Below are 60,948 nucleotides of genomic sequence, written 5' to 3'. Positions count from 1 at the left end.
CAGAGATAGGAGCAGAATTAGGCCATTCAGCCCATCATCTGCTCTGCCATTCAGTCATGTCTGATTTACTTTTCCTTCTCAACTCCATTCTCCTGCCTTCTTCCCATGACCTTTGACAGCCTTACTGATCCAGAACCCATCACCCTCTGCTTTAAATGTTTGCAAAGACTTGGCCTCCAAAGCTGTTTGTGGCAATGAATTCCACAGATTCACCACACTCTGGCGAAAGAAATTCCTCCTCATCTCAGTTCGAAAAGGACGTCCTTCTGAGGCTGTGCCCACTGGTCCTAGACTGTCCCAATGCTGGACACATCCTCTTCACATCCACGCTATCCAGGCCATTCCATATTTGGCAGGATTCAAAGAGATCCCTGCTAATCCTTCTAAACTCCAGCGAGTACAGGCCCAGAGCCATCTAAAGCTACTCAAATGTTGACCCTTTCGTTCCAGGGATCATTCTTGTAAACCTTCTTTGGACCATCTCCAATGCCAGCGCATCCCTCCTTAGATATGGGGCACAAAACTGCTCACAATACTCCAAATGTCGTAAGACCAATGCCTAATAAAGCCTCAGCATTACATCCTTCTTTTTCATATTCCAGTATTCTCTCAATGAGTGCCAACATTGCATTTGCCTTCCTTACTACTGACTCAACCAGCAAGTTAAACTTTAGGGAAAGCTGCACTAGGACTCTAAGTCCCTTTGCAATTCCAGTTTCTGAATTCGTTCCCCTTTTGGAAAATAGTCTACGACTTCATTCCTTCTACCAAACTTCATGACCATACACTTCCTTGCACTGTATCCCATCTGCAACTTCTTTGCCCATTCTGCCAACCCGTCCAAGTTCTTCTGCATACTCTCTTCTTCCTGAACCTCACCTGCACCTCCACCTATCTTTGTATCGTCCACAAACTTGGCCACAAAGCCATCAATTCTGTTATCCACATCACTAACATCAACTTGAAAAGTAGCAGACCCAACAACGACCCCTGCAGAACACCACTAATCACCGGCACCCAACCAGAAAACACATGCCTTATTCCCTCTCTTTGCCTTCTGCCAGTCAGCCAACCTTCTATGCATGCTAGTACCTTTCCAATAATACCATGGGCTCCTATCTGGTTTAGCAGCCTCATATGCGGCACCTTGCCAAAGACCTACCTAAAATCCAAGTAAACAACATCCACTGACTCTCTTTTGTCCATCCTGCCTGTTACTTCCTCAAAGAATTCCAACAGATTTGTCAGGCAAGATCTCCCATTAAGGAAGCCATGCTGACTTTGGCCTATTTTATCATCTGCTTCCAAGTACCCTGAAAGTTCATCCTTAATAATGGACTCATCTTACCAACCACTGAAGAGAGGCTAACTGGCCCAGAACTTCTTTTGCCTCCCTTCCTTCTTAAAGAGTGGAGTGACATTTGTGACTTTCCTGTCCTCTGGAACCATTCCTGAAGCCAGAGACAGTGGGAGAGGAAAGGGAGAATTGCTGGAACTGGTGTGGAGGTGGGCTCTCTGTTGGACTGGGATTATTTTAACCCCTGCCCTCAGCGACACTACACCCTCGGATCTGCACGTCTCACCGTGACTTTCTCAGTTAAACAGCTTTCTTCATTTGAATAACAGGAATGGAAATAAGAAGTGAAAGAACAATAAAAGCTTTAACAATGTGAGGTCTGATATCTGATGGTTTTTTCAGTCATTACCTGGAACCCAATTACCAACCTGATGATCACCGTAGCGACAATGGACAAAGGAATTCCTGGAACTGAGGTGGGGGGGTGAGGGGCAGGTCTGAGATGTGATGATAAGAGGGGATTTAAAGGGCAGGAGGAACGGCAGATCACCACTCGGCATCTCAGCTTGCAAAAATGAAGGCATTCTCACTTCTCGGGCTGTTAGCCGTGTTGTCTATGATCGCCCTCCATTTTGCCGGGGCAGGTGAGTGAGTCCAACAGTACTTCTGTTCCTTTGCAGTCTGGTCTCAACCCAGCCCCAGAATTGTGCTACACTGAGAGGTCAGGATACATTACAGACTGTTGTATTTATTCCACCTAAAGAACCGATGGCGGAGGAATTTGCCGATGCCACCCTGACGGAGGCCGAGATGCGAGAGCTGGGTAAGTGTTCACACCTCACTCTGTACGTCCCTGTATTGACTGTTTTTGGGTGAGGATCCCCTCCCACCATTTCCCCGGCTCTGCTCTCACGCTGGGAACCACACTTGAGGGTAGAGCTCGATATGGAAAAGACAGGTTGAGCATATTTCTCCTCTCAGTCACTGACCTCTCCTACTGATGAACCTTTTCAGAGCCAGCACCCTGGGTGGGACCCTCTCCCCAGTGTCACAGCCTGACATCACTTTCTGCCCAGTCCCAGGCTGAGTTCTGGAGGTTGGGGTTCCAATGCCAGTGAATGCCCCCCAGTGTCTTCAGCACTGTGCTAGGAAGGAGAAACTCCTGAAATGCCGACAAGGCTTCATGTGTTGTCCTGGGATAACATTTGTTGAGAAGAGAAGGAATGGGATGGACTGAAGTTGAAGTGTGGGGCCACCTCTCTGTTCTCTCTGTTCAATGGGCTGAGAATTGAGGGTTCCTGGGGTTTCCAGTGGTGGGGAACCTGTCCTGACACACACAGCCTGGGGAAATCTGGAAGAACGTTTAAGGAGAAGTCAGCACCCATCTCTCCCAAGTCTTCATCCCAAATCGGTGACGGAGTGCAATTCCAGAAATGTAGGCTTGATGCAGGAATTGATCGTCCATTGTAGAGCATCTCTCATTAGCTTGGACTGGGCAGTGAATTAGGGTGGGAGTTGAGGCCAGGATCTTTAATATTCTCAGTGCTCCAGTGGTGTAGATATGAAGTAGATGCTTGTGTTTGTTGACGAGACAGGAACCAGGAACTGCCCTCACATGATGAGCACCAGTAAATCCAGCAACAAGTTCCAGGGAAACTGCTCAACCAGAGAGTAGCGAGTGTGTGAAACCTGCTTCAACATGAAACCAATTAACCTGTTCTGATTGAGGAGCAGAAGGAGCAAGCGGAAGGGTTTTCTGATGGGGTGAGGTGAAGCAGGGCTGCACAGGACGTATGTGGAGCATGAACCCATCTGGAGCAGGTGGGCTGAATGGCCTCCTAATGACGAAGCAACAAGGATGCCCATTCTGTTCTCTGAATCTTGGGGAATTGTGGGTATAATTGACAATGTGAGGAACTTATCTGCACTCATAACATCACGGACATACAACGCAGTCTCTCTGTTTCAGAAAAGAGGGGGGCTCGCTTGGATTCATTGAATCAAGATAAAGGTAAGTGTTTGGAACATCAGCCGGTCGTGGTGTCGCTCACTAATAAACAACTGCTGTTGCACAGACTGCTGTACAAGTGAGAGAAGTGGGAGCCCTTCCATTGTAAGCAACTGAAAAGAAGGAATCTTCAGGATTCTGATTTATTTTCCAGGACAAAGAAGCTTCCAATGGAATAAGAACCCAATGATGTGCCTGCCCCCTCTGCTGCACCCACTCATCCCCAGGGATGAGAGAGATTCTCAGCAGCAGGCCTGTTGTTTCCTTCAAGTCAGGCCTCACTGACCAATTTCTTCATCACTTGCTTCCCTCCGCGGTGAAAGATGCTGGAAACGGGCCCTTCGGCCCACCAAGCTGAGGAAAGCTCAGTGAGGAGATTGAAAGGGTCTCCATGACTTCATTAGCTGAAGGATTGTGGGTGTGGGCAGCAGGGGGATCTTGCACACTCTACGCTGCAGTTAATGGACACGTCATGGAGTCACAGAGAGATATTGCAGGGAAACAGGCCCTTTGACCACCAAGTCCACACCCATCATCAACCACCCATTCACACTCATCCTCCGTTAATCCCATTCTCCTTACATCATACCAACTCCCCACAGATCCCACAATTCACCTGCACACTCGGGATATTTGCAGTCGCCAATGAACCTACTGACCCGCACATCTTTGTGATGTGGCAGGAAACCGGAGCACCCGGAGAAAACCCACGCATTTACAGGCAGAAAGTACAAACTCCACACAGACAGCATTGTCTGGCTGACGGGCTGAGTGTTTCCAGCTTTTATTTAGACGCTGATAGTGTTTGGCGGAAAACATTGTTGTCGGAGGTGGGAAGTGTCTGGTGTGTAGAATGCTGTTGAGAGACCATGCCCAGAAACAGTGTCTCTCCCACCTCAGATGCTGCCTGACTGACTGAGTATTTCCACCATCAGCAGTTCTGATCACTGGAATTTGAAGGTTGGTCCAGGGTCTCACACGGTCCCGAGGTTCTGCGTGGCCTGGTGCAGTGTGAATGTGGGCAGACTGGGTATTTGGGGAGTGGGGAGGAAGTGAAGCTGGTGATGGTGGGTCTCATTGGATCAGGGTCTGGGGACAGGAAGGGATTCTGTAAAATGAGCACACACTTGGAAATATGTCCAGAGCTCTCTTTGTGCTGTGGGATGGGTTGAAATTATACTGGATGGTTAGATCTCACTGAGAGAGAGTGGGATGAGCTGGGGAGTGGGGGGAAGCTACGTTTGGGGATCTGTGTGAGGCGAGGGACGTGTGAAGAGACTTGTTGCACAGAACAAGTTTGGCCCATGGTGTTCTCAGCAGAGGGTAAGGATGTTGTTCCTCAACTGAGAAACCACATTCCTTCAGTACGACGAGATGTCAATGATTCAAGGAGCAGGGTCCAGGCAGCGAACACAGAATGGCCAAGAGTTAAGCAGGTTCCAAAGGTGGGCTCAGGGGTGGATGGTGAGAAGCTGTGGGGATGTGGGGACCTGAGAAGGGTTCTGGGGAAGACCGTAAAACATAGGAGCAGAATTAGGCCATTCGGCCCATCGTCTGCTCTGCCATTCAGTCATGTCTGATTTATTCTGCCACGTCAAGTGAGTGACTCCAACAGTACTTCTGTTCCTTTGCAGTCTGGTCTCAACACAGCCCCATAATACTGCTACACTGAGAGGTCAGGATACTTTACAGCCTGTTGTATTTATTCCAGGGGAAGCCCTGAAGGCGAAGGACTTGCACGATGCCACCCTGACGGAGGTCGAGATGCGAGAGCTGGGTAAGTGTTCACACCTCACTCTGTACCTCTCTGCACTGACTGTTTTTGGGTGAGGTTCCCCTCCCACCATTTCCCCGGCTCTGATCTCACTCTGGGAACCACACTTGAGGGCAGAGCTCGATATGGAAAAGACAGGTTGAGCATATTTCTCCTCTCATTCACTGAAGTCTCCTACTGATGAACCTTGTCAGAGCCAGCACCTTGGGTGGGACCCTCTCCACAGTGTCACAGCCTGACATCACTTTCTGCCCAGTAGCAGGCTGGGTTCTGGAGGTTGGGGTTCCAATGCCAGTGAATGCCCCCCAGTGTCTTCAGCACTGGGCTAGGATGGAGAAACTCCTCAAATGCCGACAAGGCTTCATGTGTTGTCCTGGGATAACATTTGTTGAGAAGAGAAGGAATGGGATGGACTGAAGTTGAAGTTGAAGCAAACACAGAATGGCCAAGAGTTAAGCAGGTTCCAAAGGTGGGCTCAGGGGTGAGGTGAAACAGGGTTGCACAGGACGTATCTGGAGCATGAGCCCATCTGGAGCAGGTGGGCTGAATGGCCTCCAATGACGAAGCAACAAAGATGCCCATTCTGTTCTCTAAATCTGGGGAAATTGTGTGTATAATTGCAACGTGAGGATCTCATCTGTACTGATAACACCACGGACATAGAACGCTGTCTCTCTGTTTCAGAAAAGAGGATTCCTCCCTTGGATTCATTGAATCAAGAAGCAGGTAATCGTTTATATTGGGACAAAGCTGCTTCCAATGGAATAATAACCCAATGATGTGCCTGCCCCCTCTGCTGCACCCACTCATCCCCAGGGATGAGAGGGATTCTCAGCAGCAGGCCTGTTGTTTCCTTCAGGTCAGGCGTCACTGACTAATTTCTACATCACTTGCTTCCATCCTCGGTGAAAGATGCTGGAAACGTGCCTTTCGGCCCTCCAAGCTGATGAAAGCCCGGTGAGGAGATTGAAAGGGTCTCCATGACTTCACTAGCTGAAGGATTGTGGGTGTTGGGGAGCAGGGAAATCTTCCACACTCTACGCTGCAGTTAATGGACACGTCATGGAGTCACAGAGAGATATTGCAGGGAAACAGGCCCTTTGGCCACCAAGTCCGCACCCATCATCAACCACCCATTCGAACTCATCCTCCGTTAATCCCATTCTCCTTACATCATACCAACTCCCCACAGATCCCACAATTCACCTGCACACTCAGGATATTTGCAGTCGCCAATGAACCTACTGACCCGCACACCTTTGTGATGTGGGAGGAAACCGGAGCACCCGGAGAAAACCCACACATTTACAGGCAGAAAGTACAAACTCCACACAGACAGGATTGTCTGGCTGACGGGCTGAGTGTTTCCAGCTTTTAATTAGACGCTGATTGTGTTTGGCGGAAAACATTGTTGTCGGAGGTGGAAAGTGTCTGTTGTGTAGAACGCTGTTGAGAGACCATGCCCAGAAACAGTGTCTCTCCCACCTCAGACGCTGCCTGACCAACTGAGTATTTCCAGCATCAGCAGTTCTGATCACTGGAATTTGAAGATTGGTCCAGGGTCACACACGGTCACGAGGTTCTGCGTGGCCTGGTGCAGTGTGAATGTGGGCAGACTGGGTATTTGGGGAGTGGGGAGGAAGTGAAGCTGGTGATGGTGGGTCTCATTGGATCAGGGCCTGGGGACAGGAAGGGATTCTGTAAAATGAGCACACACTTGGAAATATGTCCAGAGCTCTCTTAGTGCTGTGGGATGGGTTGAAAACATACTGGATGGCCAGATCTCACAGAGGGAGTGGGATGGGCTGGGGGGTGAGGGTGAGCTGCTGTTGAGGATCTGAGTTAGGACAGGGATGTGTGAGGATATGTTGTAGAGAACCAATTTGGCCGAGGGTGTTGTCAGTATGGGGTGAGGACGTTGCTATCGTAGATACAATGGACAAAGTTATTTCTGGAATCTGAGGTGGCGGGGTGGGGGGCAGCTCTGAGATGTGATGATAAGAGGGGATTTGAAGGCCAGTAGGAACGGCAGCTCAGCACTCGACATCTCAGCTTGCGAAAATGAAGGCATTCTCTCTTCTCGGGCTGTTGGCCGTGTTGTCTGGGGTCGCCCTCCATTCTGCCGCGGCAGGTGAGTGACTCCAACACTAATTCTGTTCCTTCGCAGTCTGGTCTCAACACAGCTCTATAATACTGCTACACTGAGAGATCAGGATATATTACAGCTTGTTGTATTTATTCCAGAGGAAGCCGTGAGGGCGGAGGACAATCCCGATGCCACCTTGACGGAGGTGGAGATGCGAGAGCTGGGTAAGTGTTCACACCTCACTCTGTACCTCTCGGTACTCACTATTTTTGGTTGATGTTCCCCTCCCACCATTTCCCCGGCTCCGCTCTCATTCTGGGAACCACACTTGAGGGTAGAGCTCGATATGGAAAAGACAGGTTGAGCATATTTCTCCTCTCAGTCACTGACCTCCCCTACTGACGGACCCTGTCAGAGCCAGCACCCTGGGTGGGACCCTCTCCCCATTGTCACAGCCTGACATCACTTTCTGCCCAGTCCCAGGCTGGGTTCTGGAGGTTGGGGTTCCAATGCCAGTGAATGCCCCCCAGTGTCTTCAGGACTGGGCTAGGATGGAGAAACTCCTGAAATATCAACAAGGCTTCTTGTGTTGTCCTGAACTAACTTTTGTGGAGAAGGGAAGAAATGGCATGGACTGAAGTTGAAGTGTGCGGCCACCTCTCTGTACACTGTGTTCAATGGGCTGAGAATTGAGGGTTCCTGGGGTTTGCATTGGTGGGGAACCTGTCCTGACACACGCAGCCTGGGGACATCTGGAAGAATAAGTAAGGAGAATTCAACACCCATCTCTCCCAAGTCTTCATCCCAAGTTGGTGACGTGGTGTAATTTCAGAAATGTACACTTGATGCATGAGTTGCTAGTCCATTGTAGAGCATCTCTCACCAGCTTGGATTGGGCAGTGAATTAGGGTGGGAGATGGGGCCAGGTTCATTAACATTATTCAGTGTTCCGCTGGCGTAGATATGAAGTGGATGCTTGTGTTTGTTGAGGAGACAGGAACCAGGAACTGCTCTCACATGATGAACACCAGTAAATCCAGCAGGAAATTCCAGGGAAACTGCTCAACCAGAGAGTAGAGAGTGTGTGAAACCTGCCTCCACATGAAACCAATTAACCTGTTCTGATTGAGGAGGTGAAGGAGCAAGCGGAAGGGTTTTCTGATGGGGTGAGGTGAAGCAGGGTTGCACAGGACGTATCTGGAGCATGAACCCATCTGGAGCAGTTGGGCTGAATGGCCTCCAATGACGAAGCAACAAAGATACCCATTCTGTTCTCTGAATCTTCGGGTTCTGGGCATAATTGACAATGTGAGGAACTCATCTGCACTGATAACATCACAGACATACAATGGTGTCTATCTGTTTCAGATAAGATGTTGCGTCAATTCTTACCAAAGAATCAGCTTGGAGGTAAGCATTTGGACCATCAGCTGGTCGAGGTGTCGCTCACTAATAAACAACTGCTGGTGCACAGACTGCTGTGCAAGTGAGAGAAGTGGGAGCCCTTCCATTGTAGCAACTGAAAAGAAGGAATCTTCAGGATTCTGATTTATTTCCCGGGACAGAGCTGCTTCCAATCGAATAATAACCCAATGATGTGCCTGCCCCCTCTGCTGCACCCACTCATCCCCAGGGATGAGAGGGATTCTCAGCAGCAGGCCTGTTGTTTCCTTCAGGTCAGGCCTCACTGACCAATTTCTTCATCACTTGCTTCCCTCCCCGGTGAAAGATGCTTGGAACGGTCCCTTCGGCCCACCAAGCTGAGGAAAGCCCAGTGAAGAGATTGAAAGGGTCTCCATGACTTCCTTAGCTGAAGGATTGTGGGTGTGGGGGAGCAGGGAAATCTTCCACACTCTACGCTGCAGTTAATGGACACGTCATGGAGGCACAGAGAGATATTGCAGGGAAACATGCCCTTTGGCCCACAAAGTCCGCACCAATCATCAACCACCCATTCACATTCATCCTCCGTTAATCCCATTCTCCTTACATTCTGTCAACTCCCCACAGATTCTACAATTCATCTGCACACTAGGGAAATTTGCAGCAGCCGATTAACCTGCTGACCCGCACATCTTTTTGATGGAGGAGGAAACCGGAACACCCGGAGAAAACCCAGGCAGTTACAGGCATAAAGTACAAACTCCACACAGACAGGATTGAACCTACATTTCTGGCACTGTGATACAGCTTCTGTTTATTTACTTATTCCAAGATCTTGGCTGAAAATCCAGTGCAGTCCCATAGGAACATTGCACCTTTGTCTTTTGCCAGAGAGACTAAACTGTGACCCATCAGCTCCCAGGGAAATTATCCTCAGTATCTGAGTCAATATTCATCCCTCAAACAACTTTCCTAAAATAAGTGCCCTGATGATGATCACACTTCTGTCAAACCTCGCTCAGGGCAACTTACTGCAGGTTTTCTGCATCCTAACTCTGTGTGCGCTTAAAAAGGTATTTACTGGAGGTGGAGCTGAGGTGCTATGGAACGATGTGTAAGGTTAGAAATGGAAATCATCTTTTACCAAACAGAGGGTCCCAAGTACTAACCAGAACCATTCTCATCCTGTTTACAGAGGACTTGAAGAAACGATTCTGGTTCCATTGTAAGTTTTCTTTTTAAATGAATAACACAAAATTTAAATGAAATGTCTGTCAGAAGGACAATACTGGAGTATTAACAGCATCACAACGGGATCAGTTATTTCTGCCACCCACGGAATGTGACTCAGTTTGACGGCTGGTGCCCCAAAAGGATGTTTGGAGAATGCCTCCTGATCTCAATATCTTCTCCATTATGTGTACAACATGTTTATAATAGTTTCATGCAACAAATAACCCAATTATTCTTACAATTCTCCTGCCAATAATCACTAACCTACCTTTCAACGTGCTAATGATGCTGTACCCAAACCTCTACACCTTTGAGGTAGAATGTTGATATCAGCTGTTTCTTCACGGGAGACCCTGGCTGATCCCACTTGCTCCCATAACCTTTGATAAATCAGGCAACTAAATTCCTTGGAAGAGAATTGATGTTCCTTTAAGATTGGCTTGTGGCAAAAAAAATGGTTTCAGACTCCCCACACCACACTTCCGTAATTAACCAATCATTGTTCCTCATTATCATGAAATGTTTACTGTTTCACTTGACCTGATGAATGGTTCCAGCATTTTCTGTTTTTATACTTTACATCTCAGCTGACAGAACAAGGGTCCCAGGTGCAAGTCATTGAAAGTGGGATAACATGTTGAGAGAGGAGTTAGTGAAGCACTGGAGATATTGGGATTCAACGACTGCAAAGCTTGGGAGGTTATTTTGAACTTTCACAAAATTTAGACAATTGTCAGAGTTTGTGTCTCATCCTGGTCACCAGAAAGCAAGTGCAGGAGAAAAGAACAAGGAGAGAGTTTCCGGGGATGAGATATTCCAGCTACAGGTTTAGTCTGGAACAGATCTGGTTTTTCCCCGTGGAAGACAGAAGGTTGAGAGGAGATTTGATAGAGCTGTACAAGCCGATGGTTTTCGATGCAATAAATAGAAGCTGCTCCCCTCAGTAGATGGCTGACGGATTAGGGGATAGAGATTTAAAGTAAGATGCAAAAGATACAGGGGAATGTGAGAAAAAGCTGTCTTACTCAGAGGTCAGTGATGATCTGTAACTCTCTGCCTAGAAGTGAGTGGAAACAGTCGACCAGAGCTTCCAAAAAAGGAACAGGTAGATCTTGGAAGAAAATAACTTTCAGGGCTATGAGGAAAGTGTGAGGGAATATGACAGACAAGATTTCTCTGCAAGGAGACTTTATGAATTCCAAAGATGGAATAATCTCCCTCTTGCCACAACAACTGACTCTTAGCGCCGGTAATAGAGCAGTGAAACGGACAGTGCCTTTTCCATTTTTATAAGGTTCCCACAGTGGAATGTCCAAGACTGAATTCTGCACAGAAATGTGAAGGCAGTGTTTGTAGTCGAGAGTAACAGAAGGTGTTTTCAGAAATGCAAGTGATGGATCATGAATTGATGAAACACAAGTTTGGAATAAAAATTCTAAAATACGAATGGCAGAAAGATGTAATTCTCTCTCCTTTCTTTTTAAATCAGGGCTCCACCACCACCACCACCACTATCACCACCATCACCACCACCACCACCACCACCACCATTACTACCACCACTACCACCACTGCTCCTATCGTCATCACCGGAAGATGAAGCCGTGAACCAGCACTGAGTGAGTACAAGTCGTTTTCTCTCTTCTCACAGAGCTTCAGCTCAGCTGCCCAATGATAGTCTTGTGGAAATTTCTTTTTGCTGGGAATTGGAACATATAGGCCTGTTAAAAAGATTACGGTTTACCATGCCCCTCCATATGCACTAATGGATCAGCGTAAACAGTGCATGGTGTTAGAACTCTTACCTGAGTCGGTAGGTCGTAGGTTGTTCCACACCAGAGGTTTAAACAGTTTCTCGGCTGAAACTCGCCTGTCGTACAGAAGAGAGCCACAATTTCAGAGGTGCCATCCTTCACATGTGGTGTTAAATCAAGGTTCTGTCGGCCATCTCAAGTGAATGTATAAGGTCCTGTATGATTTGACAAGGAGAGTTCCCCTTGGAGCTCTGGCCAACGTTGGGCAGCACAGTGGCACAGAGGTTGGTGCCACACCCTCATTGCTCCCGGAATCAATCCTGACCTTGGCTGCAGTGCTTTTGGAGTTTGCATGTTCACTCTGTCACTGTGTGGGGCTCCTCTGGGTGCTCTGGTTTCTCAACTCTGTCCTAAAAGGGTAATGACTCATGTTGGGACAACTTAGTTTTCCATTCCGGAGAAACAGCTTCCCATCATCTTTGCTGTCAATTCCTCTCTATACCTTGCTTGTCCCATTACCTGCAGCAAGTGTACCAAAGGACTAATATTTACCTTCTGTCTCACACAGTTTGATCGATCTGATTCACCTGGGAGAGAAGGACCGTTTAATGAATGCTGAAACTCTGAACTACAACGCCGGCTGTTCATCTGCATGTGCTGACATTGAGGAATCACCAATCGTGCTTTAACAAGTGAAATCTGTGCTGCTGAGTTAGAAATCTCTGCTGGGTCAGTGCGACTCTGAGACACTGAATGACATCAACCTCATCCAAGTGCAAGTGTGAAAATTAGACCAAACACAATGATTAAAATTTGATATTTTAAATTACAGTTCAGGAAGTCCAACAAACACCTGAAAACAACCAACATTTTAATGCCACGGGTCCGTTCTGGGCACAGGGCAGAACCCTGCAGAACACTGCTGGTTGGATCCAACACAATTGGCTCCACTCAGCCTTTCTTTGAAACAGGAAAACAGATTGAATTAGTGACGGATAAAATTCTGATTCTGAAACATTTCAAAATTATGCAAAGTTCAATCCATATCAGTGATGGAATCAGTGTCTCTGCTTCTTCCTTCCCTTGCTTGCCTGTATGCCCGATATAACCTAAGCAAAGCAATTTAAAAAAGAATAAAAATAAGTGCATCAAACAGTTGTTTCTCATTTTTTTCTGAGATTACTTGTTACTTTTGGCCCCCAGTAGTTCACATTGCTGCAGCACGGCCAGTCAGTATTTGGTGCTCTTTCCACAGCTGCACCATGGTAACTTGTATCAGGGCAGCATTCACGTTAATGAGCACACCTCCTGTTCCTCTAATGTTTGCAGTGAGTCCAGGACCAGGGTCATGTCTAAAGATATGGGGTGAATCATTTAAGCATGAAATGAGGAGGGATTTCTTCTCCCAGAGATTTGTGCCTCTGGATTTCCCTTTGGATAATCAGACATGATCATTTGACTAGCCTGCTCCTATTTTCTACCTTATGATATAAAACTACCTCAACAAGGAGCAGTAGGAAACAACACTGGGTAATGACTTGTTGTATTGATCACTCAAGGAAATGACTTATGACAGCAACTTCAATATAGTTCCTTTTCATGAAATATTTTATCTGCACATGCTCATTGAAAATGTGTACGGACGCTGAGGCAAAGACACAGGTGGTCAAATGTTTGTTTAAAGTTGCATTTCAGCAATAGAGGGAAACATCTGAGTTTGGGAGGGGTGCAGGGGGTGGGGGAAGTGATGGAAATCCAGAGACCTTCGGTCTCAGTGGAGTGAGCGATGAGCGCGTACTGTCCCCTCTGGCACTGAACCTTTATCGCCAGTTCTGCAGTGCTGGCAACTGGCAGGTGTTTGGTGATGTGAAGGACACCCTGAGTCACTGCAGGAAGACGGAATCAGCACGGCAGTGATTTCCAGCTTTCATCTCCACCTGGAGCAGACTTTAGCCAATTGTAACCTGCGGCAGTATTTCTCCGCCACTTCCGCCGTCTCCAACGGGACCCCACCAGCAAGCGTACCTTCCGCTCCCTACCCCTTTCTGCGTTACGCAGGAACCGCTTCCTCCCCCACTCCCTCCTTCACTCTTCCCCTCCACCCACCCATCCCGCTCCCACCCCGGGAACTTTCCACTGCCCCCGCCATCGGTGCAACGCCTGCCCCAACACCATCTCGATCTCCTCCATCCAAGGACCCAAACAGTCCTTTCAGGTGAGACAGAGAGTCACCTGCACCTCCCTTCACATCATCTACTGCATTTGCTGCTCCAAGTGTGTCCTCTTCTCCATTGCTATGATCAAAGGCGGACTCGGTGACCATTTTGCAGAACACCTGCGCTCTGTCCGTAACCACGACCTGCATCTTACTATTGCCAGTCACTTCAACTCCCCCTCCCACACTATCACTGATATGTCAGTCCTCGGCCTCCTCCACTGCCAGGAGAATTCCAAGCGCAAACTGGAGGAACAGCACCTCATTTTCCATCTCGACATATATAATCATAAAGAATAAAAAATATATTCTAGACCCCGCGGTCTCTTAGTAAGCGAATATAATACAAAAAAAAATTAAAAAGGGAACGAAAGGGATTTATTGTATAATGAATCAAAAGAACCCCCAAATCAAAAAAAATTATAAGTGATAAATCGAAACAAACTTGAAAAATTTCAAAACAAAAAAACTGGACTGATATTTCTCGATGAAAAAAAGAGCATTATGTCGTCAACTCCGCTCCTCTAAATTCAAAGGTTATTGGAAAGGGATCTCTATCATATGAAAATATGGAATTAATGGACTCCAAACTTCCTCCAATTTAAGCAAAGAATCAACAGTGCCACTCTTAATTTTTTCTAAGTTTTCACATGATATAGTTTGAGAAAACCATTGAAAAGTAGTAGGAGGTATTGGATCCTTCCGTTGAAACAAAATGGATCGCTTGGTCATTAATGTGACAAAGGCAATCGTACGGCAAGCAGAAGCAGAGAAGTGGCCAGATTGGTAGCCCAAAAATTGCAGTGATAGGATGAGGTTGTAAATCAATTTTCATTACAGTTGAAATAATGTTAAAAAATGTCTTTCCAATATTTTTCTAAGAGAGGGCAGGAGCAAAACATACGTGTCAGGGAAGCCATCTTCGACTTACATCTGTCACATATAGGATTTATATGGTGATAAAAATGGGCTAACTTATCCTTAGATATATGGGTCCTGTCAACCACCTTAAACTGTATCAAAGAGTGTCTAGCACACATTGAAGAAGTATTAACTAATTGAAGAATTTTCTTCCATGTCTCTGGAGGTAACAGTATCTGGAGTTCTCCTTCCCATTCATTCTTAATTTTATCAAGCGTCTCTGGATGTATTTTCATAATTAGATCATAAATTATTGCTTTCAAGCCCTTTTGATAGGGATTAAGACCTAAACTTTTTTCCATAATTTCAATTTGATATGGAGTTGGAAAAGAAGATGTCGTAACTTTTAAAAGATTTCTCATCTGTAAATATCGAAAAAAGTGTGATCTAGGCAGATTGTATTTATTCGACAACTGTTCGAAAGATAAAAAACAGTTATAAATGAATGAATCGCGGAAGCATGTTATTCTCTTCATTTTCCATAAGGAAAAAGCTAAGTCGATTCTAGATGGTTGAAAGAAAAAATTAGATTGAATGGGACTTGATAAGTTAAATTTGTTCAATCCAAAAACTTTACGAAACTGAAACCATATTCGTATTGTATGTTTAACTATTGGGTTAGTCATACGTTTACTCAATTTAGTAAGAGCAAAAGGGAGTGGGGATACTAAAATAGAAACTAGTGAAAATCCTTGCATTGATTCATACTCAAGGTATACCCATTTGGGACATTGAATTACATCTAAATCTTGTGCCCAAAAAATGAAATATCTGATATTAATTGCCCAGTAGTATAATCTAAATTTAGGCAGAGCCATGCCACCATCCTTTTTTAATTTTTGTAAATATTTCTTACTTAGCCTTGGGTTTTTATTCTGCCACATGTATGAAAGAATTTTCGAGTCAATAGTGTCAAAAAAAGATTTCGGGATGAAAGTTGGAATCGCCTGAAAGAGATATAAAAATTTTGGTGAAATATTCATCTTAACCGCATTAATTCGGCCTATCAGTGATGGAGATAATGGTTTAACGTGATCAATTAAAGGTAATAAGTTAACTTTAAACAAGTCTTTCTGCTTCTTGGTAATTTTAACACCCAAATTCATAAAGTAGTCAGTTCCTAATCTAAATGGTAATTGGCTATAAATTGGGGTATGCATATTTAATGGAAAGAGTTCACTCTTATTAAGATTTAATCTATAACCAGAAAAAACACTAAACTGAGCAAGCAGTGATAATACTGCGGGGATAGATTCCTCTGGGTTAGAAATATAAAGAAATATAAAGTGTGCATATAGAGATATCTGATGAATCCCCTGTCCATGAGTAATACCAAATATGTTAGAAGAATCCTAAAAGGCAATTGCCAAGGGTTCCAAAGCAATATCAAATAATAAGGGACTTAGGAGGCAACCCTATCTAGTAGATCGAAAAAGCCTGAACAAAGGGGATCTCTGATTATTAGTAAGTATTGAAGCCAAGGTGTCTGATAAATCTTTTGATCACAGATATAAAATTGGGGCGAAAATTAAGTTTCTCAAGTGTATTAAATAAATTCTCCCATTCGACTCTGTCAAACCCCTTTTCAGCATCTAATGAGAAAAAACATTCTGGAATTTTAGATGAGGGGGTATATGTAATATTCATTAACCTCCGAATATAAAAATGCAAATAACCATTCTGTATGAATCCTGTCTGGTCATCAGAGATAATTTGTGGAAGAACCTTTTCCAATCTAAAGGCCAATATTTTGGAAAATATTTTGGAATCCACATTTAATAAAGAAATGGGTCTATAAGATGCACATTCAGTGGGATCGTTATCCTTTTTAAGAATTAAAGAGATAGTTGCTTCATAAAAGGATTGTGGTAGTTTACCCACTGATAGGGCATCTTTAAAAATTTTTCCTAACCTGGGAGAAAGAAGATCTGAAAAGCATTTTAAAAATTCAACTGTATACACATCAGGACCGGGTGTTTTACCCAAATTCATTGAAAAATTGCTTTCTTTATTTCTTCCTCTGAAATGGATGCATCTAGCATTGAACCTTCATTTAATGATAATTTCAGAGTTTTCCAATCCCTTAAAAATTCATGCATTCATGTAGAATCCTCAGGGAATTCTGATTGGTATAAAGAAGTATAAAATTCTTGAAAAGATTTATTAATTTGTTCATGGTCCACTGTGTAGTTACCATCTCGTTTACGAATTTTAATAATCTGACTTTTAGTTGAAATAGCTTTCAGTTGATTGGCCAGCAATTTACCAGATTTGTCACCAGGTATGTAAAACTGACTTCTGGCTTTAAGTAATTGATTTTCAGTTGGAGATGTTAATAATAAACTGTGTTGTAATTGAAGTTCTGTTCTCTTTTTATAGAGCTCCAAATTAGGAGCGGCAGAGTATTTTTTATCGATTTCTTTAATCTTATCAGCCAATATACGTAATTCATCATCAGTTCGTTTTTTCAATCCAGCAGAATACGAAAGAATTTGACCACAGATACATGCTTTAAAAGTATCCTATATTATCCCACTGGAAGTTTCTTCAGTAAAATTAGTTCTTTCATAAAATGGACAAATTCTAAATCTTGCAATAGAGAAGGATTGAATCGCCATTGGGTGCATCTGCTAATTTCATTGGTAGTTTCAAGGGCGCATGATCAGAAATGGCAATTGCATCATATTTACAGTCAATAATAAATGGAGCTAATCTAGCATCGGTTAAAAAATAATCAATCCTCGAGTAATTATGATAAACATGAGAAAAAAATGAAAATTCTTTATCACTTGGGTGTCGAAATATCCAAACATCTAGAATTCCGGAATCAACTAAAAGGGAGTTAATAAAGACAGCGGATTTGTTTGGAAGTGCAGGATTCGACACAGATCTATCCATCGGAGGGTTTAAACAGCAATTGAAATCTCCACCCGTAATCAAAGTATATTCGTTTAAATTAGGAAAAGATGCAAATAAATGTTTAAAAAATTCAGGATGATCAACATTAGGTGCATAGACATTAACCATAACAACTTTTTTATTTTGAAGTAAGCCAGTAATTAAGAAAAATCTACCATTTGGGTCTGAAATTATCTCATGATGAACAAATGAAATTGAGGAGTCTATAAAAACAGAGACTCCTTTCACCTTTGTTTGTGAATTAGAATGCAACTGTTGACCCCTCCAAAATCTAACAAAGCGTTGATTATCCTCTCTCCTAATATGAGTCTCCTGCACAAAAATAGTCTGAGCATTCAGTCTATGAAAAACTTTAAAGATCTTCTTGCACTTAATTGGATTATTTAAACCGTTCGTATTCCAGGAGACAAAATTAATCATCTTATCCATTTTAATAGAACAAAAACATATGGTATATAAAGGTTAAACTTACTGTACAGGAGACTCATTAACAGGAAGAGGAAAAAGAGTTCAACGAGGAGCCGGATATGACGAGAATTCAGACATATTGGTAGTTCATCAGTCCAGAAAGAAAAACTAACCTGAAAACAGCCCCACCCCCCACCCACAAAAGCCCAAAAACTGGCCAATACACAGCCAGAAAGCTACTCACTAAGCTGAATAGCCCCAGATCTATTGGTGGCAGGTCTCCTTATTAAAAAGAATGTAAACCACCGTTTATAGCCTAAGCAAGCTATTGAAAACCCCAAAGCAAATTTACTGAACTACAAACAAACTTATTAAAAAATTTAAACAAAGCCAAAGGATATTAACAGTCAACATTTAAGAAATAGAGTTTTATAATTATTTCAAAAAGAAAAAAGCGATCAATCACTTTGTCAAGTTCTTAATTATTATTAAAACAGAGCTCTAAAAATATTAATATAAAAGAAATAATAGAAAAAGGAAAGAAAGGATCACTAAGTATGATAGGTGTCCATGTTCCAGAACCAAGCAAGAGAGCGTTAACAGAAGAAAAAGAAGTATCTCCAGAGTTAGGAAGGGTTCAGATCTGTAACTTAATTATTGCTTAATAAACCAAGTAAGTATTAAATCAAGGAAAAAACACATTTCAAGACTAGTCCATGAGAAAATCTTCAGCATCCTTGGCGGAGTTAAACCATTTGCGAGATTTATCGGGTACTGTAATTCTCAGCCGTGCTGGAAATAATAATGCAGGTTGGTAATTGCTTTGATAAAGATGCGACATAACTGGTTTGTAACTCAGTCTCTCTTTCATAACTTCTGGGGTATAATCTTCATCCAAACGAAACTTCCACTGTTTATATTGAATCATTCCACGACGATCAGCAATTTGAATCAATTGTTCTTTAATACTCACGTAATGAAATCTCAAAATTACCGGCCGTGGTTTTTGCTCTGGCGGAGGTTTTGGTCTTGTTGCTCGATGAGCACGATCAAGAATAGGTTGAGCAGAAAAAACTTCAGAGCCAAACACATCGATCAGAAGTTTAGAGAAGAATTCAATGGGGTTACCAGTTTCAGCATTTTCTGGCAAACCGATGATTCTTACATTACTTTTCCGACTGCGGCTCCCTAAGTCAATAATCCTCTGTTTTTGCTGTTCCAGCTTTTGTTTGGTCGTAATTAAATCTTTTTCAAGTGAGTTCAGTCTGGAATCTCTCTTTTACCAGCTTGATCCAGTTCAGCAATCAATTACTGTTGTTTAGCATTCTCCTGAATGAGTGTATTTTGTCTGCCTTCAATGTCCTTTAAAAGCGTTTCCGAATCGGCGAATCTTCGATCAAGCTTTTTATCGAGTTTTGAAACAGCTTCCAAAGTAGGTCGAGGGTCTCCATTATCCTTACCATGAGCTCCAGCTTTGGATCTGGTATTCATTTCGAGAGTTAAAAATCAAAATTAATCTTGTAACAGTATTATAAAAGTCTCATGAAAGGGTGGTACATGAAAGTTTAAGAAGTGAATGGAGAAGAGCCAAAATATGTCTCACTCAATGTAGCGCCACCAATAGAGTCCCCATCACTATCTCTTACCTGCATCTACCTATCACCACCCTGCGCCCACCTCACCCCCACTCCTTTGTCCGCCTCTCACTGCTCTGCCTTTCCCTCCTATATATTGGGCTTCCCCTTTTCCTATCTTCAGTCCTGAAGAAGGGTCCTGACACAAAACATAGACCGCCTGCTTTTCTCCACGGATGCTGCCTGGCCTGCTGAGCTCCCCCAGCATCAGAGTGTTTTTCATCCAGATTTCCAGAATCTGCCGTCCTTTATTTCTGCTGTATTTCAAGTTTGTGTTGATGTCAGAAGATGTTGGAACCACCAAGCCGGATCAACGGATCTTCAATGCAGCTCTGAGCCTTGCCCAAGTGCAGCCCAACCAGGCCGTGCACATTGGAGATGAGGTGTGGATGGATTATCTGGCAGCCAGGGACATCGGAATGGAGAGCTACCTGATCTGCAGAGGACAAGAGGAACCCTCTGGTGCAAAGGGGCTGGTGTCCGAGGCCCACATCCTCCACTCCCTGCAGCAGTTGTGTCTTCTCATTAAATGAATGCCTAACTATGTGCATGTGTGCATGTCCAAACTTGGTACCTTTACTGTGACCATCAGTAGAGCAGGAGGTCCATTCAGCTGCCTGAGCCACAGAAGGGACTGACGGTGGAAATAAATAGACACTTCATCCCCCTTACAGATGGGTGGATTAGACGGATCTTCACCCTGAGCTTACAACACCGTGTCCCATCCATTACAAAGACCATGTACCGACACCTTTGTAACGTTGGACATCTCTGTCACAGCATCAACATATCTGCCACAGAAATCCTCATTCACGCCTTTGTGACCTCTCGACCCAATTGCACAATGCTTTCCTCGCCACCTTCCAACCTTCCAGCCTCTGAATGTGGCTCATCCAAAGCTGTGCTGCTTTTATCCATCAGGTGCTGCCAATCCATCATCCCGTTGGACACTGGTTCTCTGTGCACCACTGCCAACAAGTAAAGGTTTGCATTCTTGTTTTGAAACCCCTCCTTCTCCCGGTAACCTCCTCCAGGCCTTCAACCCTTCAAATTGCCTGAGCCTTGCCCTCTGGAGTTCTATCCCTTCCCACCACCACCCCCCCACACCTGCCCCCCAAATTCAAATGCCTCCCTCTATGGTAAAAATGCAACTTTAACCAAACATTTCACCACCTGTGTCTTTGCCTCAGCGTCCGTACACATTCACAATGAGCATGTGCGACAATATATTTCATGAAAAGGAAATATGTTCAAGTTGCTGTCATAAGACGTTTCCTTGAGTGATCAATACAACAAGTCATTACCCAGTGTTGTTTCCTACTGCTCCTTGTTGAGGTAGTTTTATATCATAAGATAGAAAATAGGAGCAGGCTAGTCAAATGATCATGTCTGATTATCCAAACTCAGAACCCTGTTCCAGCTTTCTTCACATATCACTTGATCCCTCAAGCCCTGTCAACAATGTAAATTTTTTGAACAAGAAATCAAACTTGTGGAGGAACTCAGAGGTTAGGCAGCATCTATGGAGGCAAAGAAATGGTCGAATTTTCAGGTCAGGACCCTGCATCAGGACTGAAGGTGTAGAGGGGAGAGAGCCTGGACATGGAGGTGAGAGGGAGGGATGAGACAGAGGCTGGTAGGTGATAGGTAGAAGCAGGTGAGTTGGGGGAGGATGGACAGATGGAGCCAGGTAGGAGAAGGGGAGGTGGAAGATGATGAGTGGAGCCAGATAAGGGAGAGATGATGGTCAGAGGAGGCAGCTGATGGATCTAGGGAAGGGGCAGGGGGGCTTGCGGGTCGGACTGTGGTCAGTAGCAAAGGTGGTAAAATTAACGAGTTCCACATGAATGCAGGAGGCAGCACCAATACAGTCATCGATGTAGCAGAGAGAGGGTTGGGCAGGGGTACCAGAGACGGATGGAACATGAACAGCTTCACGTAGCGAAAAAAAAGACAGACATAGCTGGAGCCCATGTGAATCCCAGTGGCAACACCTTTGATTTGCAGAAAGTGGAAGGAATTGAGAGAGACTCCAGATACCAGCATCTCCACTCTCTGGTGTCTCCTAATATTTTATTTTACTGTGTTAGGGAAATCCAGAGGCACAAATCTCTGGGAGAAGAAATCCCTCCTCATTTCATGCTTAAATGATTTACCCGTTATCTTTAGACATGACCCTGGTCCTGGACTCACTGCAAACATTAGGGGAACAGGAGGTGTGCTCATTAATGTGAATGCTGCCCTGATACAAGTTACCATGGTGCAGCTGTGGAAAGAGCTCCAAATACTGACTGGCCGTGTCGCAGCAATGTGAACTACTGGGGGCCAAAAGTAACAAGTAATCTCAGAAAAAATGAGAAACAACTGTTTGATGCACTTATTTTTATTCTTTTTTTAAATTGCTTTGCTTAGGTTATATCGGGCATACAGGCAAGCAAGGGAAGGAAGAAGCAGAGACACTGATTCCATCACTGATATGGATTAAACTTTGCATAAGTTTGAAATGTTTCAGAATCAGAATTTTATCCGTCACTAATTCAATCTGTTTTCCTGTTTAAAAGAAAGGCTGAGTGGAGCCAATTGTTATTGGATCCAACCAACAGTGTTCTGCAGGGTTCTGCCCTGTGCCCAGGACGGACCCGTGGCATTAAAATGTTTGATGTTTTCAGGCGTTTGTTGGACGACTTGAACTGTAATTTAAAATATCAAATTTTAATCATTGCGTTTGGTGTAATTTTCACATCTTGCACTTGAATGAAGTTGATGTCATTCAGTGTCTCAGAGTCGCACTGACCCAGCAGAGATTTCTAACTCAGCGGCACAGATTTCTCTTGTCAAAGCACGATTGGCGATTTATTAATGTCAGCACATGCAGATGAACAGCCGACGTTGTAGTTCAGAGTTTCAGCATTCATTAAATGGTCCTTCTCTCCCAGGTGAATCAGATCGATCAAACTGCATGAGACAGAAGGTAAATATTAGTCCTTTGGTACACTTGCTGCAGGTAATGGGACAAGCAAGGAAGAGAGAGGAATTGACAGCAAAGATGAGGAGAAGCCGTTTCTCCAGAACGTAAAACTAAGTTGTCCCAACATGAGTCATTACCCTTTTGGGACAGAGTTGAGAAACCAGAGCACCCAGAGGAGCCCCACACAGTGACAGAGCGAACATGCAAACTCCAAAAGGACTGCAGCCAAGGTCAGGATTGATTCCGGGATCAGTGAGGGAGCGGCACCAACCTCTGTGCCACTGTGCTGCCCAACGTTGGCCAGAACCCCAAGGGGAACTCTCTTTGTCAAATCATACAGGACCTTTTACATTCACTTGAGATGGCCGAAAGAATCTTGATTTAACACCACATGTGAAAGATGGCACCTCTGAAATTGTGGCTCTCTACTGTACCACAGGCGAGTTTCAGCCGACAAACTGTTCATTAGTGTATAAGGAGGGGCATGGTAAACCGGAATCCTTTTAACAGGCTTAGACGTTCCAATTCCCAGCAAAAAGAAATTTCCACAAGACTATCATTGGGCAGCTGAGCTGAAGCTCCGTGAGAAGAGATAAAAAGGACTTGTACTCACTCAGCGCTGGTTCACGGCTTCATCTTCCGGTGATGCTGATCGTAGCAGTGGTGGTAGTGGAGGTAGTAATGGTGGTGGTGGTGGTGGTGGTGGTGATGGTGGTGATAGTGGTGGTGGTGGTGGAGCTCTGATTTAAAAAGAAAGGAGAGAGAATTACATCTTTCTGCCATTCGTATTTTAGAATTTTTATTCCAAACTTGTGTTTCATCAATTCATGATCCATCACTTGCATTTCTGAAAACACCTTCTGTTACTCTCGACTACAAACACTGCCTTCACATTTCTGTGCAGAATTCAGTCTTGGACATTCCACTGTGGGAACCATATAAAAATGGAAAAGGCACTGTCGGTTTCACTGCTCTATTACCGGCGCTAAGAGTCAGTTGTGGTGGCAAGAGGGAGACTATTCCATCTTTGGAAATCATAAAGTCTCCTTGCAGAGAAATCATGTCTGTCACATTCCCTCACATTTACCTCATTGCCCTGTAAGTTATTTCCTTCCAAGATCTACCTGTCCCTTCTTTGGAAGCTCTGGTCGACTGTTTCCACTCACTTCTAGGCAGAGAGTTACAGATCATCACTGACCTCTGAGTAAGACAGCTCTTTCTCACATTCCCCTGTATCTTTTGCATCTTACTTTAAATCTCTATCCCCTAATCCGTCAGCCATCTACTGAGGGGAGCAGCTTTAATTTATTGGATCGTAAACCATCGGCTGGTACAGCTCTATCAAATCTCCTCTCAACCTTCTGTCTTCCACGGGGAAAGACCAGATCTGTTCCAGACTAAACCTGTAGCTGGAATATCTCATCCCCGGAAACTCTCTCCTTGTTCTTTTCCGCTGCACTTGCTTTCTGGTGACCAGGATGAGACACAAACTCTGACAATTGTCTAAATTTTGTGAAAGTTCAAAATAACCTCCCTACCTTTGTAGTCGTTGAATCCCAATATCTCCAGTGCTTCACTAACTCCTCTCTCAACATGTTATCCCACTTTCAATGACTTGCACCTGGGACCCTTCTTCTGTCAGCTGAGATGTAAAGTATAAAAACAGAAAATGCTGGAACCATTCATCAGGTCAAGTGAAACAGTAATCATTTCATGATAATGAGGAACAATGATTGGTTAATTACGGAAGTGTACGGTGGGGAGTCTGAAACAACGTTTTTTGCCACAAGCCAGTGTTAAAGAAAGATCAATTCTTTTCCAAGGAATTTAGTTGCCTGATTTATCAAAGGTTATGGGAGCAAATGGGATCAGCCAGGGTCTCCCGTGAAGAAACCGATTATATCAACATTCTACCCCAAAGGTGTAGTATTTTGGGTACAGCATCATTAGCATGTTGAAAGGTAGGTTAGTGATTGTTGGCAGGAGAATTGTAAGAATAATTGGGTTATTTGTTGCATGAAACTATTATAAACATGTTGTACACATAATGGAGAAGATATTGAGATCAGGAGGCATTTCCCAAACATCTATTGGGGCACCAGCCCTCAAACTGAGTCACATTCCGTGGGTGGCAGAAATAACTGATCCCGTTGTGATGCTGTCAATACTCCAGTATTGTCCTTCTGACAGACATTTCATTTAAATGTTGTGTTATTCATTTAAAAGAAAAACTTACAATGGAAGAAGAATCGTTTCTTCAAGTCCTCTGTAAACAGGATGAGAATGGTTCCGGTTAGTACTTGGGACTCTCTGTTTGGTAAAAGATGATTTCCATTTCTAACCTTACACATCGTTCCATAGCACCTCAGCTCCACCTCCGGTAAATATCTTTTTAAGCGCACACTCAGTTAGGATGCAGAAAAGCTGCAGTAAGTTGCCCTGAGTGAGGTTTGACAGAAGTGTGATCATCACGGGGGCACTTATTTTAGGAAAGTTGTTTGAGCGATGAATATTGACTCAGATACTTAGGATAATTTCCCTGGGAGCTGATGGGTCACAGTTTACTCTCTCTGGCAAAAGACAAAGGTGCAACATTCCTACGGGACTGCACTGGATTGTCAGCCAAGATCTTGGAATAAGTAAATAAATGGAAGCTGTATCACAGTGCCAGCAATGTAGGTTCAATCCTGTCTGTGTGGAGTTTGTACTTTATGCCTGTAACTGCGTGGATTTTCTCCGGGTGTTCCGGTTTCCTCCTCCACCAAAAAGATGTGCGGGTCAGTAGGTTACTTGGCTGCTGCAAATTTCCCTAGTGTGCAGGTGAATTGTAGAATCTATGGGGAGTTGACAGAATGTAAAGAGAATGGAATTAACGGAGGATGAATGTGAATGGGTGGTTGATGATTGGTGCGGACTTGGTGGGCCAAAGGGCCTGTTTCCCTGCAATATCTCTCTGTGACTCCATGACATGTCCATTAACTGCGGCGTAAAGTGCGGAAGATTTCCCTGCTCCCCCACACCCACAATCCTTCAGCTAATGAAGTCATGGAGAATCTTTCAATCTCTTCACTGGGCTTTTCTCAGCTTGGTGGGCCGAAGGGCCTGTTTCCAGCATCTTTCACCGCGGAGGGAAGCAAGTGATGAAGAAATTGGTCAGTGAGGCCTGACCTGAAGGAAACAACAGGCCTGCTGCTGAGAATCCCTCTCATCCCTGGGGATGAGTGGGTGCAGCAGAGGGAGCAGGCACATCATTGGGTTATTATTCCATTGGAAGCAGCTTTGTCCCGGGAAATAAATCAGAATCCTGAAGATTCCTTCTTTTCAGTTGCTTACAATGGAAGGGCTCCCACTTCTCTCACTTGTACAGCAGTCTGTGCACCAGCAGTTGTTTATTAGTGAGCGACACCTCGACCGACTGATGGTCCAAACACTTACCTTCAATGAATCCAAGCGAGCCCCACTCTTTTCTGTAACAGATAGACAGCGTTGTATGTCCTTGATGTTATCAGTGCAGATGATTTCCTCACATTGTCAATTATGCCCAGAATTCCCCAAGATTCAGAGAACAGAATGGGTATCTTTGTTGCTTCATCATTGGAGGCCACTCAGCCCACCTGCTCCAGACGGCTCATGCTCCAGATACGTCCTGTGCAACCCTGCTTCACCTCACCCCATCAGAAAACCCTTCCGCTTCCTCCTTCAGCTCCTCAATCACAACAGGTTAATTGCTTTCATGTGGAAGCAGGTTTCACACACTCGCTACTCTCTGGTTGAGCAGTTTTCCTGGAATTTTCTGCTGGATTTACTGGTGCTCATATGTGAGAGCAGTTCCTGGTTCCTGTCTCCTCAACAAACACAAGCATCCACTTCATATCTACACCAGCAGAGCACTGAATAATATTAAAGATCCTGGCCCCAACTCCCACCCTAATTCACTGCCCAGTACAGGCAGATGAGAGATGCTCCACAATGGACGATCAATTCCTGCGTCAATCCTACATTTCTGGAATTGCACACCGTTACCGACTTGGGATGAAGACTTGGGAGAGATGGGTGCTGACTTATCCTTAATTGTTCTTCCAGATTTCCCCAGGCTGCGTGTGTCAGGACAGGTTCCCCACCAATGGAAACCCCAGGAACACTCAATTCTCAGCCCATTGAACAGAGAGAACAGAGAGGTGGCCCCACACTTCAACTTCAGTCCATCCCATTCCTTCTCTTCTCAACAAATGTTATCCCAGGACAACACATGAAGCCTTGTCGGCATTTCAGGTGTTTCTCCATCCTAGCACAGTGCTGAAGACACTGGGGGGCATTCACTGGCATTGGAACCCAAACCTCCAGAACCCAGCCTGGGACTGGGCAGAAAGTGATGTCAGGCTGTGACACTGGGGAGTGGGTCCCACCCAGGGTGCTGGCTCTGACAAGGTTCGTCAGTGGGAGAGGTCAGTGACCGAGAGGAGAAATATGCTCAACCTGTATTTTCCATATTGAGCTCTGCCCTCAGGTGTGGTTCCCAGATTGAGAACAGAGCCGGGGAAATGGTGGGAGGGGATCCTCACCCAAAAACAGTCAGTGCAGAGAGGTACAGAGTGAGGTGTGAACACTTACGCAGCTCTTGCATCTTGACCTGCGTCAGGGTGGCATCGGGAAAGTCCTCTGTCCTCAGGGCTTCCCCTGGAATAAATACAACAGTCTGTAATGTATTCTGACCTCTCAGTGTAGCAGTATTCTGGGGTTCTGTTGAGACCAGACTGCAAAGGAACAGAAGTACTGTTGGAGTCACTCACCTGCTGTGGCAGAATGGAGGGTGACCACAGACAACACGGCCAACAGCCCGAGAAGAGGGAATGCCTTCATTTTTGCAAGCTGTGGTGTCGAGTGGTGAGCTGCCGTTCCTCCTGCCCTTTAAATACGCTCTTATCATCACATCTCAGGGCAGCCCCCCACCCCACAACTCAGTTCCAGGAATACCTTTGTCCATTGTCGCTTCGGTGATCACCAGGTCGGTAATCGGGTTCAAGGTAATGACCAAAAAAGCCATCAGATAACATACCTCACATTGTTAAAGCTTTTATTGTTCTTTCACTTCTTATTTCCATTCCTGTTATTTAAATGAAGAAAGCTGTTTAACTGAGAAAGTCACGGTGAGACGTGCAGATCCAAGGGTGTAGTGTCGCTGAGGGCAGAGGTTAAAATAATCCCAGTCCAACAGAGAGCCCACCTCCACACCAGTTCCAGCAATTCTCCCTTTCCTCTCCCACTGTCTCTTGCTTCAGGAATGGTTCCAGAGGACAGGAAAATTGCAAATGTCACTCCACTCTTTAAGAAGGAAGGGAGGCAAAAGAAGTTCTGGGCCAGTTAGCCTCTCTTCAGTGGTTGGTAAGATGAGTCCATTATTAACGATGAGGTTTCAGGGTACTTGGAAGCACATGATCAAATAGGCCAAAGTCAGCATGGCTTCCTTAAGGGGAGATCTTGCCTGACAAATCTGTTGGAATTCTTTGAGGAAGTAACAGGCAGGATGGACAAAAGAGAGTCAGTGGATGTTGTTTACGTGGATTTTTGGAAGGCCTTTGGCAAGGTGCCGCACATGAGTCTGTTAAACCAGATAGGAGCCCATGGTATTATTGGAAAGGTACTAGCATGCATAGAAGGTTGGCTGACTGGCAGAAGGCAAAGAGAGGGAATAAACGATGCCTTTTCTGGTTGGGTGCCGGTGAATAGTGGTGTTCTGCAGGGGTCGTTGTTGGGTCTGCTACTTTTCAAGTTGATGTTAGTGATCTGGATGACGGAATTGATGGCTTTGTGGCCAAGTTTGTGGACGATACAAAGAGAGGTGGAGGGTCAGATGAGGTTGAGGAAGAAGGGAGTCTGCAGAAGAACTTGGACAGGTTGGGAGAATGGGCAACGAAGTGGCAGATGGAATACAGTGCAGGGAAGTGTCTGGTCATGCAGTTTGGTAGAAGGAATGAAGTCGTAGATTATTTTCCAAATGAGGAATGAATTCAGAAATTGGAATTGCAAAGGGACTTGAGAAACCTAGTGCAGCATTCCCTAAAGTTTAACTTGCAGGTTGAGTCAGTAGTAAGGAAGGCAAATGCAATGTTAGCACTCATTGCGAGAATACTAGAATATGTAAAACAAGGATGTAATGCTGAGGCTTTATTAGGCATTGGTCAGACCACATTTGGAGTATTGTGAGCAGATTTGTGCCCCATATCTAAGGAGGGATGCGCTGGCATTGGAGATGGTCCAGAGAAGGTTTACAAGAATGATCCCTGGAACGAAAGGGTCAACATTTGAGGAGCTTTTGATGGCTCTGAGCCTGTACTCGCTGGAGTTTAGAAGGATTAGCAGGGATCTCTTTGAAACCTGCCGAATATGGAATGGCCTGGATAGCGTGGATGTGGAGAGGATGTGTCCAGCAGTGGGAGAGTCTAAACCAGTGGGCACAGCCTCAGAAAGACGTCCCTTTTGAACTGAGATGAGGAGGAATTTCTTTCGCCAGAGAGTGGTGAATCTGTGGAATTCATTGCCACAACGGGTTTGGAGGCCAAGTCTTTGCAAACATTTAAAGCAGAGGGTGATGGATTCCGGATCAGTAAGGCTGTCAAAGGTCATGGGGAGAAGGCAGGAGAATGGAGTAGAGAAGGAAAAATAAATCAGACATGACTGAATGGCAGAGCAAACGATGGGCCAAATGGCCTAATTCTGCTGCTATGCCTTATGGTCTTCCCCAGAACCATTCCCAGGTCCCCAGTTCCCAACAGCTTCTCACCATCCAACCCTGAGCCCACCTCTGGAACCTGCTCAACTCTTGGCAATTCTGTGTTTGCTGCCTGGACCCTACTCCTTGAATCATTGACAGCTCGTCGTACTGAAGGAATGTGGTTTCTCAGTTGAGGACCAACATCCTCACCCCCTGCTGAGAACACCCTCGGTCAAGTCTCCTCACACGTCCCTCTCCTCACACGGATCCCCAAAAGTAGCTTCTCCCATCCCCTCCAGCCCGTTCCACTCTCTCTCAGTGAGACCTGACTATCCAGTCTGGTTTCAACCCTTCCCACAGCACAAAGAGAGCTCTGGACATATTTCCAAGTGTGTGCTCATTTTACAGAATCCCTTCCTGTCCCCAGATCTTGATCCAATGAGACCCACCATCACCAGCTCCACTTCCTCCCCACTCCCCCCATCCCCAGTCTGCCCACATTCACACTGCACCAGGCCACGCAGAACCTGGGGATCATGTGCGACGCAGGACCAATCTTCAAATCCCAGTGATCAGAACTGCAGATGCTGGAAATACTCAGTGGGTCAGGCAGCGTCTGTGGTGGGAGAGACACTTACTGCCTCTGGGCCGTGATCTCACAACAGAATTCCAAACACCAGATCCTTCCCTCCTCCAGGACCAAGTGTTTCCCCCCAACAGTATCAGCAGCTCCACCTGTCTTCAACATCAGAAACGATCATTCCTGATCGATGTCTGTGCTTTTGTCTGCAGCATCCCGAACTCCACTTCAGGAGAACGCATCTTCCCGACCACCGTCCCACATATTTTGTGGTATTTTCTTCAAAAATGGAAGGAGGCCATCGAGTAAACGCCGGCTCTCATAGAAACCCCATCAACCCCATTCTGCCGTAACCTCGTCTCTCAACTCCTCCAGATTCTCCTTCCACCCACTTACACCAGGGGTGATCTACAGGAGAAGATTAACCTCCCAGCCTGCACGTCTGTGGGATGTGGGCGGAAACCGGAGCACCCGGGGCAAACCCACACAGTCACAGGGGGAACATGCAAACCCCACACCGACAGCACTGGGGGTCAGGATCGAACCCGTGTCCCTGGAGCTGTGAGGCAGCAGAACTAATTGCAGTCACTGTGCCCGTCACTGCTTCCGGTTGGATTACATTCATTTGTATCAGATTTCAATCCCTATGTTGGTCTTCAGCTCCCTGCTGGCTTCACCTGATGTCTCTGCTCCTGCTCTGTCACCTTGAGCCTCAACTTTTCTAACTCCTCCTTTCTCTCACTCAATTGCTCCCTCAGCTTCTTCACCTCAGCCTCCTTGCTGCGGAGTTGCCCCAGGCCACTGATGATGGCCATCGCATGAGTTAATTTGGAGGTGCATTTCCCTGACTCTTTGAGAGGCTCCTCCCAACACTCCTGCCCTGCGGATCCCGATGCCGGTTTGCTGCAGACGTCGACCCGTTTGGGCCGCTCTAATGCAGTAGCTTCGTCCCATCTTGGACAGTCTGCCGTCGTTCTGATGTCTCGGGGTCATTCAGGGAATATGGAAAATGACCAGGTTAAGGGTCCAGCTTGTGAAGTTCCCACCCAATCTCCTCCGACCCACTATGCACAAGGCATGACTTACACCTATTGGAGTTAACTTGTGGATTTTACACTTACTTCCAATTATCCGAGCTTTGGCCTGTACTTTTGTTCATAGTACAGAAAGGCCAGTCTGTCATGTGATCCTCACATTGACGTCCCATCCAAAGAAGCCTCAGTCTGCTCCGAGGAACCACCAATCAGCCACAGACACACACTCACTGCTGACAGTGAGGGTTCTAATCTCACTTGGCTGAGACAAACTTTAGTCCAAACTGTTGTAGATAACAATAGCAGAATGCAAATTTCCCATTCATCCAATCTCTCGATAAATGTCAGCAGACATTGTTTTTACTCAATTATCCATTCTGAGATCATTTCACCTGGAGAACTGAAACAAAGCTAATTTTACATAAAGTTGATAGGAAAGCCGAGATAATGAATAAAGGAAAGTTTCTGCACAAAACACAGTCAGTGTTGTTGCAGTTATTCAACTGTCTCTGTGTGCACCAGATGTGTCCATCAGTGGGGCAGTGAGAACCTCATTGGGTAATCTGTTTGAATGACACGTGTGCTGTAATCGGGCTGCAGGGTGATGTGCGATGCTGTTTGAGGACTACATTTGGGGGCTAAAGCTGAAAATGAGATCAATCAAACAGCACACACCCTCATCCTCACCCATCTAGATGCACTGCCCATGGTGTGTACTGGTGGAGTGACCTCCACATCGACTTCATGGAGATATACATCCATTTTCATGCTGAATAACAGGAGGTTTTACTCTGTTGGCGCCTTCACTTCCTCAACCCAGGTTGTGTTGGAGTAGCCTGGGCGAATAGCTCAGTGCATTCAGTAGATGGCACACACCGCAGTCACCATGTGTCCGTGGTGGAGGGAGTGGATGTTTCGGGTGGTGGATGGGATTCCAGTCAAGTACGTTGTTTGTCCTGTTGTCAAGTGTTTGTGGAGTTACACTTATCCAGGCAACTGGAGGGTATTTCATTACCCTCCCTGCTTGTGCCTTGTACATTTTGGGGTGTCAGGAGGTGTTGCCACAGAAAACCCAACCTCTGACTTGCTTTTGTAATCATTGTGTTCCTATGGTTGATACCGTTAAGGTTCTGGTCAATGGTGACCAGAGGGAGATTATCTGTCGGGGGACGATTAAGAACTGCGCTGCCCTTCTTTGCAATAGTGCCGTAGGATCTTCTACTTCCGCCGGAGAGGGCTCATGAGGCCATGTTTTAACATCTCACCAGGAAAGTGCAGCTTCCAATGGGGTGGCACACACTGGAGTTTCCACTTACATTGTGTAGCTAGGTCTCTGGAGGGGGATGAACTCCCAGCCATTTGACTCACGAGGCTGGAGCTTAGCACACTGAGCCAGGGTTGGTGTTCCTGCTTTCAACATGAAGGGACTATGTGCCAGCAAGCCCATACTCACTGTCTACATCAGATAAGACTGAATTTCAAGTTCAGGTGCTGCCATGATACAGAGCAAACCCAGATGGACAGTAATGGAGCTGGTGTGACTTTGAATGGAAACAGAAAACTTTTATTTCATCCCAGTCCCCAGCACCGACAGTGGGAATGCACAGATTGAGCAATAGGATTCCACCTCTCCAACTGGTGATGAGCTTCAGCTTGTCTATTGGGTGCTAGCACAGACCTGATAGGTTGAATGGCCTCTTTCTGTGCCACAGTAAGCAATTCAGCTCCACACCATTACTCCTGATTTGATTTACCGTCTGTAAAGTGATTGAAGTCCCTCATGATAATTGTTACATTCAACACCAACTCCCCGATTTCAACATCTCCCTCCATTACTCTTACAGTCTGGGGCCCATAAACAACCCCCAGCAATGTTCTACCCCTGGCTATTTCTCATCTCCTCTCTGAGATATGATCCTTCCTCTCTGCTGTCTCTATCTCGTCCTTCAATATCAGCGCTCCCCTGCCTCCTGGTCTATTTTGCTGATCTCTTCTGAAGGTTCAGCCTGTTGCAACATTCAGTCCCCATCCCTGGTCACTTTGTAACCTCCTCACTGCAGTGGCCATTAGATGAAACCCATTTCAAGTCCAAGTTCAAGTTTATGGTTGTTATGGGCATACATACAAGGATTAAGTTTAAAACTTATTTTGAAAAGTTCAGAAAAAGTAAAAAAGTCCTCTGTCCAATGTTTTTTATGACTCTGACATGTCCAGAACATGTGAATTAAGGAAGCCATTCTGTTCTTGCATTTGTCACAGTAAGGAGATATGTCAGAATGAAAACGGATAGTTTATCTTTGGACGAGTGAGCTCTATGAGTTGAAGGAGAGAGTGACGAGCACATAATGACGAAGTATTAACCAACTTGAAAATTTCATTCCAAGTTTCCTCAGAAATTGACACCTGCAAATCTGGTGCCCAAGCGTTTTTAATTTTGTCTAGTGGCACCTTACTCATTCCTAGTAATCTGTCATAAATATTAGATATTGAGCCATCCTGAAAAGGTTCCAAATTAAAAATTACATCTAATAAGTTCTTATCAGGACTCAAAGCAAAAGAATGTAATTGAGGTCGAAGAAAATCTCTAATTTGTAAATATGTAAAAAAATGAGTTTTTGGTAAATTATTCTTGGTAGACAATTGTTTCCTCCAACAAACAGATCTTGAAGGCAAGTAATACTTAATTTGTCCCACTCTTTAAAAACTCCATCAGTCATAGAAGGTTTAAAGAAGTAATTAAAGAAAATACAGCACAAAAACAGGCCCTTTGGCCCACTCAGACTGTGCCGACCTTCAAACATCCAATTCTTCCATCCCTTTTGTTTATTCTCCTCTCAGTTCCAGCAAATCCTCACAGCTTCTACCACTCACCTACACACAAGGGACAAATCTCAGTGGCCAATTAATGCACCACTCCATACACCTTTGGGATTATGGCAGCAAAACCCACACAGTCGGCACCAGAGATCGGGATTGAACACAGGTCTACTGGCTGCATCCTGCGCTGCCTAAGTTACTGCTGAGACATTGGCTGCCAATGGACGGAAAGGGGTTATTGCTGAATTGAGGACCTATTGACAGAGGGTTAAATCTGAGCCGGGGGAGCCAGTGGATGAGGGGTTAATGTCGGGACAGTGAGGAGAGGGTTAATGCTGAGACACTGGGTGCCGAGTCAACATTAAAGGGTTAATACTGAGACAGTAAGGCTCACTGTACGATCAGCTTGGTTCACTTCTTTAACTCATTAATGTATTAAAAACAACATCTGCGGACACTTATCGAGAGATTGGATGGATGGGAAATTTGCATTCTGCTATTGTTCACTGAGTTTTAACAGGAAATCATGGACAGCTCGAGTACCAGCTGCCCATGAACTGAGCTAAAGTGGAAAGGCAGGCAGGGTGAGACAGGTAGTCCAGGGCTCAGTCTCCAAAGGCAGTGGGGAGGATGGACTGGGGTGGGGGGCGGACAGAGGGTCGATCACTGGTCAGATTTGCTGGGCTGAGGAATGTGGTGGAAATGAAATCTGTCAGGGGTCCTGCTGCCTCACAGACTCTGTGACCCAGGTTCAATCCTGACCTCCGGTGGTGTCTGTGTGGAGTTTGCACGTTCTCCCTGTGACTACATGGGTTTCCCCCGGGTGCTCCAGTTGCCTCCCACATCCCAAAGGCAGGCAAGGTCAAAAACAGAATTGCTTCCTGTAAATTACCCCTTGTGCAGGTGTGCGGAAGGAGAATCAGGGTGGAGTTGATGGGCATGTGAGAGAGTGGGTTACAGGGGAATGGGTTTGATGAGATTTCTTTGTGAGCTAGCATTTACTCAATGGACCAAATGGCCTCCTCCCATGTTGTAAGAAGATACCAAGAAATAATGTGTTGAAGAGCAGGTGTAGCTTCCGATATTGTGTGGAAATACTTGGCTCTGGAGGTGGGAAGGATCTGGTGTTTGGAATTCTCTTGTGAGAACACGGCCCAGAAACAGTAAGTGTCTCTCCCACCACAGACGCTGCCTGATCGACTGAGTAAATCCAGCATCTGCAGTTCTGATCAGTGGGATTTGAAGATTGGTCCTGGGTCACGCACGGTCCCGAAGTTCTGCGTGGCCTGTTGCAGTGTGAATGTGGGCAGACTGGGGATGTGGGGAGTTGGGATGAAGCAGAGCTGGTGATGGTGGGTCTCATTGGATTATTGGTAGAAGCTATGAGGATTTGCTGGAAAAGGGCGGAAAATGAAGCAAAAGGGATCTATGTAATTGGGTGTTTGATGGTCAGCACAGACTGAGTGGGCTGAAGGGCCTGTTTTTGTGCTGTATGTCTCCATGACTCTCTATGACACACGGTGTTCACTGGGCACACGGGAAAGCCTCGTTATCTGAATGCAGCAACATTCAGAACAAGGTAGGAGACACAAGACACTGCAGAAGCTGGAACCTGGAGCAAGACCAAACCTGTTGGAGAAGGTCCTGATGCAGGGTTATGAGCTGGAATGTCGACAGTTCCTTTCCTCCCCCATCGAGTTCCTCCGGCAGATTGTGTGTTGCTTCAAAACAAGGTTGCTGAGATAATGGCAAAACTAGAAGTGAAGGACCAGTCCGGTCTGGTCAAGGGAGGCCGAGTGGTGCACAGAGGATTGTTTTGAATTGGCGGACTAGAACAAATCCAGGGCCACATCGATGGATCTGAACTAAAATGCCACAGTTGTCACTGACTTCATCAAGACCTGTGTGGTTGAGTTTGTGCCCACAAAAATTTATCGAGCCTTCCCAAACCTGAAGCCCTGAATGAAGCAGAAGATTCGTGGTCTGCTGAGGGCTAGGTCTGTTGCGTTCAGGACCGACGATGCAGAGACCTACGAGGTCCAAGTACGGCCACTGGAAGGTTATCGCGAGAACGAAGGGGCAATTCTGGAGGAAGCTGGAGACACAAGCGGACGCTTGAAGTTGTGGCTGTGCACGTCATCACTTCCTACAAGGTGAAATCGAAACGCATGAACGGCAAAGATGCATCACTCCCTGATGAGCCTCATGCCTTTCATGCTTACTTTTAGAGGGAGAACAGTGACACACCAGCACGGGTCCCCACAGCACCCAGCCACCCTGTGATCTCAGTCTCAGAGGCTGACGTCAGAACATCCTTCAGAAGGATGAACCCACGCAAAGCATCAGGCCCTGACTGTGTACCTGGTGCGAGAAACACTGAACTGGCTGGAGTGTTCAGGGACATCTTCAACCCCCTCATTCTGCACTCTGAGGTTCCCACCTGCTTCAAGATGCCATTGATTATAACGGTACCCAAGAAGAGCAGGGTGACCTGCTTCAATGATTACCAGCCAGTAGTGCTTACACCCACTGTAGTGAAGTGCTTCGAGATGTTGGTCTTGGCTCAGGAATCAACTCCTGCCTCAGTAAGGACTGGACCCACTTCAATTCACCTATTGCCACAATAGGTCTACAGCAGACACTATCCCTCTGGCTCTCCACTCTGCTCTGGACCACCTGGACGACCGGAACACTACGTCAGGCTGAGGTTGATTGACTACAGCTCGGTGTTCAACACCATCATCCCCTCCAAACATCATCAAGCTTCAAGATCTGGCCCTCTGCACCTCCCTTTGCAATTGGATCCTTGACTTCCAAACTGAGAGACCACCATCAGTGTGGATGGGAAACATCATCTCCTCCTCACTGGCCATCAACGCAGGTGCACCTCAGGCCTGTGTGCTTAGCCCCCTGCTCCACTCTCTCCATACCTATGACTGTGTGAATAAGGATAGTTCCAACACCATCTACAAATTCCCCAACGACACCACTGTTGTTGGCAGAATCATGGATGGTGACGAGGCGGTGTACAGGAGCGAGGTAGGTCAGCTGCTTGAGTCGTGTTTCAGGAACAACCTTGTGGTCAGCATCAGCAGGACCAAGGGACTGATTGTGGACTTCACGAAGGGGAAGCCAGGTGAGCACGCACCATCCTCACTGAAGGGACTGCGGTGGAAAGGGTGAGCAGCCTGTAGTTCGTGGGTGTCAACATCTCAGATGACCCATCTCGGGCTCAGCACATAGATGTAATCGTGAAGGCGGCACACTAGCGTCTCTACTTTCTTTGAAGATGAAGGAGATTCCGTATGTCATCAAGGACTCTGACACACTTCTGCAGCTGTACAGTAGAAACCTTTCTGACTGGTTGCATCAGGACCTGGTATGGAAGCTCCAGTGCACAGGAATGCAAGAGCCTACAGAGAGTGGTGGACTCAGCCAGTTCCATCACAGGTACAGCTCTCCCCACCATCGAGGACATCTACAAGAGGAAGGGAACATTCGTCATCAGGGACCCCCACCATCTGGGCCATGCCCTCTTCTCATCGGGCAGGAGGTACAGGGGCCTGAAGACCCACACCCCAAGTTCAACAACAGCTTCTTCCCCACTGCCATCAGGATCTTGAACTGACCTGAAAAACCTTAACACCACCCCAAACTCTGTTTTTTGTTCTCTTTCTCAATCTTGCACTGGTGTCATTATGTTTATTTTGTTGTACAGTTTGCATTTGTGTAATTTAAGTATAATTTTGGTTAATTTAAATTTATGTCAACTACTTTTTGTCCTTCTCTGTAATGTACTGTGCTGCTGCTGCAAAAAGCTAATTTTCATGGCATTTATATTCTGCGTATGTATGCCCATGACAACCATAAACTTGAACTTGAACTTGAAATGGGTTTGATTTAACATCTACTGCAGAGAGGAGGTTACAAAATGACCAAGGCTGGGGATTGAATGTTGCAGCAGGCTGAACCTTCAGAAGGGATTGGCAAAATGGACCAGGAGGCAGGGAACACTGATATTGAAGGGTGAAATAGAGACAGCAGAGAGGATGGATCGTATCTCAGAGAGGAGCTGAGAAATAGCCAGAGGTAGAACATTGCTGGGGGTTGTTTCTGGGCCCCAGACTGTAAGGGTAATGGAGGGAGATGTATAAGTCAGGGAATTAGTGTTGAATGTAACAATGGTCATGAGGGACTTCAATCACTTTACAGACGGTGAATCAAATCAGGAGTAATGGTGTGGAGATGAATTGCTTACTGTGGCAAAGGAGGAGGCCATTCAACCTATCAGGTCTGTGCTGGCACCCAATGGACAAGCTGAAGCTCATCACCAGTTGGAGAGGTGGAATCCTATTGCTCAATCTGTGCATTCCCACTGCCGGTGCTGGGGACTGGGATGAAATAAAGGTTTTCTGTTTCCATTCAAAGTCACACCAGCTCCACTACTGTCCATCTGGGTTTGCTCTGTATAATGGCAGCACCTGAACTTGATTTGTCAGGCAATATCTCCCCTTAAGGAAACCATGCTGACTTTGGCCTATCTTATCATGTGCTTCCCAGTACCCTGAAACCTCATCCTTAATAATGGACTCATCTTACCAACCACTGAAGTCAGGCTAACTGGCCCAGAACTTCTTTTGTCTCCCTTCCTTCTTAAAGAGTGGAGTAACATTTGCGATTTCCCAAGATTACCCTCCTCACTGTCGGCAACAGCATTGATTTACGTGCAATCTGCAGACTTATTCATCATAACCTGGACATTAACATCTATTTAATTGATGCTATAACAAGTAGCAAGAGTCCCAGCGTGCATCTTTGTAGCACCCTACTGCTCATAGTCTTCCAATCTTAAGAGCAATCGTCCACTGTCAATCTCTGTCTCCTATTAACAAGGCAGTATTTGATCTAATTTTCCAACTTCCTCCCATCCCCACCAGGCCACAGGGATCCCGTGGACCTTGACTGGCCCACAACCAATCTTCAAATCCCAGAAATCAGAACTGGAGATGCTCCAAAAACTCAACAGGTCAGGCAGCTCTTGAGGTGGAGAGAAACTTAATGTTTCCAGTCTGTGAACTTTCATCAGAGCTCCAAATACCAGATCTTTCCCACCTCCAAGACCATTTCTTTTTTACCAACAACATCAGCAACACCACCTCCTCCTCAACACTGAAAACATGTCTTCCTGACCAGTCCCAATGCTTTCTTCCACACGCTTCCGTCCTCCACTTGAGGAGACCTCTTCTTCCCAGGTACTATTCCACATTATTTCCTGGTATCTTCTTACAAAATGGGAGGAGACCATTAGGTCCATTGAGTAAATGCCAGCTCACAAAGAAATCTCATCAAACCCATTCCCCTGTAACCCACTCTCTCACATGTCCATCAACTCCACCCTGATTCTCCTTCCGCACACCTGCACAAGGGTTAAGTTACAGGAACCAATTCTGTTTTTGACCTTGCCTGCCTTTGGGACGTGGGAGGAATCTGGAGCACCCGGGGGAAACCCACGTAGTCACAGGGAGAACGTGCAAACTCCACACAGACACCACCGGAGGTCAGGATTGAACCTGGGTCACAGGATCTGTGAGGCAGCAGGACCCCAGACAGATTTCATTTCCACCTCATTCTTCAGCCCAGCAAATCTGACCTGTGATCGATCTTCTGTCCGCACCCCTCAACCCCCTCCATCCTTCCACTGCCTTTGGAGACTGAACCCTGGAGCTGCCTGTCTCGCCCTGCCTGCCTTTTCACTTTAGCTCAGTTCTTGGGCAGCTGATGCTCGAGCTGTCCATGAGTTCCTGTTAAACTCAGTGAACAATAGCAGCATGCAAATTTCGCATCCATCCAATCTCTCGATAAGTGTCAGCAGATGTTGTTTTTAATGCATCAATGAGTTAAAGAAGTGACCCAAGCTGATCGTACAGTGAGCCTTACTGTCTCAGTATTAACCCTTTAACGTTGACTCGACACCCAGTGTCTCAGCATTAACCCTCTCCTCACTGTCTCGACATTAACCCCTCATCCACTGGCTCCCCCTCTCAGATTTAACCCTCTGTTAATAGGTCCTCAATTCAGCAATAACCCCTTTCCGTCCATTGGCAGCCAATGTCTCAGCAGTAACTTAGGCAGCGCAGGATGCAGCCAGTAGACCTGTGCTCAATCCCGATCTCTGGTGTCGACTGTGTGGGTTTTGCTGCCATAATCCCAAAGGTGTATGGAGTGGTGCATTAATTGGCCACTGAGATTTGTCCCTTGTGTGTAGGTGAGTGGTAGAAGCTGTGAGGATTTGCTGGAACTGAGAGGAGAATAAACAAAAGGGATGGAAGAATTGGATGTTTGAAGGTCGGCACAGACTGAGTGGGCCAAAGGGCCTGTTTTTGTGCTGTATTTTCTTTAATTAATTCTTTAAACCTTGTATGACTGATGGAGTTTTTAAAGAGTGGGACAAATTAGGTATTACTTGCCTTCAAGATCTGCTTGTTGGAGGAAACAATTGTCTACCAAGAATAATTTACCAAAAACTCATTTTTTTAGATATTTACAAATTAGAGATTTTCTTCGATCTCAATTACATTCTTTTCCTTTGAGTCCTGATAAGAACTTATTAGATGTAATTTTTAATTTCGAACCTTTTCAGGATGGCTCAATATCTAATATTTATGACAGATTACTAGGAATGAGTAAGGTGCACAAAATTAAAAACGCTTGGGCACCAGATTTGCAGATGTCAATTTCTGAGGAAACTTGGAATGAAATTTTCAAGTTGGTTAATACCACGTCATTATGTGCTCGTCACTCTCTCCTTCAATTTAAAGTGGTCCATAGAGCTCACTTGTCCAAAGATAAACTACCCGTTTTCCTTCTGACATATCTCCTAACTGTGACAAATGCAAGAACAGAATGGCTTCCTTAATTCACATGTTCTGGACATGTCAGAGTCATAAAAAACATTGGACAGAGGTCTTTTTAATTTTTTCTGTACTTTTCAAAATAAATTTTAAACTTAATCCTTGTATGTATGCCCATGACAAACATAAACTTGAACTTGGACTTGAAATGGGTTTCATCTAATGGCCACTGCAGTGAGGAGGTTACAAAGTGACCAGGGATGGGGACTGAATGTTGCAGCAGGCTGAACCTTCAGAAGAGATCGGCAAAATGGACCAGGAGGCAGGGAACACTGATATTGAAGGGTGAAATAGAGACAGCAGAGAGGATGGATCGTATCTCAGAGAGGAGATGAGAAATAGCCAGGGGTAGAACATTGCTGGGGGTTGTTTATGGGCCCCAGACTGTAAGAGTAATGGAGGCAGATGTTTAAATCGGGGAATTGGTGTTGAATGTAACAATGATCATGAGGGACTTCAATCACTTTACAGATGGTGAATCAAATCAGGAGTAATGGTGTGGAGCTGAATTGCTTACTGTGGCACAGAAAGAGGCCATTCAACCTATCAGGTCTGTGCTAGCACCCAATAGACAAGCTGAAGCTCATCACCAGTTGGAGAGGTGGAATCCTATTGCTCAATCTGTGCATTCCCACTGTCGGTGCTGGGGACTGGGATGAAATAAAAGTTTTCCGTTTCCATTCAAAGTCACACCAGCTCCATTACTGTCCATCTGGGTTTGCTCTGTATAATGGCAGCACCTGAACTTGAAATTCAGTCTTATCTGATGTAGACAGTGAGTATGGGCTTGCTGGCACATAGTCCCTTCATGTTGAAGGCAGGAACACCAACCCTGGCTCAGTGTGCTGAGCTCCAGCCTCGTGAGTCAAATGGCTGGGAGTTCATCCCCCTCCGGAGACCTAGCTACACAATGTAAGTGGAAACTCCAGTGTGTGCCACCCCATTGGAAGCTGCACTTTCCTGGTGAGATGTTAAAACATGGCCTCATGAGCCCTCTCCGGCGGAAGTAGAAGATCCTACGACACTATTGCAAAGAAGGGCAGCGCAGTTCTTAATCGTCCCCCGACAGATAATCTCCCTCTGGTCACCATTGACCAGAACCTTAACGGTATCAACCATAGGAACACAATGATTACAAAAGCAAGTCAGAGGTTGGGTTTTCTGTGGCAACACCTCCTGACACCCCAAAATGTACAAGGCACAAGCAGGGAGGGTAATGAAATACCCTCCAGTTGCCTGGATAAGTGTAACTCCACAAACACTTGACAACAGGACAAACAACGTACTTGACTGGAATCCCATCCACTCCCTCCACCACGGACACATGGTGACTGCAGTGTGCCCCATCTACTGAATGCACTGAGCTATTCGCCAGGCTACTCCAACACAACCTGGGTTGAGGAAGTGAAGGCGCCAACAGAGTAAAACCTCCTGTTATTCAGCATGAAAATGGATGTATATCTCCATGAAGTCGATGTGGAGGTCACTCCACCAGTACACACCATGGGCAGTTGCATCTAGATGGGTGAGGATGATGTTGTGTGCTGTTTGATTGATCTCATTTTCAGCTTTAGCCCCCAAATGTAGTCCTCAAACAGCATCGCACATCACCCCTGCAGCCCGATTACAGCACCCGTGTCATTCAAACAGATTACCCAATGAGGTTCTCACTGCCCCACTGATGGACACATCGGGTGCACACAGAGACAGTTGAATAACTGCAACAACACTGACTGTGTTTTGTGCAGAAACTTTCCTTTATTCATTATCTCGGCTTTCCTATCAACTTTATGTAAAATTAGCTTTGTTTCAGTTCTCCAGGTGAAATGATCTCAGAATGGATAATTGAGTAAAAACAATGTCTGCTGACATTTATCGAGAGATTGGATGATTGGGAAATTTACATTCTGCTATTGTTATCTACAACAGTTTGGACTAAAGTTTGTCTCAGCCAAGTGAGATTAGAACCCTCACTGTCAGCAGTGAGTGTGTGTCTGTGGCTGATTGATGGTTTCTCGGAGCAGACTGAGGCTTCTTTGGATGGGACGTCAATGTGAGGATCACATGACAGACTGGCCTTTCGGTACTATGAACAAAACCACAGGCCAAAGCTCGGATAGTTGGAAGTAAGTGTAAAATCCACAAGTTAACTCCAATAGGTGTAAGTCATGTCTTGTGCGTAGTGGGTTGGAGTAGACTGGGTGGGAAATTCACAAGCTGGACCCTTAACCTGGTCATTTTCCATATTCCCTGAATGACCCCGAGACATCAGAACGACGGCAGACTGTCCAAGATGGGAGGAGCTACTGCATAAGAGCGGCCCAAACGGGTCGACGTCTGCAGCAAACCTGCATAGGGATCGGCAGGGCAGGAGTGTTGAGAGGAGCCTCTCAAAGAGTTGGGGAAATGCACCTCCAAATTAACTCATGCGATGACAATCATCAGTGGCCTGGAGCAACTCCGCAGCAAGGAGGCTGAGGTGAAGAAACTGAGGGAGCAATTGAGTGAGAGAAAGGAGGAGTTAGAAAATGTGAGGCTCAAGGTGGCAGAGCAGGAGCAGAGACATCAGGTGAAGCCAGCAGGGAGCTGAAGACAAACACAGGGATTGAAATCTGATACAAATGAATGTAATCCAACCGGAAGCAGTGACGGGCACGGTGACCGTAGTTAGTTCTGCTGCCTCACAGCTCCAGGGACACGGGTTCGATCCTGACCCCCGGTGGTGTCGGTGTGGGGTTTGCATGTTCCCCCTGTGACTGTGTGGGTTTGCCCCGGGTGCTCCGGTTTCCTCCCACATCCCACAGACATGCAGGCTGGGAGGTTAATCAGTTCCTGCAGATCACCCCTGGTGTAAGTGGGTGGAAGGAGAATCAGGAGGAGTTGAGAGAGGAGGTTACAGCAGAATGGGCTTGATGGGGTTTCTATGAGAGCCGGCGTTTACTCGATGGCCTCCTTCCATTTTTTAAGAAAATACCACAAAATATGTGGGACGGTGGTCGAGAAGATGGGTTCTCCTCGTGGAGTTCAGGATACTCCAGACAAAAGCACAGACATCGATCAGGAATGATCGTTTCTGATGTTGAAGAGCAGGTGGTGTTGCTGCTATTGTTGGGGGTAAACACTTGGTCCTGGAGGTGGGAAGGATCTGGTGTTTGGAATTCTGTTGTGAGATCACAGCCCAGAGGCAGTAAGAGTCTCTCCCACCACAGACGCTGCCTGACCCACTGAGTATTTCCGGCATCTGCAGTTTTGATCACTGGGATTTGAAGATTGCTCCTGCGTCGCACAAGGTCCTGAGGTTCTGCGTGGCCTGGTGCAGTGTGAATGTGGGCAGACTGGGGATGGGGGGAGTGGGGAGGAAGTGGAGCTGGTGATGGTGGGTCTCATTGGATCAATGTCTGGGGACAGGAATGGATTCTGTAAAATGAGCACACACTTGGAAATATGTCCAGAGCTCTCTTTGTGCTGTGGGATGGGTTGAAACCACACTGGATGTTCAGGTCTCACTGAGAGAAAGTGGGATGGGCTGGGGGGTGGGGAAGCTACGTTTGGGGATCTGTGTGAGGAGAGGGACGTGTGAGGTGACTAGTTGCAGAGAACAAATTTGGCGGAGGGTGTTCTCAGCAGGGGGTGAGGATGTTGGTCCTCAACTGAGAAACCACATTCCTTCAGTACGACGAGCTGTCAATGATTCAAGTACCAGGGTCCAGGCAGCAAACACGGAATGGTCAAGAGTTGAGCAGGTTCCAGAGGTGGGCTCAGGGGTGGATGGTGAGAAGCTGTTGGGAACTGGGGACCTGAGAACGCTTCTGTGGAAGACCATCAGAGATAGGAGCAGAATTAGGCCATTCAGCCCATCATCTGCTCTGCCATTCAGTCATGTCTGATTTACTTTTCCTTCTCAACTCCATTCTCCTGCCTTCTTCCCATGACCTTTGACAGCCTTACTGATCCAGAACCCATCACCCTCTGCTTTAAATGTTTGCAAAGACTTGGCCTCCAAAGCTGTTTGTGGCAATGAATTCCACAGATTCACCACACTCTGGCGAAAGAAATTCCTCCTCATCTCAGTTCGAAAAGGACGTCCTTCTGAGGCTGTGCCCACTGGTCCTAGACTGTCCCAATGCTGGACACATCCTCTTCACATCCACGCTATCCAGGCCATTCCATATTTGGCAGGATTCAAAGAGATCCCTGCTAATCCTTCTAAACTCCAGCGAGTACAGGCCCAGAGCCATCTAAAGCTACTCAAATGTTGACCCTTTCGTTCCAGGGATCATTCTTGTAAACCTTCTTTGGACCATCTCCAATGCCAGCGCATCCCTCCTTAGATATGGGGCACAAAACTGCTCACAATACTCCAAATGTCGTAAGACCAATGCCTAATAAAGCCTCAGCATTACATCCTTCTTTTTCATATTCCAGTATTCTCTCAATGAGTGCCAACATTGCATTTGCCTTCCTTACTACTGACTCAACCAGCAAGTTAAACTTTAGGGAAAGCTGCACTAGGACTCTAAGTCCCTTTGCAATTCCAGTTTCTGAATTCGTTCCCCTTTTGGAAAATAGTCTACGACTTCATTCCTTCTACCAAACTTCATGACCATACACTTCCTTGCACTGTATCCCATCTGCAACTTCTTTGCCCATTCTGCCAACCCGTCCAAGTTCTTCTGCATACTCTCTTCTTCCTGAACCTCACCTGCACCTCCACCTATCTTTGTATCGTCCACAAACTTGGCCACAAAGCCATCAATTCTGTTATCCACATCACTAACATCAACTTGAAAAGTAGCAGACCCAACAACGACCCCTGCAGAACACCACTAATCACCGGCACCCAACCAGAAAACACATGCCTTATTCCCTCTCTTTGCCTTCTGCCAGTCAGCCAACCTTCTATGCATGCTAGTACCTTTCCAATAATACCATGGGCTCCTATCTGGTTTAGCAGCCTCATATGCGGCACCTTGCCAAAGACCTACCTAAAATCCAAGTAAACAACATCCACTGACTCTCTTTTGTCCATCCTGCCTGTTACTTCCTCAAAGAATTCCAACAGATTTGTCAGGCAAGATCTCCCATTAAGGAAGCCATGCTGACTTTGGCCTATTTTATCATCTGCTTCCAAGTACCCTGAAAGTTCATCCTTAATAATGGACTCATCTTACCAACCACTGAAGAGAGGCTAACTGGCCCAGAACTTCTTTTGCCTCCCTTCCTTCTTAAAGAGTGGAGTGACATTTGTGACTTTCCTGTCCTCTGGAACCATTCCTGAAGCCAGAGACAGTGGGAGAGGAAAGGGAGAATTGCTGGAACTGGTGTGGAGGTGGGCTCTCTGTTGGACTGGGATTATTTTAACCCCTGCCCTCAGCGACACTACACCCTCGGATCTGCACGTCTCACCGTGACTTTCTCAGTTAAACAGCTTTCTTCATTTGAATAACAGGAATGGAAATAAGAAGTGAAAGAACAATAAAAGCTTTAACAATGTGAGGTCTGATATCTGATGGTTTTTTCAGTCATTACCTTGAACCCAATTACCAACCTGATGATCACCGTAGCGACAATGGACAAAGGAATTCCTGGAACTGAGGTGGGGGGGTGAGGGGCAGGTCTGAGATGTGATGATAAGAGGGGATTTAAAGGGCAGGAGGAACGGCAGATCACCACTCGGCATCTCAGCTTGCAAAAATGAAGGCATTCTCACTTCTCGGGCTGTTAGCCGTGTTGTCTATGATCGCCCTCCATTTTGCCGGGGCAGGTGAGTGACTCCAACAGTACTTCTGTTCCTTTGCAGTCTGGTCTCAACCCAGCCCCAGAATTGTGCTACACTGAGAGGTCAGGATACATTACAGACTGTTGTATTTATTCCACCTAAAGAACCGATGGCGGAGGAATTTGCCGATGCCACCCTGACGGAGGCCGAGATGCGAGAGCTGGGTAAGTGTTCACACCTCACTCTGTACGTCCCTGTATTGACTGTTTTTGGGTGAGGATCCCCTCCCACCATTTCCCCAGCTCTGCTCTCACGCTGGGAACCACACTTGAGGTAGAGCTCGATATGGAAAAGACAGGTTGAGCATATTTCTCCTCTCAGTCACTGACCTCTCCTACTGATGAACCTTTTCAGAGCCAGCACCCTGGGTGGGACCCTCTCCCCAGTGTCACAGCCTGACATCACTTTCTGCCCAGTCCCAGGCTGAGTTCTGGAGGTTGGGGTTCCAATGCCAGTGAATGCCCCCCAGTGTCTTCAGCACTGTGCTAGGAAGGAGAAACTCCTGAAATGCCGACAAGGCTTCATGTGTTGTCCTGGGATAACATTTGTTGAGAGAGAAGGAATGGGATGGACTGAAGTTGAAGTGTGGGGCCACCTCTCTGTTCTCTCTGTTCAATGGGCTGAGAATTGAGGGTTCCTGGGGTTTCCAGTGGTGGGGAACCTGTCCTGACACACACAGCCTGGGGAAATCTGGAAGAACGTTTAAGGAGAAGTCAGCACCCATCTCTCCCAAGTCTTCATCCCAAATCGGTGACGGAGTGCAATTCCAGAAATGTAGGCTTGATGCAGGAATTGATCGTCCATTGTAGAGCATCTCTCATTAGCTTGGACTGGGCAGTGAATTAGGGTGGGAGTTGAGGCCAGGATCTTTAATATTCTCAGTGCTCCAGTGGTGTAGATATGAAGTAGATGCTTGTGTTTGTTGACGAGACAGGAACCAGGAACTGCCCTCACATGATGAGCACCAGTAAATCCAGCAACAAGTTCCAGGGAAACTGCTCAACCAGAGAGTAGCGAGTGTGTGAAACCTGCTTCAACATGAAACCAATTAACCTGTTCTGATTGAGGAGCAGAAGGAGCAAGCGGAAGGGTTTTCTGATGGGGTGAGGTGAAGCAGGGCTGCACAGGACGTATGTGGAGCATGAACCCATCTGGAGCAGGTGGGCTGAATGGCCTCCTAATGACGAAGCAACAAGGATGCCATTCTGTTCTCTGAATCTTGGGGAATTGTGGGTATAATTGACAATGTGAGGAACTTATCTGCACTCATAACATCACGGACATACAACGCAGTCTCTCTGTTTCAGAAAGAGGGGGGCTCGCTTGGATTCATTGAATCAAGATAAAGGTAAGTGTTTGGAACATCAGCCGGTCGTGGTGTCGCTCACTAATAAACAACTGCTGTTGCACAGACTGCTGTACAAGTGAGAGAAGTGGGAGCCCTTCCATTGTAAGCAACTGAAAAGAAGGAATCTTCAGGATTCTGATTTATTTTCCAGGACAAAGAAGCTTCCAATGGAATAAGAACCCAATGATGTGCCTGCCCCCTCTGCTGCACCCACTCATCCCCAGGGATGAGAGAGATTCTCAGCAGCAGGCCTGTTGTTTCCTTCAAGTCAGGCCTCACGACCAATTTCTTCATCACTTGCTTCCCTCCGCGGTGAAAGATGCTGGGAAACGGCCTTCGGCCCACCAAGCTGAGGAAAGCTCAGTGAGGAGATTGAAAGGGTCTCCATGACTTCATTAGCTGAAGGATTGTGGGTGTGGGCAGCAGGGGGATCTTGCACACTCTACGCTGCAGTTAATGGACACGTCATGGAGTCACAGAGAGATATTGCAGGGGAAACAGGCCCTTTGACCACCAAGTCCACCACCCATCATCAACCCACCCATTCACACTCATCCTCCGTTAATCCCATTCTCCTTACATCATACCAACTCCCACAGATCCCACAATTCACCTGCACACTCGGGATATTTGCCAGTCGCCAATGAACCTACTGACCCGCACATCTTTGTGATGTGGCAGGAAACCGGAGCACCCGGAGAAAACCCACGCATTTACAGGCAGAAAGTACAAACTCCACACAGACAGCATTGTCTGGCTGACGGGCTGAGTGTTTCCAGCTTTTATTTAGACGCTGATAGTGTTTGGCGGAAAACATTGTTGTCGGAGGTGGGAAGTGTCTGGTGTGTAGAATGCTGTTGAGAGACCATGCCCAGAAACAGTGTCTCTCCCACCTCAGATGCTGCCTGACTGACTGAGTATTTCCACCATCAGCAGTTCTGATCACTGGAATTTGAAGGTTGGTCCAGGGTCTCACACGGTCCCGAGGTTCTGCGTGGCCTGGTGCAGTGTGAATGTGGGCAGACTGGGTATTTGGGGAGTGGGGAGGAAGTGAAGCTGGTGATGGTGGGTCTCATTGGATCAGGGTCTGGGGACAGGAAGGGATTCTGTAAAATGAGCACACACTTGGAAATATGTCCAGAGCTCTCTTTGTGCTGTGGGATGGGTTGAAATTATACTGGATGGTTAGATCTCACTGAGAGAGAGTGGGATGAGCTGGGGAGTGGGGGGAAGCTACGTTTGGGGATCTGTGTGAGGCGAGGGACGTGTGAAGAGACTTGTTGCACAGAACAAGTTTGGCCCATGGTGTTCTCAGCAGAGGGTAAGGATGTTGTTCCTCAACTGAGAAACCACATTCCTTCAGTACGACGAGATGTCAATGATTCAAGGAGCAGGGTCCAGGCAGCGAACACAGAATGGCCAAGAGTTAAGCAGGTTCCAAAGGTGGGCTCAGGGGTGGATGGTGAGAAGCTGTGGGGATGTGGGGACCTGAGAAGGGTTCTGGGGAAGACCGTAAAACATAGGAGCAGAATTAGGCCATTCGGCCCATCGTCTGCTCTGCCATTCAGTCATGTCTGATTTATTCTGCCACGTCAAGTGAGTGACTCCAACAGTACTTCTGTTCCTTTGCAGTCTGGTCTCAACACAGCCCCATAATACTGCTACACTGAGAGGTCAGGATACTTTACAGCCTGTTGTATTTATTCCAGGGGAAGCCCTGAAGGCGAAGGACTTGCACGATGCCACCCTGACGGAGGTCGAGATGCGAGAGCTGGGTAAGTGTTCACACCTCACTCTGTACCTCTCTGCACTGACTGTTTTTGGGTGAGGTTCCCCTCCCACCATTTCCCCGGCTCTGATCTCACTCTGGGAACCACACTTGAGGGCAGAGCTCGATATGGAAAAGACAGGTTGAGCATATTTCTCCTCTCATTCACTGAAGTCTCCTACTGATGAACCTTGTCAGAGCCAGCACCTTGGGTGGGACCCTCTCCACAGTGTCACAGCCTGACATCACTTTCTGCCCAGTAGCAGGCTGGGTTCTGGAGGTTGGGGTTCCAATGCCAGTGAATGCCCCCCAGTGTCTTCAGCACTGGGCTAGGATGGAGAAACTCCTCAAATGCCGACAAGGCTTCATGTGTTGTCCTGGGATAACATTTGTTGAGAAGAGAAGGAATGGGATGGACTGAAGTTGAAGTTGAAGCAAACACAGAATGGCCAAGAGTTAAGCAGGTTCCAAAGGTGGGCTCAGGGGTGAGGTGAAACAGGGTTGCACAGGACGTATCTGGAGCATGAGCCCATCTGGAGCAGGTGGGCTGAATGGCCTCCAATGACGAAGCAACAAAGATGCCCATTCTGTTCTCTAAATCTGGGGAAATTGTGTGTATAATTGCAACGTGAGGATCTCATCTGTACTGATAACACCACGGACATAGAACGCTGTCTCTCTGTTTCAGAAAAGAGGATTCCTCCCTTGGATTCATTGAATCAAGAAGCAGGTAATCGTTTATATTGGGACAAAGCTGCTTCCAATGGAATAATAACCCAATGATGTGCCTGCCCCCTCTGCTGCACCCACTCATCCCCAGGGATGAGAGGATTCTCAGCAGCAGGCCTGTTGTTTCCTTCAGGTCAGGCGTCACTGACTAATTTCTACATCACTTGCTTCCATCCTCGGGGAAAGATGCTGGAAACGTGCCTTTCGGCCCTCCAAGCTGATGAAAGCCCGGTGAGGAGATTGAAAGGGTCTCCATGACTTCACTAGCTGAAGGATTGTGGGTGTTGGGGAGCAGGGAAATCTTCCACACTCTACGCTGCAGTTAATGGACACGTCATGGAGTCACAGAGAGATATTGCAGGGAAACAGGCCCTTTGGCCACCAAGTCCGCACCCATCATCAACCACCCATTCGAACTCATCCTCCGTTAATCCCATTCTCCTTACATCATACCAACTCCCCACAGATCCCACAATTCACCTGCACACTCAGGATATTTGCAGTCGCCAATGAACCTACTGACCCGCACACCTTTGTGATGTGGGAGGAAACCGGAGCACCGGAGAAAACCCACACATTTACAGGCAGAAAGTACAAACTCCACACAGACAGGATTGTTCTGGCTGACGGGCTGAGTGTTTCCAGCTTTTAATTAGACGCTGATTGTGTTTGGCGGAAAAACATTGTTGTCGGAGGTGGGAAGTGTCTGGTGTGTAGAACGCTGTTGAGAGACCATGCCCAGAAGAAACAGTGTCTCCTCCCACCCTCAGACGCTGCCTGACCAACTGAGTATTTCCAGCATCAGCAGTTCTGATCACTGGAATTTGAAGATTGGTCCAGGGTCACACAACGGTCCACGAGGTTCTGCGTGGCCTGGTGCAGTGTGAATGTGGGCAGACTGGGTATTTGGGGAGTGGGGGAGGAAGTGAAGCTGGTGACTGGTGGGTCTCATTGGATCAGGGCCTGGGGACAGGAAGGGATTCTGTAAATGAGCACACACTTGGAAATATGTCCAGAGCTCTCTTAGTGCTGTGGGATGGGTTGAAAACATACTGGATGGCCAGATCTCACAGAGGGAGTGGGATGGGCTGGGGGGTGAGGGCGAGCTGCTGTTGAGGATCTGAGTTTAGGACAGGGATGTGTGAGGATATGTTGTAGAGAACCAATTTGGCCGAGGGTGTTGTCAGTATGGGGTGAGGACGTTGCTATCGTAGATACAATGGACACAGTTATTTTCTGGAATCTGAGGTGGCGGGGTGGGGGGCAGCTCTGAGATGTGATGATAAGAGGGGATTTGAAGGCCAGTAGGAACGGCAGCTCAGCACTCGACATCTCAGCTTGCGAAAATGAAGGCATTCTCTCTTCTCGGGCTGTTGGCCGTGTTGTCTGGGGTCGCCCTCCATTCTGCCGCGGCAGGTGAGTGACTCCAAACACTAATTCTGTTCCTTCGCAGTCTGGTCTCAACACAGCTCTATAATACTGCTACACTGAGAGATCAGGATATATTACAGCTTGTTGTATTTATTCCAGAGGAAGCCGTGAGGGCGGAGGACAATCCCGATGCCACCTTGACGGAGGTGGAGATGCGAGAGCTGGGTAAGTGTTCACACCTCACTCTGTACCTCTCGGTACTCACTATTTTTGGTTGATGTTCCCCTCCCACCATTTCCCCGGCTCCGCTCTCATTCTGGGAACCACACTTGAGGGTAGAGCTCGATATGGAAAAGACAGGTTGAGCATATTTCTCCTCTCAGTCACTGACCTCCCCTACTGACGGACCCTGTCAGAGCCAGCACCCTGGGTGGGACCCTCTCCCCATTGTCACAGCCTGACATCACTTTCTGCCCAGTCCCAGGCTGGGTTCTGGAGGTTGGGGTTCCAATGCCAGTGAATGCCCCCCAGTGTCTTCAGGACTGGGCTAGGATGGAGAAACTCCTGAAATATCAACAAGGCTTCTTGTGTTGTCCTGAACTAACTTTTGTGGAGAAGGGAAGAAATGGCATGGACTGAAGTTGAAGTGTGCGGCCACCTCTCTGTACACTGTGTTCAATGGGCTGAGAATTGAGGGTTCCTGGGGTTTGCATTGGTGGGGAACCTGTCCTGACACACGCAGCCTGGGGACATCTGGAAGAATAAGTAAGGAGAATTCAACACCCATCTCTCCCAAGTCTTCATCCCAAGTTGGTGACGTGGTGTAATTTCAGAAATGTACACTTGATGCATGAGTTGCTAGTCCATTGTAGAGCATCTCTCACCAGCTTGGATTGGGCAGTGAATTAGGGTGGGAGATGGGGCCAGGTTCATTAACATTATTCAGTGTTCCGCTGGCGTAGATATGAAGTGGATGCTTGTGTTTGTTGAGGAGACAGGAACCAGGAACTTCTGTCACATGATGAGCGCCAGCAAATCCAGCAGGAAATTCCAGGGAAACTGCTCAACCAGAGAGTAGAGAGTGTGTGAAACCTGCCTCCACATGAAACCAATTAACCTGTTCTGATTGAGGAGGTGAAGGAGCAAGCGGAAGGGTTTTCTGATGGGGTGTGGTGAAGCAGGGTTGCACAGGACGTATCTGGAGCATGAACCCATCTGGAGCAGTTGGGCTGAATGGCCTCCAATGACGAAGCAACAAAGATACCCATTCTGTTCTCTGAATCTTCGGGTTCTGGGCATAATTGACAATGTGAGGAACTCATCTGCACTGATAACATCACAGACATACAATGGTGTCTATCTGTTTCAGATAAGATGTTGCGTCAATTCTTACCAAAGAATCAGCTTGGAGGTAAGCATTTGGACCATCAGCTGGTCGAGGTGTCGCTCACTAATAAACAACTGCTGGTGCACAGACTGCTGTGCAAGTGAGAGAAGTGGGAGCCCTTCCATTGTAGCAACTGAAAAGAAGGAATCTTCAGGATTCTGATTTATTTCCCGGGACAGAGCTGCTTCCAATGGAATAATAACCCAATGATGTGCCTGCCCCCTCTGCTGCACCCACTCATCCCCAGGGATGAGAGGGATTCTCAGCAGCAGGCCTGTTGTTTCCTTCAGGTCAGGCCTCACTGACCAATTTCTTCATCACTTGCTTCCCTCCCCGGTGAAAGATGCTTGGAACGGTCCCTTCGGCCCACCAAGCTGAGGAAAGCCCAGTGAAGAGATTGAAAGGGTCTCCATGACTTCCTTAGCTGAAGGATTGTGGGTGTGGGGGAGCAGGGAAATCTTCCACACTCTACGCTGCAGTTAATGGACACGTCATGGAGGCACAGAGAGATATTGCAGGGAAACATGCCCTTTGGCCCACAAAGTCCGCACCAATCATCAACCACCCATTCACATTCATCCTCCGTTAATCCCATTCTCCTTACATTCTGTCAACTCCCCACAGATTCTACAATTCATCTGCACACTAGGGAAATTTGCAGCAGCCGATTAACCTGCTGACCCGCACATCTTTTTGATGGAGGAGGAAACCGGAACACCCGGAGAAAACCCAGGCAGTTACAGGCATAAAGTACAAACTCCACACAGACAGGATTGAACCTACATTTCTGGCACTGTGATACAGCTTCTGTTTATTTACTTATTCCAAGATCTTGGCTGAAAATCCAGTGCAGTCCCATAGGAACATTGCACCTTTGTCTTTTGCCAGAGAGACTAAACTGTGACCCATCAGCTCCCAGGGAAATTATCCTCAGTATCTGAGTCAATATTCATCCCTCAAACAACTTTCCTAAAATAAGTGCCCTGATGATGATCACACTTCTGTCAAACCTCGCTCAGGGCAACTTACTGCAGGTTTTCTGCATCCTAACTCTGTGTGCGCTTAAAAAGGTATTTACTGGAGGTGGAGCTGAGGTGCTATGGAACGATGTGTAAGGTTAGAAATGGAAATCATCTTTTACCAAACAGAGGGTCCCAAGTACTAACCAGAACCATTCTCATCCTGTTTACAGAGGACTTGAAGAAACGATTCTTCTTCCATTGTAAGTTTTCTTTTTAAATGAATAACACAAAATTTAAATGAAATGTCTGTCAGAAGGACAATACTGGAGTATTAACAGCATCACAACGGGATCAGTTATTTCTGCCACCCACGGAATGTGACTCAGTTTGACGGCTGGTGCCCCAAAAGGATGTTTGGAGAATGCCTCCTGATCTCAATATCTTCTCCATTATGTGTACAACATGTTTATAATAGTTTCATGCAACAAATAACCCAATTATTCTTACAATTCTCCTGCCAATAATCACTAACCTACCTTTCAACGTGCTAATGATGCTGTACCCAAACCTCTACACCTTTGAGGTAGAATGTTGATATCAGCTGTTTCTTCACGGGAGACCCTGGCTGATCCCACTTGCTCCCATAACCTTTGATAAATCAGGCAACTAAATTCCTTGGAAGAGAATTGATGTTCCTTTAAGATTGGCTTGTGGCAAAAAAAATGGTTTCAGACTCCCCACACCACACTTCCGTAATTAACCAATCATTGTTCCTCATTATCATGAAATGTTTACTGTTTCACTTGACCTGATGAATGGTTCCAGCATTTTCTGTTTTTATACTTTACATCTCAGCTGACAGAACAAGGGTCCCAGGTGCAAGTCATTGAAAGTGGGATAACATGTTGAGAGAGGAGTTAGTGAAGCACTGGAGATATTGGGATTCAACGACTGCAAAGCTTGGGAGGTTATTTTGAACTTTCACAAAATTTAGACAATTGTCAGAGTTTGTGTCTCATCCTGGTCACCAGAAAGCAAGTGCAGGAGAAAAGAACAAGGAGAGAGTTTCCGGGGATGAGATATTCCAGCTACAGGTTTAGTCTGGAACAGATCTGGTTTTTCCCCATGGAAGACAGAAGGTTGAGAGGAGATTTGATAGAGCTGTACAAACCGATGGTTTTCGATCCAATAAATAGAAGCTGCTCCCCTCAGTAGATGGCTGACGGATTAGGGGATAGAGATTTAAAGTAAGATGCAAAAGATACAGGGGAATGTGAGAAAAAGCTGTCTTACTCAGAGGTCAGTGATGATCTGTAACTCTCTGCCTAGAAGTGAGTGGAAACAGTCGACCAGAGCTTCCAAAAAAGGAACAGGTAGATCTTGGAAGAAAATAACTTTCAGGGCTATGAGGAAAGTGTGAGGGAATATGACAGACAAGATTTCTCTGCAAGGAGACTTTATGAATTCCAAAGATGGAATAATCTCCCTCTTGCCACAACAACTGACTCTTAGCGCCGGTAATAGAGCAGTGAAACGGACAGTGCCTTTTCCATTTTTATAAGGTTCCCACAGTGGAATGTCCAAGACTGAATTCTGCACAGAAATGTGAAGGCAGTGTTTGTAGTCGAGAGTAACAGAAGGTGTTTTCAGAAATGCAAGTGATGGATCATGAATTGATGAAACACAAGTTTGGAATAAAAATTCTAAAATACGAATGGCAGAAAGATGTAATTCTCTCTCCTTTCTTTTTAAATCAGGGCTCCACCACCACCACCACCACCACTATCACCACCATCACCACCACCACCACCACCACCACCATTACTACCACCACTACCACCACTGCTCCTATCGTCATCACCGGAAGATGAAGCCGTGAACCAGCACTGAGTGAGTACAAGTCGTTTTCTCTCTTCTCACAGAGCTTCAGCTCAGCTGCCCAATGATAGTCTTGTGGAAATTTCTTTTTGCTGGGAATTGGAACATATAGGCCTGTTAAAAAGATTACGGTTTACCATGCCCCTCCATATGCACTAATGGATCAGCGTAAACAGTGCATGGTGTTAGAACTCTTACCTGAGTCGGTAGGTCGTAGGTTGTTCCACACCAGAGGTTTAAACAGTTTCTCGGCTGAAACTCGCCTGTCGTACAGAAGAGAGCCACAATTTCAGAGGTGCCATCTTTCACATGTGGTGTTAAATCAAGGTTCTGTCGGCCATCTCAAGTGAATGTATAAGGTCCTGTATGATTTGACAAGGAGAGTTCCCCTTGGAGCTCTGGCCAACGTTGGGCAGCACAGTGGCACAGAGGTTGGTGCCACACCCTCACTGCTCCCGGAATCAATCCTGACCTTGGCTGCAGTGCTTTTGGAGTTTGCATGTTCACTCTGTCACTGTGTGGGGCTCCTCTGGGTGCTCTGGTTTCTCAACTCTGTCCTAAAAGGGTAATGACTCATGTTGGGACAACTTAGTTTTCCATTCCGGAGAAACAGCTTCCCATCATCTTTGCTGTCAATTCCTCTCTATACCTTGCTTGTCCCATTACCTGCAGCAAGTGTACCAAAGGACTAATATTTACCTTCTGTCTCACACAGTTTGATCGATCTGATTCACCTGGGAGAGAAGGACCGTTTAATGAATGCTGAAACTCTGAACTACAACGCCGGCTGTTCATCTGCATGTGCTGACATTGAGGAATCACCAATCGTGCTTTAACAAGTGAAATCTGTGCTGCTGAGTTAGAAATCTCTGCTGGGTCAGTGCGACTCTGAGACACTGAATGACATCAACCTCGTCCAAGTGCAAGTGTGAAAATTAGACCAAACACAATGATTAAAATTTGATATTTTAAATTACAGTTCAGGAAGTCCAACAAACACCTGAAAACAACCAACATTTTAATGCCACGGGTCCGTTCTGGGCACAGGGCAGAACCCTGCAGAACACTGCTGGTTGGATCCAACACAATTGGCTCCACTCAGCCTTTCTTTGAAACAGGAAAACAGATTGAATTAGCGACGGATAAAATTCTGATTCTGAAACATTTCAAAATTATGCAAAGTTCAATCCATATCAGTGATGGAATCAGTGTCTCTGCTTCTTCCTTCCCTTGCTTGCCTGTATGCCCGATATAACCTAAGCAAAGCAATTTAAAAAAGAATAAAAATAAGTGCATCAAACAGTTGTTTCTCATTTTTTTCTGAGATTACTTGTTACTTTTGGCCCCCAGTAGTTCACATTGCTGCAGCACGGCCAGTCAGTATTTGGTGCTCTTTCCACAGCTGCACCATGGTAACTTGTATCAGGGCAGCATTCACGTTAATGAGCACACCTCCTGTTCCTCTAATGTTTGCAGTGAGTCCAGGACCAGGGTCATGTCTAAAGATATGGGGTGAATCATTTAAGCATGAAATGAGGAGGGATTTCTTCTCCCAGAGATTTGTGCCTCTGGATTTCCCTTTGGATAATCAGACATGATCATTTGACTAGTCTGCTCCTATTTTCTACCTTATGATATAAAACTACCTCAACAAGGAGCAGTAGGAAACAACACTGGGTAATGACTTGTTGTATTGATCACTCAAGGAAATGACTTATGACAGCAACTTCAATATAGTTCCTTTTCATGAAATATTTTATCTGCACATGCTCATTGAAAATGTGTACGGACGCTGAGGCAAAGACACAGGTGGTCAAATGTTTGTTTAAAGTTGCATTTCAGCAATAGAGGGAAACATCTGAGTTTGGGAGGGGTGCAGGGGGTGGGGGAAGTGATGGAAATCCAGAGACCTTCGGTCTCAGTGGAGTGAGCGATGAGCGCGTACTGTCCCCTCTGGCACTGAACCTTTATCGCCAGTTCTGCAGTGCTGGCAACTGGCAGGTGTTTGGTGATGTGAAGGACACCCTGAGTCACTGCAGGAAGACGGAATCAGCACGGCAGTGATTTCCAGCTTTCATCTCCACCTGGAGCAGACTTTAGCCAATTGTAACCTGCGGCAGTATTTCTCCGCCACTTCCGCCGTCTCCAACGGGACCCCACCAGCAAGCGTACCTTCCGCTCCCTACCCCTTTCTGCGTTACGCAGGAACCGCTTCCTCCCCCACTCCCTCCTTCACTCTTCCCCTCCACCCACCCATCCCGCTCCCACCCCGGGAACTTTCCACTGCCCCCGCCATCGGTGCAACGCCTGCCCCAACACCATCTCGATCTCCTCCATCCAAGGACCCAAACAGTCCTTTCAGGTGAGACAGAGAGTCACCTGCACCTCCCTTCACATCATCTACTGCATTTGCTGCTCCAAGTGTGTCCTCTTCTCCATTGCTATGATCAAAGGCGGACTCGGTGACCATTTTGCAGAACACCTGCGCTCTGTCCGTAACCACGACCTGCATCTTACTATTGCCAGTCACTTCAACTCCCCCTCCCACACTATCACTGATATGTCAGTCCTCGGCCTCCTCCACTGCCAGGAGAATTCCAAGCGCAAACTGGAGGAACAGCACCTCATTTTCCATCTCGACATATATAATCATAAAGAATAAAAAATATATTCTAGACCCCGCGGTCTCTTAGTAAGCGAATATAATACAAAAAAAAATTAAAAAGGGAACGAAAGGGATTTATTGTATAATGAATCAAAAGAACCCCCAAATCAAAAAAAATTATAAGTGATAAATCGAAACAAACTAGAAAAATTTCAAAACAAAAAAAACTGGACTGATATTTCTCGATGAAAAAAAGAGCATTATGTCGTCAACTCCGCTCCTCTAAATTCAAAGGTTATTGGAAAGGGATCTCTATCATATGAAAATATGGAATTAATGGACTCCAAACTTCCTCCAATTTAAGCAAAGAATCAACAGTGCCACTCTTAATTTTTTTCTAAGTTTTCACATGATATAGTTTGAGAAAACCATTGAAAAGTAGTAGGAGGTATTGGATCCTTCCGTTGAAACAAAATGGATCGCTTGGTCATTAATGTGACAAAGGCAATCGTACGGCAAGCAGAAGCAGAGAAGTGGCCAGATTGGTAGCCCAAAAATTGCAGTGATAGGATGAGGTTGTAAATCAATTTTCATTACAGTTGAAATAATGTTAAAAATGTCTTTCCAATATTTTTCTAAGAGAGGGCAGGAGCAAAACATACGTGTCAGGGAAGCCATCTTCGACTTACATCTGTCACATATAGGATTTATATGGTGATAAAAATGGGCTAACTTATCCTTAGATATATGGGTCCTGTCAACCACCTTAAACTGTATCAAAGAGTGTCTAGCACACATTGAAGAAGTATTAACTAATTGAAGAATTTTCTTCCATGTCTCTGGAGGTAACAGTATCTGGAGTTCTCCTTCCCATTCATTCTTAATTTTATCAAGCGTCTCTGGATGTATTTTCATAATTAGATCATAAATTATTGCTTTCAAGCCCTTTTGATAGGGATTAAGACCTAAACTTTTTTCCATAATTTCAATTTGATATGGAGTTGGAAAAGAAGATGTCGTAACTTTTAAAAGATTTCTCATCTGTAAATATCGAAAAAAGTGTGATCTAGGCAGATTGTATTTATTCGACAACTGTTCGAAAGATAAAAAACAGTTATAAATGAATGAATCGCGGAAGCATGTTATTCTCTTCATTTTCCATAAGGAAAAAGCTAAGTCGATTCTAGATGGTTGAAAGAAAAAATTAGATTGAATGGGACTTGATAAGTTAAATTTGTTCAATCCAAAAACTTTACGAAACTGAAACCATATTCGTATTGTATGTTTAACTATTGGGTTAGTCATACGTTTACTCAATTTAGTAAGAGCAAAAGGGAGTGGGGATACTAAAATAGAAACTAGTGAAAATCCTTGCATTGATTCATACTCAAGGTACACCCATTTGGGACATTGAATTACATCTAAATCTTGTGCCCAAAAAATGAAATATCTGATATTAATTGCCCAGTAGTATAATCTAAATTTAGGCAGAGCCATGCCACCATCCTTTTTTAATTTTTGTAAATATTTCTTACTTAGCCTTGGGTTTTTATTCTGCCACATGTATGAAAGAATTTTCGAGTCAATAGTGCCAAAAAAAGATTTCGGGATGAAAGTTGGAATCGCCTGAAAGAGATATAAAAATTTTGGTGAAATATTCATCTTAACCGCATTAATTCGGCCTATCAGTGATGGAGATAATGGTTTAACGTGATCAATTAAAGGTAATAAGTTAACTTTAAACAAGTCTTTCTGCTTCTTGGTAATTTTAACACCCAAATTCATAAAGTAGTCAGTTCCTAATCTAAATGGTAATTGGCTATAAATTGGGGTATGCATATTTAATGGAAAGAGTTCACTCTTATTAAGATTTAATCTATAACCAGAAAAAACACTAAACTGAGCAAGCAGTGATAATACTGCGGGGATAGATTCCTCTGGGTTAGAAATATAAAGAAATATAAAGTGTGCATATAGAGATATCTGATGAATCCCCTGTCCATGAGTAATACCAAATATGTTAGAAGAATCCTAAAAGGCAATTGCCAAGGGTTCCAAAGCAATATCAAATAATAAGGGACTTAGGAGGCAACCCTATCTAGTAGATCGAAAAAGCCTGAACAAAGGGGATCTCTGATTATTAGTAAGTATTGAAGCCAAGGTGTCTGATAAATCTTTTTGATCACAGATATAAAATTGGGGCGAAAATTAAGTTTCTCAAGTGTATTAAATAAATTCTCCCATTCGACTCTGTCAAACCCCTTTTCAGCATCTAATGAGAAAAAACATTCTGGAATTTTAGATGAGGGGGTATATGTAATATTCATTAACCTCCGAATATAAAAATGCAAATAACCATTCTGTATGAATCCTGTCTGGTCATCAGAGATAATTTGTGGAAGAACCTTTTCCAATCTAAAGGCCAATATTTTGGAAAATATTTTGGAATCCACATTTAATAAAGAAA

At 45.8% G+C, this 60,948-nt stretch overlaps 1 protein-coding gene across 1 annotated transcript; it reads left to right on the top strand.

Annotated features, from left to right (window-relative positions):
* The first annotated feature begins 2,065 nt into the window (after positions 1-2,065).
* LOC127582303 (lateral signaling target protein 2 homolog) lies at positions 2,066-55,877 on the top strand. Its single transcript, XM_052037482.1, has 8 exons — positions 2,066-2,120; positions 3,267-3,308; positions 5,017-5,082; positions 5,764-5,805; positions 51,809-51,874; positions 53,019-53,060; positions 54,229-54,258; positions 55,756-55,877. The coding sequence occupies exons 1-8, from the start codon at positions 2,066-2,068 to the stop codon at positions 55,875-55,877; spliced, it is 465 nt and encodes a 154-aa protein (XP_051893442.1).
* The last annotated feature ends 5,071 nt before the right edge of the window (positions 55,878-60,948 follow it).

Source organism: Pristis pectinata, chromosome 23 (assembly GCF_009764475.1).
Source record: "Pristis pectinata isolate sPriPec2 chromosome 23, sPriPec2.1.pri, whole genome shotgun sequence".
In the NCBI taxonomy this organism is placed as follows: domain Eukaryota; kingdom Metazoa; phylum Chordata; class Chondrichthyes; order Rhinopristiformes; family Pristidae; genus Pristis; species Pristis pectinata.
Note: the sequence above shows the minus strand (reverse complement) of the source record. Positions and strands in the feature narration are given on the sequence as shown.

Bases quoted from the DNA above. Each gene is read 5' to 3' on its own strand.
- LOC127582303 (XM_052037482.1), top strand. From the start codon at position 2,066: ATGGCGGAGGAATTTGCCGATGCCACCCTGACGGAGGCCGAGATGCGA. The intron at 2,121-3,266 runs GTAAGTGTTCAC...TCTCTGTTTCAG, and splicing joins GGCCGAGATGCGAGAGCTGG to AAAAGAGGGGGGCTCGCTTG. The intron at 51,875-53,018 runs GTAAGTGTTCAC...TATCTGTTTCAG, and splicing joins GGTGGAGATGCGAGAGCTGG to ATAAGATGTTGCGTCAATTC.